The following is a 72,089-nucleotide window of genomic DNA, read 5'->3' on the forward strand; positions in this document are numbered from 1 at the left end:
AGCATCGCCAATTGGAAAAGGTAAACAGACACTTTTTTGTACCAGCGTCTGGCTTTACGGGCAACTAAATACGGCGCCAAAAGCTGGTCGTTAAGGTCCACCCCTCCCATGTTAAGGTTATATTCGTGGACACAGAGGGGTTTCTCCACAACGCCAGTTGCCGAAGTGATTTGGATTGTCGTGTCTGCGTGAAGGGAGGACAGAACATAAACATCCCGTGTATCCTTCCACTTCACCGCAAGCAATTTGTCCGTTTTCAAGCAGGCTCTCGCCCCCCGACTAAGACGGGAATCTACAAGCCGTTGGGGGAAGCCCCGGCGATTAGGTCGCACGGTGCCACATGCGCCAATTTGTAATTCGAGCAGGTGACTAAATAGTGGCATGCTTGTATAAAAGTTGTCCACGTACAAATGGTACCCCTTTCCGGATAAGGGTGACACCAAGTCCCAAACGATCTTACCGCTGCTCCCTATGTAGTCTGGGCAGTTGGGGGGCTCCACAGTGCTATCTTTTCCCTCATAGACCCAGAAACTAACTGTATAGCCTGTGGCCCTGTCACACAATTTATACAGTTTGACCCCGTATCTGGCACGCTTGCTGGGGAGGTACTGTTTCATAGCAAGGCGGCCAGTAAATTTAATCAGGGACTCGTCAAAGCAGACAACTTGTACGGGGGTAAACAAGGCTGCAAACCGCTGATTGAAGTGGTCTATGAGGGGCCGAATTTTGTGGAGCCGATCGTATGCAGGGTCTCCCCGAGGACGACAGATTTCATTGTCGCTGAAATGCATAAATCGCAGAATTTGCTCATATCTCGCCCTGGACATGGAGGCAGAGTACATGCGCATATGGTGAACTGGGCTAGTGGACCAATATAGCCGCAATTCACTCTGTTTAGTTATGCCCATGTGGAGGGAAAGGCCCAGAAAGATCTTAAATTCGGAAACCGTTATAGGTTTCCAGCCGAATGATCTGGCAAGGGGCGAATTTGGGTTGGCGGCGATGAACTGTTGTGCATATAAATTTGATTGATCCACAATAGATCTGAAAAGATCTTCCGTGAAGAACAGCTCATAAAAGTTCAGGGGCGTAAAACCAGCTGTCTCCACGTGGATTCCAGGTTGGGCGGTGAATGGGGGAAGTACTGGCGCTGTAGAATCAGTGGGTTGCCAATTGGGATATGTCAGCGCATCAGGGAGGGCACTATGGGCTCTACGGGCCTGTCTTCGAATACGCGGTGGCTGCGGGCCACTACTTGTGCTAGCCACCGCACCAGCTTCAACTGCACTTAGGGGACTCGCCACGTCACCAGGTCTTACTGCAGTGCTGGTTGTACTAGGTCCAGGGTGTACTAGGCCGCTGGCGCTTGCCAGGTCGCCAGAAGGATGAGCGGCACTAGTACCCACACTCTGCTCCATACGAGCACCCTGCGATTCCTGCATCTCAACAACTCCAGAATGGGGTCGGGTACGCCTGGGTCTAACAGGGACCCATCTGTCGTCGGAGCTATCTGTCAGGGAGCCGCTGCTGTCATTTGGTTCGTATACTGACCCTGATTCTGCCGGTGAGGCTTCCCCATCGCTCTCACCTGACATGGTCATTATACTGTAAATAGCTTCATCACTGTACGAACGTTTAGACATTTTGGTAACTAAATTTACCCGTACAGTGATGCGACTCACAGGTAATAAAAGCACCTGGTTGTCGAAGACTATTTCAAGCGCTACCAAAAAAACTGCTAATGCTAGCAGGGATCAGGCCTGACTCTGCTAACACAGCGGTTTTGTGTCTTGTGTTTTTTTGTAAGTGACAGTAATCTATTGATTACTACACTTACCTGGGTGAAAGGGTTAAACGCAGGTGCTGGCAGGAATCAGTGCTGACCTTGCAAACACTGCGTTTTGGGAACCCTAAACTATGGGGGCGCTAGTATAGTTCTGATCAGATCAGATATTGATCTGTTCAAACACTATACTAGAAATGGAAGTGTATGTGCGTGCGTGCGTGTGTGTGTGGTAATCAAGGGGTTATTTCTAAACTATGCGCTGGGGATCTGGGGGGGTGGCGGGGACCCTAAACCTCCTTTGGGAAAGAAACTAGCTAGCTAGCGCAACCTCAAGTCACAATGACACTAATACAAAATACAGTAAAAACAGTATATTATGTGTGTATTAGTGCTAATGTGACAGAGGGTGTAGGGGTTAACGGGATGTGATCAGGGGGGGATCAGGGGTTTAAATCTTTATTGGAAGGGGCTGGCGGGTATCCTACGGATAAAAGAAACGGTGGCAAGCGCTAAACCTGGTCACAAGTCACACTTATACGGGTATATAGAAAATGCTATATACTGTATACAGTGTGTGTTGTGGCAGGGGGTGTAGGGGTGATCAGGCGGGGGTCAGGGGGTTAAATCTTTATTGGGCGGGTGGGGGGGACCCTAAACCTCCTTGGGACAGAAACTTAGTCGCCTGCGCTAATTCTGATCACAATCACACTAATACAAAAATACAAAAACACAGTATATTACGTTTGTATTAGTGCTGATGTGACAGAGGGTGTAGGGGTTAACTAGCGGTGATCAGGGGGGGATCAGGTGGGATCAGGGGCTTAAATCTTTATTAGGGGGGGGTGGCGGGTAATTCAAGTGGAAAAGGGGGGGTCGCAAGCGCTAGACCTGACCACAAATCACACTTATACGGGTATATAGCAAAATGCTATATACTATATACGGTGTGTGTTATGGCAGGGGGTGTAGGGGTGATCAGGGGGGGGTCAGGTGGTTAAATCTTTATTGGGCGGGTGGCGGGGACCCTAAACCTTCTTGGGACAGAAACTTAGTCGCCTGCGCTAATTCTGATCACAATGACACTAATACAAAAATACAAAAATACTGTATATTGCGTTTGTATTAGTGCTGATGTGACAGAGGGTGTAGGGGTTAACGGCGGTGATCAGGGGGGGTTCAGGGGGGATCAGTGGGTTAAATCTTTATTAGGGGGGGGTGGGGGGTAATTTGAGTGGGGTCGCAAGTGCTACACCTGTTCACAAATCACACTTATACAGGTATATAGGTAAATGCTATATGCTGTATATAGTGTGTGTTGTGTCAGGTGCTGTAGGGGTTAATTGGGGGGGCGATCGGGGGTGAAATGTGCCTATCTAGCTGTGTGTGGTGTGCTTGGTGCAATTACTCACAGTAAGATGTGCTCTCCTCTCACGCTGGATCCAAAAAGACCGTTGTGAGGGGAGGGCACATCTCCTCTAAGCCTGTGTTTACATTTCACAGGCTTAGAGGATGATCTGATTGGGCAGGACCGATCAACAGGTCCAGACCAAAAATGATTGGCCTGGACCTGATGACTGATCGGTTCTGAACCCAATCGAGTCATCGGCGGCGGCGGCGGGGCGCGGGAGCGCGCACAGGGCCGGCAAAAAGTGCTGACGTAGGCCTACGTCAGTTTGCCTGGCCGGGGCTGAGTGCCGACGTAGATCGTCGTGCGCCGGTCGTTAAGTGGTTAAGTTGTCACTGAGGCTTTGGCAACTCTGCGCGGGGAAATTCACCTGCAAAACGCACACTGCTATGCAACCCAAAGTTGTCGCTAAATACAGCAGATTTTTTTTTTTCTAACTCTTTCTGTAAGCTGACTGCTCTTCTGCTGATATGGAGCTTTACAAGCCATCGGCTATGCAGCAACGTTGTTTAGCACAGCAGGAGAAACACAAATGCTTCCACTCTCTTCCAAAGCCTCTGTATTACAGTGCTAGAGGTTAGGCGGGGCTATGTTATATACTGGGGGGTGTATTCACTCCTGATTGGCCTCTGGACCCCGTAGTCACTCCAATCACGTTCCTAGCAGACTCCTGCCCCCTCATTGGCTTTTACTGACGTTTCTGGGCCAATCACTGGCTTTTAAAGCCCACTTCCTGTCCCATTGGATTTTGGGCGGTTCGGGTGACCGAATTCCAAACTTTTACCGCAAAAAGTTTGGAATTCGGCTGAATTTCGAACACCCAATGTTCGGGTCGAACCGATGGTCGACCCGAACCGTTCGATCATCCCTACTGGTAAAATCATTGACCATATATGTCAAGTTCATATTTGGTCTAGTATAGATTTTGAGGGGACCTCATGCCAATATTTTTTTTGGTGTGGGGTTCCCCTTAAAATCCATACCCAAACAGCCGAGTATGGATTGTGGGGAATCCCCCACGTTTTATTTTTTTTCTCTCTTTTACTAGACCGATTATCGGCAACACCGATATATCGAGGGCCGAATTGCACTTTCCCCGATATATATCGGAATCAGCCTTTGGATTACCGATATTGCCGTGACGTCATTGCGTATGTTGCGCTACACGCCTCTGCGCACTGGGCAGCTTCTGCAGCCTTCTTAGGCTGCCTCCCTCAGCCTCCTCACAGTGTGTTTTACCCGCTGCGTCCACACTGGAATCTGCTCTGTCTGCATGCTGTGCACAGTCGGTCGGACTCAGGACAGTGAGTGATCTTCAGTCCCAGACACAGTGCACGTTATGTAACACAGCCGCCGCGGCCACCCACCACCCACAGCTGCCCGGTGCCAGCCAGCCACCCAGTCCCACACACCCAAAGGCCTACCAGCCAGCCACAGGCCTTGCCTGACTGTACCTGCCAGCCACCCACCGTCATTACGACTCATCTGTGTCCTCTGTCATCTCATGTGTGAGAGTGCTGAAGATGCTTCTTCAATGGGAAGGACCCAACGCACGTGGCATTAAAGCATGTAGGCAGGCCATGAGGGACAGCCTCGCCAAACGGTTTGAGAAGCATGAAGAGAAAAAAAATGTTGTGCTTGCATGTCTTTTGGATCCTCGATACAAGAATCATCCTTTCTCTTCTGATGGTGTATTGGCTAAGGCAAAACAATGGCTAACAGAAGAGATTCAAGTTCAACAGAAGGTGCAGGAGGTTCCTGACGAAAATAAAAGTCAAGAAGAGAAGGTTTCTGATGTGGAAGAGAAGGATGCAGGAGAAAAATGTCCAAAAAGACAACGGACAGAAGAGACAATTCATTGTGGTGAAATAGATGCCATGTTCAGAGTTTTTATTGGGGCCTCATGCGGAGCATTTATCATAATCTTCAATAATGAGCCTGGATGATGAACTTCATCTCCATTTGAAGGAACCAGTAATTGACAGAAAAAGTGATCCTCTTCAGTGGTAGAAAGAAAATGAGGCACGCTACAAAAGACTTCCTTCTCATTCTAGAAGATACCTTTCTGCTCCTCCTTCCTCGGTACCAAGTGAGCGTGTTTATAGTGAAGTGGCAGCAATTTATGAAAAGAAAAGAAGCCGTTTATCTGGTGAACATGCTGAAATGTTATGCTTTCTGCACTATAATATTGTTCTACTTAACTGGAAGTATTGATTTGAAAGTGTATTAGTAGAGTCTGTCCACCAATCCACTGAGTCCACTCCAAATCTCCAATCCACTGTCTAGCTTTTGTCTAGCTATTTTCTCTAGCAGTTTTGCACTGACTGTGCTGCGCTGCAGTCAGTGCAAAGGTGCTAGAAAAAAAGCTAGGCAGTGGATCGGAGTCAATGGACTACTGCTGCAGTAGTGTGCCACTCACTGCTGCAATAATTTTAAATCACCAGTACTGCAGTAGTGATTTAAAATTATTGCAGTGAGTGAGTGCCATACTGCAGAGGTAGTCCACTGACTCCAGTCCAATCCAATGTGTAGCTGTTGTGTTGCCTAGCTTTTTTTCTAGCAGTTTTGCACTGACTGCAGTAGTTGCAGTGAATGCCATACTGCATAGGTAGTCCACAGACTCCAGTCCAATCCACTGTGTAGCTGTTGTGTTGCCTAGCTTTTTTTATAGCAGTTTTGCACTGACTGCACTGCAGTAGTGATTTAAAATTATTGCAGTGATTGAGTGCACTACTGCAGCAGTTTATTATTATGCATTCATGCACAATCAGAAAGATGTGAAACTAAATGTCCCTGCAATTGAAGTTTTCCTATCAGTTCTCATGCAGTTAAGGTGTGAAGAAAGAGCCCTTAATGTTAAAGATGTTAATAAATAAAGTTTTATATGTTCAGTAACAGATTTGTGTCGAAATTTGTGTTTATTTTGCAAAATTTTAAATGTCCAAAAATATCGGCCGATACTGATATGCATTGGCCAAAATATTGGTATCGGCAACGAAAAACCAATATCGGTCGATCACGAAATTCAAATTTTACTATCCGGCTACTTTGTTTACATTCTGTTAACAGCTACTAATGCCTGGCTGACAGCAGAGATGAGTCACTGGTTGCTGACTCCTAATAACCAACTTACATTGCAGTAAAAAAATGCACACAAACACATAATTGGACCTAGTGTGTATGAGTGTGGTAGTGACATTTGATCTGGGGAACAGGGACTGATGTGAGTAACTCTACATACTCTGTAAAACTCTGCCTAATATGCATACAGTGGTATACCAGCCTGTTCCTAATCAAGCAGATATAGCCATTGAGGTCTCTTACCAGCTTGTTAAAATCTTCCTGGCTGGTCCCATGCATGCGGTTTGCACTCTTCTTCATTTCTTTAGAACAGGGGTCGCCAAGCTTTCTAATGAAAGGGCTAGTTTACTGTCCTTCATATTTTAGTGGGCCAGACTATGGCCATCGGGAGTAGAAATGTCCAAGCATCAGTTGGAGTAAAAAATGCCCCATCTTTAGTATCAGTGAGAAGAATTGTGCCCCATCGCTGGTGCCATTGGTAGGAATAGTGCCCCATCATTGATGTCTTTGGGTCCCATTGTTAGTGTCATTGGGAGGAATTGGGCCCCATCATTGGTGTCAATATGAGGAATTGTGCCCCATAATTGGTGTCATTGAGAGGAACTGTGCCCCATCATTAGTGTCATTGGGTGGAATTGTACCCCTTCGTTTGCGTCAGTGAGTGTGAGTGAGTGTGAATAGTGCCCCAAGGGCCAGATAAAAACAATCAAAGGGCCACGACTGGCCCCTGGGCTGCAGTTTGGAGACCCCTGCTTTAGAAAATAACCCTAGAGCATGAGCTTGTACTCCAGAGCTCTCCATCAGAAGAAATGTGCATGCAGATCGCATGTACAGGACCAGACAGGAAGATTTTGACAGCTGGTGTAAGATCTCATTGACTATATCTTGCTGGATTGGGGAAAGGTAAGTTTAAGACTGGGAGGAGGTGTAAGGGACAATGTAAGTATAACTGTACCTGGATACAATCAGGGGGGTTAAATATTTTGTAAGGTTTAAAATGCTGTTTGATTCCCCATTGTGGTGTTTTGCTCCTTATCTCGTATTTTCTCAGATGCCTGTCACCTGGACAGGAAGTAAATGAGGAAAATCTCCCCATGGGAGACTTTAAAAAATATGGTTTCCCTGCACCAACATGGCAGCCAACATGTAATATTAGCTCCACCTACTTCCATCCCCAGGGCCAGTGAATAGCTGTAAAGTGTTGATGACCATATATTAGCCCATTCCTTTTTTTGTCGTCATGGAGCCCACAACCAGTGTGAAGAGGAAAGCCATTACCTGCCACTTATTGTGGTTGTCCAAGCAGGTTCAGCCTCTCTTGAAGCGAAATCCCTGACTTTATACCCTTAATGTTTCAATAAGTCAAGGAACCTCTTTTGTGGATCTTTTTGGTATGGAAAAAGCAATGTTTTTTTATTACCATACTGTAGTTAGCAATGTGTCTAGGACTAGTATCCTCTGAATTTTCCTCATTATCTGTCAGTGCAGCCTGCCCCAAGAGATTATAGAAAACACAACCTCCCTACTGGATGTCTGTCTTCAGGAGCTGGTAAGGTGCTGCTTTTTCCAAATGTGGTAGCCACAGCCACTCTGCTCCCCCGTGTACATTCCAGCAGCTGTTCTGGCAGATTTTATATCTTTCACAGAAATGATGCAGCCTCTGGAACATTTCCATTCTGGTGGTCATCCTAGTTATGGAAAACCAACCGGATATCTCCAATCTTCAAAGGCTACTTTAATTGCCAGGAGTTCTCTGTCACTTACATCATAATTCCTTTACGGCTGGCTTAGCTTTTTGGAAGAGAAAGCTACTGGGTGCGGCAAGGCCTTTGGGCCCAGACGCTGGGAGAGCACAGCTCCTGTTACTACTTCAGAAGTGTCTACCTCAAGAATGAAAGGGAGTGCTGGGTCCAGGTGTTGCAAAACCGGAGCAGAGGTAAATAAGGTTTTCAGACATTCAAAGGCTGCCTGGGCTTCCTGGTTCCAAAGGAAACTAGTATGAAGGCAGATGAGCTGAGTGATCAGAGAGATGATGGTCGAAAAGCCTTTGATAAACCTCTGGAAAAAGTTGTTGGAGCCAATGAATCTTTGGACTCCCTTTCTGTCTAAGGGTGCGGGCTATTCTAGAACTGCTGAGATCTTCTGGGGATCCATGGAAATCCCCTCAGTGGAGATTATGAGTCCCAAGAATTGAATGAACTGCTTCGGTACTCTCTGAAGATATCGTTTATGAAATGTTGGAACTTTGCAGGAGCATTGCATAGTTCAAAGGGCATCACAAGGTACTCAAAATGCCCAAAGCAGGTTCTGAAAGCAGTCTACCATTTGTTTCCCTCTCTAATGCAGACCAAGTTATTGGCCTCTCTCAAGTCCAGCTTCATGAACACTCGGGCTTCTTGGAACCTCGGTAATAACTCTGGAATGAGGGAAAAGGATACCTGTTCTTAAAAGTGATTTTGCTGTGTTTACTTTAGTCAATGCATGGCCAAAGGGAGTGGTCTTTCTTTTTAACAAAGAAAATGCCTGCTTCGGCAGGTGAGAAGGAGGGACAAATGAAACCCTTGGCTAGTTTCTCATCAATATATTGCCTGAGGGCCTCTAACTCAACCTCTGACAGTGGGAAGATGTGCCCAAAGGGAATCTCTGCTCCAGGGAGCAATTTGATGGAACAGCCGTAGGAACGGTGCAGAGGCAGGGTATCAGCTTTCTTTTTGTTGAAGACGTCAAGGAAGTCATAGAAGACAGAAGGAACAATCTGACTGGTATCTGTTGAGGCAGATCTGTTGTATCTGTGTGTTGAGGCACGCAGGAGAGTCGACTTGTGTGGGGATACCACAATGTTGGCGACAGTCGCTGGATGAGAAGATGACCTCCCCTTTGGACCAGTCGATCAATGGGTTGTGGGCCTGCAGTCAAGGTTTTCCGAAGAGAGCTGGGAATATGGAAGATCTGATTACATCGAAGCGAAGGAGCTTCTGATGACCTGTGTCTGTGGTTGCAAGAAGTGGGACAGTCTCTTGGATAACGGGCCCTGAGCTAAGTTGAGTGCCATCAGCAAGGTGTATGTCCAGTCTTTGTTTCTTGAGATGGAGGGGAATCTGTAAATCTTTGGCAAGATTAATATCTAGGAAGCAGCTGCAAGCTTCTGAGTCAATTATTACCTGCAGTTTGACCTCCCTTCCAGCCACTTGCAAAGGAATAGGAAGAATCATGTGAGCAGACACAGTCCCAGAAAGCTGGAGGTATGAAGGGTACCCTAACTTACTTGGCCAAACGGGACAGTTATGTAGGAAGTGGCCTGTAGCTCCACAGTAGATATACAAGTTGTTTAGATGCCTGCGTTCTCTTTCTTCTGGGTTCAAAGTGGGTTGAAGAAGACCTATCTGCATAGGTTCTACATTGGAGGTGGTAGAGGTCAGAGGAATAGAGGCAGGGATTGTTGGAGCCTGGACTTTGGGTAGTACCCAGGTTGCCCGAAAGTTCTGGGAACGTTCAGAGCATCGCTCCCTCGGGCGCCTATCCAATTGGATAGAAAGTTGGATAAGAGCCTCAAGTGTAGTGGGAGCCTCAGACCTGGCCAGCTCATCCTTGAGTGTCTTGGATAGGCCTAGGCAGAATTGGTATTTTAAAGCTGCATCATTCCAACCAGTATCAGCTGCTCATCTACGGAACTCTCCAATGTAATCTTCCACTGGTCCTCCACCCTGCACAAGGAAATGAAGGGCCGATTCGGCAGTGGCCCAGGATAGTGGTTCATCAGATAGGAGGAAGATAATGAACACAAGTCTAACAGTTTCTAGTGAAAAAGTCCTTGGTTGCAGGGCAAAGTATAGATCGAAGGCATTCTTAAAGACCCTGAACCTCCGTCGGTCCACAGAAAAGCACTTAGGAGTGAGGACTCTGGGTTCTGGAGGAGGCAGTACCACAGCAGGTGGAGCTGCAGCAGCTGAACTGGAAGGTGCTGTCGTAGGGGAGGAGCTTGTGGCTAGGATTGGCTCAGCAGCAGTCATGGAAGAAGTGAGGGTGCAGAGACGCCCCTCGAGCTGGAAGTAGCCATTTGCAGGTTCTTGAATGCTTGTGTCAGGGCAGTCATCTGTTGACAGAGCACCCTTCTTGGCCTCAGACATGAAGGTTGATTGATACTATCAGGTACTGCATGCTGGAGACCAATGGAAAGACGGCCTCCCTTGTGGCTAAGTTCCAGACTCCCCTAGAGGTGAGACAGGAGGAGTCGGGCACAAAGTAGCACAGGTCGCCTGCCGAGTTGCTTGCAGGAGAACTTAGGGATACTGCTGATGTACTAAGCAGATGCTGCAGGCAGGTGGCAACTGTGAGGTGTGACAGGTCTGTAGAACCACTGTGTCAGAAGGATAGTCGGTACAAGCCAGGATCAGGAGCCAGGTGGGTAACAGAGTAGACAAAGTCAAGTGGGAAGCCAGGATCAAATACAAGAAGCAGGCAGAGGGTATCCATAAGCCAAGCCAGGGGTCGAGGACTGGAGCAGACAAGAGACAGGTCAGGCACAGGCCGGGTCGGTAACTGAGGATCACCAGAGCAAGGAATCATAGGAACACAGTAAACAAGCTGAAGATCAATGAGAAACTTCAACCACTGGCAGACTTCCTTATAAAGGCCCATGTGAAGTGCTGGTGATGATGCTGGGTCCTAGAGTCTTCTCCTACCATTGGTACCCTGACGAATGCTGGGTCCTAGAGTCCTTGCCCTGCCGTTGGTACCCTGGCAAGGGGGCAAGGAGGCAAAGGTCATATAGCCTAGAAAGGGAGTACACTACCTCTTCCAGGATTCAGTTACCCTTTAGACTTTTGTACCTCCAGTGACCCTTGTAACTTCTGTGATCCCCGTGACCCAGAGCACTCGAAGCAGAGTTCCTTGAGCATCTTGTATCATCCTGCGACCCCAGTGCCTCCAGACAATATTCCCCATGCACACGTTCAAGAAACTGGCTGTTCAGTAGTGCTGGGTGCTCTAATGACCATTGGCTGGAAACAGTGGATGATCAATGTGAAGAAATGTCATCAGCACACTAAGGATTCCTCAAAAGGGTCCAAAGCTTTATTTATGTGGTCACATGATAAACATACGGCAACGTAGGCCCCATTGTCAGGCAAGCAACTCCAGAGCACCAGAGTATCTTGTGCCACCCTGTAACTCCTGTGACTTCAGAGAACTCTCTGCATTCTGTGTCACCCCATGACTCCAGTGCGCCCTGGCCACCTACATTACCCCTCTGTCTCCATGTTCCTGTAATCTCATGGACTGTCTCTCTCAGTGGATTCAAACCCCTGTCTGAGACAGAAAGGCAGTGGGTGGAGCTTGAACAATGGTTCTACAGGCAGAATAAACCGGTAATTGCTAAACATTAAGAGAAGACTTCTACATTAACATGCAGACTTTTTTGAGTGGAAACAGTGAGAAGAGGCAAAGCATCCATACAGTTTTTACTTCTGTTTGTATCCCCATTATGAAGAGTTTCTGTCACCTCCTGTCCTCCTCTAGGAAGTAGGTGGAAATTTCCCCAAAGGTGATATAAATTGCAATAAAACTTTTTTTTTAACTTAAGTGGAAGGGGGATAGAACCCTTTTCAGGTTGTGGTGCCTCAAGTCAGGTTTGGGATTTTAAGGGCAGGAGTAAAGGAGGTAGGCAATAGTAGTGCAAATAGATAAAATTTATTACACAATGTACTAGTTATATACAAGGATTTGGGTGAATTAATGGGTAAAGTCCCATTGTGCCAGTGAAGAGGAAATAATAAGGTGTGTTTACACGTGATAAGTAAGTGACTTGAAAATAGATTGTAGGTGGTCCTGCTCTGCTGTTCCTCGTGTCAAAGGACAGGGATGGATGCAGAGAAGGGGCCTGATCGGTAATCCGACATGTTTCGGCCTATTGCGGCCTTTATCAAGGATATCCTTGATAAAGGCCGCAATAGGCCGAAACATGTCGGATTACCGATCAGGCCCCTTCTCTGCATCCATCCCTGTCCTTTGACACGCCTTGATAAAGGCCGCAATAGGCCGAAACATGTCAGATTACCGATCAGGCCCCTTCTCTGCATCCATCCCTGTCCTTTGACACGAGGAACAGCAGAGCAGGACCACCTACAACCTATTTTCAAGTCACTTGTATATAACTAGTACATTGTGTAATAAATGTTATCTATTTGCACTACTATTGCCTACCTCCTTTACTCCTGCCCTTAAAATCCCATACCTGACTTGAGGCACCACAACCTACAAATAATCTTCTCGGGATGGTGGCAGAAATTACTATCTACCTTCCAATGTAAGATCCAAAAACCTACTTTTTCAACCAGAACCCTTTTCAGGATTGTTATACTTTTGAGGAGAGTTTCTCTTGACTTACTGTTCAGAGATGGGTGCCTTAAATCTTCTCAAAGGGGACACAGACAACATCTAAAGTGTATGTAAAGTCAAATCTTTTTATTTTTTTTAAGCTTTAGATAGTTAAGGGAAGCATTAAAATCCCCTTGTTTGGTGCCTTCATCCTGCTGGGGATATCTCTCTTTACTTGCTGTCCTTCTAGTAACTTGTGTTCCTGCATTTAGTTTTTCCTTTTGTGTCCCTTGTGTTCATACCAGTGTATGCTGTGAGACACACTTGGGCGGAGAGCTTCACTTCCATCTACCAGCATCCATTTTTTGTGACATATGACTGTAGTATGGTAAGCAACGGGTTAAGTTGCTGTCTGCAAAATGTTACAATTATGTATATGTCTGGGAGCTGGGTGTGGCTGAAGTTAGTTGCATGGAGGAGATTATTGAGAGAACCTAGTCTCACACTTACTAGTCTGCAGGAGATTGCAAGAGCCATTGAACTGTCTGAGCTCCAGGCTCTGCATATTGAAACCAAGAACACTGCATCTGTCAATACAGTCTCCAAACCTACCTATAATAATAGGAATATCTGGAGTAGGAAAGAGAGTTTTCCAAAGAGGACTTTACATATCACCTGCAATAAATGTGGCAGGGCGGGACACACATGTTAGGACTGCACTGTGGTACAGAATAAAATATGCTATGCTTGTGGAAAGACAGGTCATTTTGCAGCTGTGTGTAGAAGTACAACCAGAGATAACAAAACCAAAGGACAATCTGCACAAGTAAATGTTATAGCTGAGGATAAAGAGAGTGCTTCTGACTGTGAATTTATATTCTCCCTGTGTTCTCTGCAAGCCGGGACATTAACCATTAAGATTGGAAATACAGATGTGTCAGTGTTGATTGACTCTGGAGCTACATGCAATGTTATGGACTTGGCTTCTTGGCACAGTCTTAATGGCAGAGAAAATCACCTTAAATTGTGTAACACCACTAAACAGATTTATACTTATGGCTCCAGTACACCACTGCAACTTAAAGGCAAATTTTATACCTCTGTTCAAACACATGAGACTGGTCCTCCATTGCAGACCGAATTCTATGTTGTAGATGGCACAGGGTCGCCTCTGCTTGGTCGTCAAACCGCAATGGCACTAGGGGTGTTACAGATTGGCCGTGATGTAGGCAGCGCAAGAGTGAATATGGTGTCTCCTGCTATTTCTGCATTGAAAGAGGAATTTAAAGATTGCTTCTCTGGGTTTGGAAAATTAAAGGATTTTCAGTTGGAGCTTCACATTGATCCACATGTAAAGCCTATTGCACAGCCAGTACGCAGACTTCCTTATAGCCTGAGATCACCTGTTGAGCACAAACTGGCAGAGCTGCTAGACCTTGACATTATTGAACCTGTGGAAGGGCCCACTCCGTGGGTATCGCCGTTAGTTGTTGTACCAAAGGGCACAGATATTCGGATTTGTGTGGACATGAGATGTGCTAACCAAGCTGTGCAGAGAGAGAGACATCCAATTCCCACTATTGAAGATGTTCTGCATGCAATGAATGGGGCAAGTGTCTTCAGTAAACTGGATTTGAAATGGGGTTATCATCAGATTGAATTGACCCCAGCATCTAGAGTCATCACTACATTTGCAAGCCATAAAGGTCTTTTTAGATACAAGAGGTTGATGTTTGGCGTATCGTCCGCACCGGAGGCCTATCAACATGTGATTCAGCAAGTGCTACATGGTTGTGAAGGCACGCATAACATTTCTGATGATATAATTTTGTGGGGAACAAACACACAGGAGCACGACGAACGTCTCCGTGCAGTGCTAAATCGCTTGAAGGAGAAAGGGTTAACATTAAATGAGAAGAAATGCACATTTCAAATGAATAAAATGACTTTTATGGGCCATGTGCTGTCTGACAGGGGCATTGGTCCGGAGGACTGTAAAATTACAGCTGTGTCTGATGCCAGAAATCCTGAAAACCCTGCAGAAGTACGCAGTTTTCTTGGGCTAGTGAATTACTGTGCCAAGTTTATTCCAGATATGGCGACTGTCAGTGAACCTTTGAGAGTGTTGACTCGCAAAGCAGTCCCGTGGAAGTTAGGCTTTTTGGAACAAGGTGCATTTGATGAACTTAAGAGACGGCTGACTTGCGCCACAACTTTGGCTTATTTCAATCCTACTGCACACACCCAAGTTATTGTCGATGCTAGCCCTGTGGGGTTAGGCGCCATCTTGGTTCAGAGACAATGCACAGGCGATTACAGGCCTATTCAGTATGCAAGCAGATCCCTCACTGATGTAGAGAGACGTTATTCTCAGACCGAGAAAGAAGCTTTGGCTGTTGTTTGGGGATGTGAAAGGTTTCACACCTATCTCTACGGCCTTGATTTTGAAATCATCACAGACCACAAGCCTCTGGAAGTGATATATTCGCCACGCTCAAAACCATCCGCCATAATTGAGAGATGGGTTCTCAGATTGTTACCATATCGCTTTACAGTGCGGTACAGACCTGGACCGACTAATGCGGCAGATGCACTTTCCAGATTGCCTCAGTCTTCTGCACCTGTTCATAACCTGGCAGAAGAGTACATTCGTTTTGTGGCTACTAACGCCATGCCTCAGGCATTGACACCGCGGGAGGTTGAAGAATTGTCATCTGTGGATCCGGAAATTGCTCGGTTGAGAAAATGTGTAAGACAAGGGGTTTGGGTGGATTGTGACCCAAGCTATCACAGAATCAAACAAGAGCTGAGTATTGCAGGACAACTAGTTCTATACTAAATCGTATTGTGATGCCTAAAGATTTACGGAAACGTACATTACATTTAGCCCATGAGGGCCATCAAGGCATTGTACGCACCAAACAAAGATTACGTGAGAAAGTCTGGTGGCCAGGAATTGACAAGGATGTGGAACGTTTGGTTTCTTCATGTCGAGCATGTCAGTTGGTGGGCAGCAAACCTAAACCAGAACCAGTAACTCACACTGTTCTACCTGAGGGACCATGGGAAGATTTAGCCATTGATCTGTGCGACATTCCATTTGGACACCATCTTTTAGTTGTTGTGGACTATTATTCAAGGTGGCAAGAGGTGGTAGTTCTCACTAAAGCTACATCATCAACTGTAATTGAGGGGTTGGAGAGCATTTTTGCATCTCATGGGTTGCCTAAACGGATTGTGAGTGATAATGGTGCCCAATTTACTTCTCAGGAATTTCAGGATTATCTGAAATCAAATGCTATTGAACATCATCGTACAACTCCATACTGGCCACAGGCTAACGGGGAAGTGGAACGCCAGAATCGAACCTTGCTGAAAGCTTTGCGGATTGCTCATTTAGAGAGAAGGGACTGGAAAAAGGAACTGTGGCGTTTTCTTTTGGCTTATCGCACAACTCCGCATACTGTCACTGGCGTTAGTCCTGCGGAACTTCTTTGTGGTCGCAAATTCAGGACAAAATTGCCAGACATTGGGGGTCCTCCTACAAGTCAGAAACCTTTTCGGCATATTGATAAGGAAAGGAAGATCCAGGCTGAACAGTATGCAAACCACCGCCGCCATTGTCAACCTAGTGGCCTTCAACAGGGTGATAAGGTGTTGCTTCAAAGTGATCGGTTTAACAAACTGGCTCCGTCCTTTGAACCTGAGCCTTATGTTGTAAAGGAGAAAAGGGGTACTCAAGTGGTTTTAGAGGATTTAGATGGACACACAAAAGTGCGTAATTCCTCATTTGTGAAGAAATTTATTGAGTCAGAAGGTCAAGTATCGGAAGATGGCGAACAGGCAAAGAGTAGTGATGATACTGCCAGTGATCCAGACTTCAATTCACAACCATCCACATCGGAATGGCCAAGAGAAAAACGAGGAACAAATCCACCGGCCTACCTTAAGGACTATGTGTATAGTCAGGAGTTTATAGGTTAAATTTTTAGTTGTTCATCCATGCATTTTGTTAATCTTATTAATACGTTGTGCATGTTATGTTTTATTCAAAGAGAGGAGGGAATGTAGTATGGTAAGCAACGGGTTAAGTTGCTGTCTGCAAAATGTTACAATTATGTATATGTCTGGGAGCTGGGTGTGGCTGAAGTTAGTTGCATGCTGATGTGCAGTGAATAAAGAAGCAACCTGTACAGTTTGTCTGTGTTAATACACTACAATGACAGCATGAGATCTTTGTTACATAATTCACAATGTTCCTATTCAATGCTATTTTTGATTTAGGTTTGTATTTTAGAAATCAGCATGTCTTCTGTTCCCTGAAGAAGACTCTTTGGAGTTTAAACACATTGGGATTTTTAATGCATGTACTAAAACAGTGTCATTGCATACATGATGGGACATAGATATGAGGACTATATCTCTGTTGGTCCAAATCTTCTAAAACCATGCTGTATTGTTTGAATTGTCATTGTTTTTAATACTTTTATACTAATAAATGCAAGAGTTTTAAATGTATATTCATGTTTTGTTCGGTTCTTTTGTGTTATTCTACAGAATTGTCATATGAACAGCTGTTCCAATTCAAGAATATTTTTTCATGTTTCGCTCCCAAGTAAGGAATACAAACAGCAAAAAAAAAAAAAAAAAAAAAACTGACATGGTGCCCCCCCCCCCCCCCCACTAAGGTAAACAAATTCCCAAGGATTGACATTATTACAATTCAGACATTATTATTTCAGCACAGAAAATGTAACAATGGAAAAGAAAGAGCCACCATTATTAAAGGAAAGTGGTTCTTCTGCATCCGTTGTCCCAGAATGATCAATGCTATCCAGCTTGTCTTTGTTTATCTGGCAATGTTTGGATGGTGGACACCTGTTTGAGGCCTAACTCACCTGCCTCTGTAGGTTGTATAAACAAAGCCCTCCCCAGGATGAACTGATGCTCAGTGTCTCCCATACAACGCACACTTCTTTCAACAGCACTCTTGTGTTCAGGATGTAAGGGGCCAGCAGATGCATGGCTTGTACTGCACCTCATCTATGAGAAATGGTTTGTATGGAATATTAGGAGGAACACATTAACTATGAACAATCAAACATTTACTTCTGCTTCCTTTCCTAAAGTGACAAGGCAAAGCAAGGTCAAACAATACAAGAGCTTTCCTGAGATATTCCACAGGACACAGAACTTGCCAATAGCCAGAGTAACTCAAGGCTTGTCCTCAAACAAATTAAATAAATGGCAGCCATGTTGTACTGGGTAAACAAGGGAAAAACTTTCATACAGTATCTCACAAAACTGAGTACACCCCTCACATTTTTGTAAATATTTTATTATATCTTTTCATGTGACCACACTGAAGAAATGACCCTTTGCTACAATGTAAAGTAGTGAGTGTACAGCTTGTATAACAGTGTAAAATTGTTGTCCCCTCAAAAAAACACAACACACAGCCATTAATGTCTAAACCGCTGGCAACAAAAGTGAGTACACCTCGACATGAAAATGTCCAAATTGGGGCCAAAGTCAATATTTTGTGTGGCCACCATTATTTTCCAGCGCTGTCTTAATTCTCTTGGGGCATGGAGTTCACCAACGCTTCACAGGTTGCCACTGGAGTCCTCTTCCACTCCTCCATGAGGAAATCTCGGAGCTGGTGGATGTTAGAGACCTTGCTTTTCTCCACCTTCAGCATGCCCCACAGATGCTCAATAGGATTTAGGTCTGGAGACGATGCTTGGCCAGTCCCTCACCTAGACCCTCAGCTTCTTTAACAAGACAGTGGTTGTCTTGGAGGTGTGTTTGGGGTCGTTATCATGTTGGAATACTGCCCTGCGGCCCAGTCTTAGAAGGGAGGGGATAATGCTTTGCTTCAGTATGTCACAGTACATGTTGGCATTCATGGTTCCCTCAATGAATTGTAGCTCCTCAGTGCCGGCAGCCCCAGAACATGACACTCCCATCACCATGCTTGACTGTAGGCAAGACACACTTGTCTTTGCACTCCTCACCTGGTTGTTGTCACACATGCTTGACACCATCTGAACCAAATAAGTTTATCTTGGTCTCATCAGACCACAGGACATGGTTCCAGTAATCCATGTCCTTAGTCTGCTTGTCTTCAGCAAACTGTTTGCAGGCTTTTTTGTGCATCATCCTTAGAAGAGGCTTCCTTATGGGATGACAGCCATGCAGACCAATTTGATGCAGTGTGTGGCGTATGGTCTGACAGCACTGACAGGCTGAACCCCCCCCTTCAACCTCTGCAGCAATACTCATACCTCTATTTGCCAAAGACAACCTCTGGATATGATGCTAAGCACATGAACTCAACTTCTTTGGTCGACCACGGCGAGGCCTGTTCTGAGTGGAGCCTGTCCTGTTAAACAGCTGTATGGTCTTGGCCACCGTGCTGCAGCTCAGTTTCAGGGTCTTGGCAATCTTCTTAAAGCCTAGGCCATCTTTATGTAGAGCAACAATTCTTTTTTTCTAGATCCTCAGAGGGTTCTTTGCCATGAGGTAACATGTTGAACTTCAAGTGACCAGTATGAGAGAGTGAGAGTGATAACACCAAATTTAACACACCTGCTCCCCATTCACACCTGAGACCTTGTAACACTAAGGAGTCACATGACACCGGGGAAGGAAAATGGCTAATTGGGCCCAATTTAGACATTTTCACTTATGGGTGTACTCACTTTTGTTGCCAGCGGTTTAGACATTAATGGCTGTGTGTTGAGTTATTTTGAGGGGACAGAAAATTTACACTGTTACACTGTACACTCACTAGTAGCAAAATGTCATTTCTTCAGTGTTGTCACATAAAAAAGATATATTAAAATATTTCCAAAAATGTGAGGGGTATACTCACTTTTGTGAGATACTGTATATGTAATCAGGAGAACAGCCCTCCATTGGTATAACTGTATATGCACAGGGATGTATAGCTATTGCACACACTGCTGTGATCAGAAGGAACCGTTTTTCCCAATGTCTGGAAGCCCTGAATTGTTGGCATACAGCCCCACCTCCTCTCAGTCATCTCTCCGATCTGCAGTAAAAATGTTCTCAACCCGAGAGCATCTTCTGGGCATGCGCACTGGGACGTGGCACCAGCTGTTGAATGATGCGGCCGCACCGGAAGTGACGTGGGTATAGCATTCTGATAAGGTATGGGAATCTGACAGAACACTGGGAAGAAGAGAGCGTGGGCCTGCTGGGAGGATACTTTTAAAGCCTCTCCCATAATTCTCCCCTAGAGAGAGTGGCTTGCTGGGAGATGTAGTCTGCAAGGGATTCAGCAATGGCTGCACAAAGGACTACAATTCCCACAATGTTCTCCTCTGGGCTCAGAAATGTGATGCAGATGATATGAGCCCAGCAAAAGAGGGAAACATGAATAGTCTGCAGAAGTGGAGATTAAGTCTGCTACATCCAGATTACAGTAGTCCGCTCCTGGCTATACACTGTAAATTGTAATGTCTATCAGCATGATGGAGTGGAATTGAAGACCCAGATATCATTTTTAAACATGTCAAAGCATGGTATACAAATGATCTGCTTTTAGGGCAAGGGTTTATTATTAACCACTTTAAGACTGCTCACGTTGCTGCTACTGCAGCAAGGTGGCAGCCCTGGGTCCAACGACGTAGGTCTGGATTCCGTCGCTGGATTCCTCCAGAGGCTGTGACTAAACATAGCGGAAGTCGGGCAGGAGGAGGAGAGACGGCGATCACCGTCTCTCTTCCCCAATCGTCGGGAAAAGAGTGAGAAATCTGCCCGCTCTGTAAACAAAGATCTTTTCTGTGACAGGCAGGGACAGATCACAGGATTTAGCATAGCTGAACCTGCGATCTGTGTCTGTGTCACACAACCCCCTCCCCCCACACACATCAGTAAGCATGAGGCACACATTTAACCCCTTGATCGCCAACAGTGTTAACCCCTTTTCTGCCAGTGTCATTATTACAGTAACAGTGCATATTTGTAGCACTGATTACTGTAGTAATGTCACTGGTCCCCCCAAAAGTGTCAAAAATGTCAGTTAGGGGTCCAATCTGTCTGCCGCAATGTCACAGTCCCGCAAAAAAAAAACGCAGATCGCCGCCATTACTAGTAAAAAAAAAAACAATAAAAATTACAAATCTTTCCCGTACTTAGTAACTTTTACGCAAACCAATCAAAATAAGCTTATTGCGATTTTTTTTTAACCAAAAAAGTGTAGCAGAAAGCAAATTGGCCTAAAATGTTAAAAAATTTTGATTTGTAAATTTTTGGGGGGGGAATGTTATATATCAGAATGTGAAAAATATTGTTTTTTTTTTTAAATTGTCACTCTTTTTTTCAAAAATTAAAAATCGCACATGTGATCAAATATCCACCAAAAGAAAGCTCTATTTGTGGGGGAAAAAAAGGACTTAAATTTAATTTGTGTACAACGTTGCACGTGCAATTGTCCGTTAAATTAACGCAGTGCCGAATCACAAAATATGGCCTGGTCAGGAATGGGGTAAAATCTTCCGGTCTTAAATACGCTCATTGAGAATTTTTTTGTCAAAGACATGTAGCTAACGGAGGATTTTCCTGCTTAATGACCAGACCCCTTTTTTCAACTTGGCACTGCATGATTTTAACTGACAACTGCGCGGTCATGCAATGCTATACCCAAACAAAATTTACGTCCTTTTTTTCTCACAAACAGAGCTTTCTTTTGGTGGTATTTGATCACCTCTGCACTTTTTATTTTTTGCGGTATTAATAAAAAAAGAACAACAATTTTGAGAAAAATTGACATTTTTCTACTTTGACGGTTAAAAAATATCCAATATATTCAATTTTTGTCATATATTTAGGCCAAAATGTATGTCTTAAAGTGGTTAAAGTAAACTTTCCAGTACCATATTATCACTGAACAGACTGAATTCTAGAATTCATTCACCTAGGCAATATATTGTATATAGTACCCTCAAAGCAGGTGGGAAAAGTTTATTGAGTTATTGGAATTCTGACTATAAATATATTGGACAGTACCATGCCACTCTAATAAGCAGGAATCTGTGGAGTGTGGAAACAACTAGGAACAACATTGTAGTGTAGTGATTTGCATATGAATGAGCAGTGGGCACACTGTAGCAGGGGCTTTTGCAATTTGAGAGCAGCTTGAATATCCTTAGGACTAAAACTGGCATCATGCACCTGGTAAAACTTACCAAACATATGAGCAGAAGACCAAGGGTCAGCCTTGTACATCTGGGAAACATCCACCTGATGCTTAGATAATCATGAAGCACTAACAGATTTGTTTGAGTGTGCCTTCCTTGGGAAAGGTGGAACCTTATCCTGTAGACCATGGATCTCCAAACTTTCTGAACAAGGGGCCAGTTTAGGGTCCTTCAAAATTTAGGAGGGGGACTGGACTTTGGCCATTGGGAGTAGAAACTGTCCTGTTATCAGTGGGAGTAAACAATGCATCTTTGGTATTGGGGGGAGTAATAGTTTACCATCATTGATGTCAGTGGGAGGACTAGTCTCCTATGGTTGGTGTCAGTCTAAGGAATAGTGCCCCATCATTGGCATCAATGGGAAATATAGTGCCCCATTGTTGATGTCAGTAGCAGGAATTACGCCAATTGTTGGTGTCAATGGGAAGAATAGTGTCTAGTATCAGTGGTCGGAAAAGTGCCCCAAGTGCCGTATAAAGGGAAGCAAACAGCCGCAGTGTGGGGACAACTGCTGTAGACTATAGGCTCAAATTATTTTTTAATACATCTGGAAAGAGTGGAATGAGAGACGACATTTGGTTACTCGATAATAACCCAGGGTATGAATCTGTCACAGATGTTTGCTTCCCTTCTGCTGGCTTGGGTCACTCCGAGCTCTGGATAATGAGAAGACACCGGACACAGGTGTGATGTATCAACTCAATATCAAACATTTATTCTGTGAGTTAGAACCCAAAACAACGTTATTGTTGTGTTGGAAGGGCTCTTTACAGGATAAGGCAGCTAACTCGCTTCACAGAGGTGATACCAATGAGGGAGGCACCCTTATGAGTAAGGGTAGACAGCAGAATATCCCAACTAGGTTGACTTCTGGAGAACCAACAGAACCAGGCCGGGATCTCACAGTATGATTACAAAAATCCAGCACTCTATTATCAAAACAGTGATCCCTAACATAACTTGTTTGACAATTTTTGTCAAAATTGAGTCAAAACATGTATGTGACGTCAGACTCTGACTGGAACCAAAACTTGAGTAGCCATATTTGACGTTACATATTTGATATACTGATTAGACAGCTACAATTTGTAACTCCTTGAAGAATATTTCTTTTTTTAAACAATTGGTTTGATTAGTTTACTACACTATGAGCTTTGCTTTTGGTCTTTCCTGTTATATTTCCTGGAGCAATTGAAAGCGCTGATAGAGAGAGCAGATTTGAAAGAAGGAGGAAAGTTCCGGCGAGTCATGTCCCAAAATTCCATACCTGATATGACCCATTGAGATCCAAGGGTCTGAGTATCTAGTGAGAGTGTTCATATCACTGGTGATTAGAGCTGTTGCACATTAATTTCATGTAAGCATATTTTATTTATTTTTTCTTATTCAATAGGTTTATTGAATTTTAGGTGTAGGCAATACAGAGTTGAATGCATCGCAGATCGAAATGAACAATGTAGTTGCCAATGTTGTACATAAAGTCACAAAGGCGGAATACAACAAACATAAAACTGGATTTCCATGTTATATTTTATTTGTCATATTATTTCATATTATTTCAATAAATACCACCCACAAGAATTTGGCCTCTTAGTTTTTCTCATAATATTTCTGGAGTGACTGTATGGATGTTTAGAAGGTCGATCTGAGGGAAGGGGAGTGACATCAAGTGGCCATACTTTTACTTGCATCATGCATTATACGAGCCACCGATTTCTAGTCTGTTTGGATGTTTAGAAGGTCGATCTGAGGGAAGGGGAGTGACATGAAGTGGCCACACTTTTACTTCCATCATGAATTATATAACCCGCTGATTTTTAGGGGTCTTATTATCTGGTGGGAGTCCAATTTGTATGTGGTGTACTGCACGGATATGATATCAAATGATGGAAAGCAAAAGCTGCATGGAATTATGAACAGTGTGTTTATGAGTACTAATTAATGGATACAAGGACTCTTCAAAATATTTGTTTTTATTTTTTAGAGGGATCACTGTTTTTACAATAGAGCACTGGAATTTTTTAAATCATATTTTCTGCCTGCCCAGGGAGACAGGGTCATTACAGCTACGGGGGGGTTGTTGTATACATGATTCATTTTAAGATGATATTGGGATTCACCTGAGCGCTGGATGTTAGATTTTTACTGAGATCCCACAGTGTCAATGGGAAACACATCTGAAGCAATGTGAGCATGACCCTGTACTAAGGCTTTCCCTAAGAGAGAGATGCAAGCAGTCTTTGAAAAAGAATAGATAGTGCCAAGATTTGACCCTAATGGTACTCAAGGCCAAGTCCTCATACAGACCAGATTGGAGCAAAGACAGAATTTCTCACACAGCACTTCCTAGGATGGATTATCTTTGCCTTGCTCCATGCAAACTAGGCCTTCCAGGTGTGATGGTTGACTTCATGAAAAGTTGATTTCTTAGCTTTTAGGAGAGATAGGGAAGACCAAATCCAAAAGGCCCCTGTCAATCAGTAACTGGGCTTCACCAAGCCAGCACACAAAAAGAAGGATGTGGACTGGCCCAGACACAGAAGATATGAACATTTCCCGGTAGACCCACAGTGAGTGTGCCACAAGTCTGAGTTTGTCCGAGTGCTACGTCCTATTGGGCCAGTTCAATGCAATAGGCATCAGCAGATTGTCCTCCATCTCAATACTGCAAAGTAGACGAGGAAGGAGCTTTAGAGGGAAAAAGGCAAAGAACAGGTTGAATTGATCCCATGCAGTTACCAGAAGATCCACTGCAAAGGCTCGAGAATTCTTGGTGCTTGCGATGAACCCATCCAGTTTGTTATTGAACCTTTGAACACATCTGGCAAAGGGACAATTTCCCCCAAATTCAAGCACGGACTCCTGAGGGGTCACATGCCAATTTTCTATGCCTGGGATGTGCATGGCAGTCAGGACTGAAATGTGGAGTCCTGTCCAAGCCAGAATCAGGTCCACTTCATGATTCAAGTGTGCGGCCTATAGTGCCTCGCTGAGGGTTGGTGTAGGCAACTGGCATGGCATTGTCCAACTGAACCCTGGTCAGGTGACCTAGTCAAGAGATCCAGCGTTAAAGGTACAACCATATTGCTCTGAATTTCAGGATATTATTCGGAAGAAGTCCCACTGATGACCAAGCCCCCTGCATCTAAAAGGTATCCAGGATTCCTCTCCAGCGCAACAGGCTGGCATTTGTTCTGAGGCGCTTTGACATTGTTGGGGGAAAGGATTTTCTGTACCACACCAGGGCAATTCTGGTTTTGCTGGTCAGGTAAATGGGGCAATCTAGACACTGAGTCTGATTGTCCTATGCTGCTAGAATGTTAAGTTGCAACAGTCTGGAGTGAAACTGGGCATATAGTATGCCTCAGAGGAGGCTAATATTAGTCCCTAAACTGTCATGCAAAAGCAAATGGTTGGGTGGTTTCTGGATTGTAGGATACAAACTTGGGATTGGAGAGCCAGGAGTTTATGAACAGGAAAAAAGAGCCTGGACAGGTCTGTATCCAAGATCAGGCCCAGATCCGTCAAATGATGAATCAGATACAATGATCATTTCTGGATATTTAGGATCTATCCAAATCTCAGCAGGGTCTACACTTTTCATAGCATGGGGGAGTGTTATTTGGGGGCCCCCCTTTTTAGTTAAAAGGGACTCCTAGAAGTCCCCTGCTTGCAAACCACCACAAACACTGGGCTAAAGATGTGGGGAAGACATCCTTGTCCTCATCAACATGGGGACAAAGTGCTCTTCCGGGGGGGGGGGGGGCTGGCAAGGTACCCCCATGTTGAGGGCATATGGCTTAGTATGGTTTAGGAGGGGGCACATGCGCACCCCCTCTTTCCTGGCAAGTTAGGCAGCGTGCCTGGATTAAGAGTGTTTGGTAAGGATTTTGGGGTGGGGGGGATCCCACTCTTTTTCTTGTTTTTTTTTGCCTAGAGATCCCCCTAAAATACATATTGAATCTGCATTGAATTTGGGGGAGATCTCCCCCAAAGGGCCTGGTATGAATTTTGGTAGGGACCCCATGCCATTTCTTTTTACACTATCCCTGTGTTTACTTCACCTGTCAAGTGGGAATTCCTGGCTGACAGGTGAATGTGCCAAGCAGATATGAGTCACTGGTTGCTAGGACACAGATAGGTGCCTGTTCCTTAACAAGCAGAAGACATGTGGGGGCGTGGCCTGAAGCTTCATGTGAGCAGACGTGCGTGAGCTCCTCTCTCCCGGCATTAACGGTTTCTTATCATCCTGTGACCCGATACTCACCGCATCTCCGTTCCAGTGTGCCTGCCTACTTACCGTGCCTCTCTGCCGCCATGTCTCCACCGTCCAAACGCTCCGAGGCCGCTGCCAAACTCGATCGTTTCCGCCGCCAGGAAGACGGCGCGCAGGCCCAAGATGGCGGCGATCCACCCTCCGCTCCGGATCCGGCCGAGCGCTCCTTGGACAGCGGTAAGATCCTGGAGGCTATCTCTCAATGTCAGGCCACTCTTACCTCAAAAATCGAGGAGGTTAAGGTGGATATTTCGCTGATCCGCCAGGACATGCAGACACTCAGGGGGCGGATAACCGAGGTGGAGGATCGTTTGGGTGTTGTGGAGGATGAACTCCCCCCGGTTCGCACCTCAGTGGAGCAGGCCTCCAGGGACATTGCACAACTTTATGCTAAACAGGACGATATGGAAAATCGTGCTAGGCGGAACAACATCCGTTTTATCGGTCTCCCTGAGGGATCGGAGGGCACCGACCCAGCCACCTATCTGGAGAACCTGTTGGTCACTACCTACAGCCGCGCCGCCTTTTCCCAGGCTTTTGTGGTGGAAAGAGCCCACAGGATGCCAGCGAAGCGACCCCCCCAAGGTGCCCCTCCTAGGGTCTTTATTGCACGCTTCCTTAACTACAGGGACCGGGATGCTGTGCTTCGCCTCGCCCGGGAAAAGGGCAACATCCCCTTGGACAATCACACTGTTATGGCATTTCCCGATTTTTCGGCTGCTGTTCAGAAGCAGCGCAGCCAGTTTACTGAGGTCAAGCGCCGGCTGCGTGTCCGCAATCTCAAATACTCCATGCTGTACCCTGCGAGGCTGCGTGTGGTGGCCGAAGACAGAGTGAGGTTCTTTGAGGATCCTGATTCCGCCGTGGCTTGGCTTGATGGCCTCCAATGAATATGTGCTCTGCTGCCTATTTGTCTGTTTGATGTCCTTTTGCCCTGATGTTCCTGTTTTCCGCCGGGGTCTCCGCCTGCAGTCCTTACCGTTCCCCGGTGGATTTGACTCTGTGGACATGCCTCTCTGTTGCGGGACGCGGGACTCCCTGCCTGGCTGAGTCTTGAGTGGTATCTCTGCATGTGTTTTTCCCCCATTAATGCGGACCCCCTCCCCTGTGGCTGTTCTGCACCCCCACCCGCCGGACATTTGCTCTTCAAGCTGGCTCGGGTGTGGGTGTTGGGTGGCACTGGGGTTCTGAGGGAGTCTGCTGCAATCACTGCTGCTCCCCTGAGCCTCCTACACTCCCTTAGTTCGGATTACTGACTGTTTGCAGCCCGGGTTGCACATAGCTCGCGCTGTGTTTTTTTCTATCTGCTGCCTCACGCTGTTATAGGGCCCTGGTCGTGGGCTCTCCCTTCGGAGAATATTCGCCCCCGTTCCCCCCTGTATTGGGGGCTGTTATTTTTGTTAAGCCTGATACCCCAGCGGGTGACCCGTGGCCCTTTTTGGGTCGGCTCGACCCGCTGGCGTTTCTCGTATCTATGCAACTGTTTGTTTTTTTGCTGTTTGTTCTGGGTTGATGCTCCCACGTGTTGGGGTTTGTGTGGAGCCGGGTGGACGGGTGGGGTTACTGTATTTGAGCTGTGTGTGCCCCTGTTTTGGGGCTTTTATTTGGGTTCACTTTTATATGTATTTCTTTATATGCTATGCACTGTCACGTTTGTTTGTTACATGTGGTTGGGGGGGGTGTACTGCCTGCGCTGGGGGTCCTACTGCTCCTCCTGCCCATTCCCGTTTTGTCTTTGTTACTATGGCCTCCCTGAAAATCCTTACCTGGAACGTCCGTGGGGTGCGGGACAAGATTAAACGCTCTGTTGTCCTATCCTATTTGAAAGATCAGCGTGCTGATATTATAGTCTTGGTTGAAACGCACGCGGATGACGGCCTGCTCCGAGCACTCCGTCGCCCGTGGATTGGATGGTCGTTCCACGCTACCTATTCCTCGTACTCGAGGGGGGTTTCCCTACTTATTTCCAAACCTATTTCTTTCCAGGTGCGGGATGTGCTCACGGACCCTCGGGGCAGGTATGTCTTTGTTAGAGGGGTAATTGGTGGTCGGGAGGTACTGCTCCTGGCGTGGTACGTGCCACCCCCCTATGCTGCCTCTCTCCTCACGGTGGGTTTTGACTTCATGGCTAGGTTTCTCTCCCTCCCGGCGATCTGGTTAGGGGATTTTAATATGGTGTCCAATACTGTACTGGACAGACAGAGTGCCTCCTTAGTGGATGATGCCCCTGTACCCAACACTAGATTTAGTAGACTGCTTACTGACTTTGACTTGGTCGATACCTGGAGACATCTTTACCCCTCCACCCGTGCCTATTCTTGCTACTCTGCCTCCCACTCCTCCATGTCGAGAATTGACTCCATTTGGCTCTCGCGCTCGCTGACGCCTGGCCTGCGGGCTGCGGGGTTTGGGCCCCGCTTGCTCTCTGACCATGCCCCTTACTGGGTGTCGCTATCATCCTTCCCTGGCCCTCCGCGGAGCCACTGGCGCCTGAATCCTTTCTGGCTCTCTGTGGTCCCGGGTTTGGACGGCCTTGGGGAGGAATGGACGCACTTTTTTGCTAATAACGACCTCACCACCTCGCCCCTGTTGGTGTGGGAGGCGTTCAAACTCCATGCTAGGATGCTATTGTCAGAGCGCATATCCAGGTTCAAGCGGTCTTCGCGGGTGGAGTTCTCCTCCGCGGAGCACCGACTTGCGGAACTTGAGAGTCGCTACGCCCTTGCACCTTCCCCGGAGTTGCTTGCGGACTTAAATCTACAGACGCGGGCGATGGAACAGCTGTGTCGGGAACGTGCGAATCGCAAGCTTTTTTTTTGTAAACAGGGGTCGTTTGAATTCGGTGAGAAAGCCGGTAAGCTTCTTGCTTATTTGGCTCACCTACACGAGAGGCCCCCAGTCGTAATTAACCTTCGTCGACTTACCTCTGGGGATCCGGCTGACCCCTCTGCGGTTGCGGAAGAATTCGCATCTTTTTTTCGGGACGTCTATACGTCTAAAGTGGAGTACCCCCCTTCGGATCTCTCAGCTCTACTAGACACTATCTCATTTCCTACCTTATCCCCCGAGCAGGCGTCTGCCCTTGACGCCCCCCTGTCAGTGGGTGACATAGTTGAGGCCCTCTCCTGTTTTGCGCGGGCTAAGGCTCCAGGGTCGGATGGTCTCCCTGCCGAGTTTTATTCCCTGTACTCGGAGACCTTGGCCCCCAAACTTCTAGAGGTTTATAACGCCATGTTTGAAGCTTCTGCCGCCCCGACGTCCATGGGTGAAGCTTTGATTGTCCTTATACCCAAGCCTGGAAAAGACCCCACGTTGCCTGAGTCCTATCGCCCTATTTCACTCCTTCAGTGTGGCATTAAGATCCTGGCTAAGATACTTGCTCTGCGACTTAACAAGGTCATTCACTCTCTCATACATTCAGATCAAACGGGCTTCATGCCCTCTAAAAACACGGCATGCAATACACGACGTCTGTTCATGAATGTACAGGCGACGCATGATCTGGTGGGTACCCGGGTACTGGTGTCCTTGGATGCTGCCAAGGCCTTTGATTCGGTGGAGTGGCACTACCTATGGCAATGTCTGGGGCGCTTTGGTTTTGGGCCTAAATTTGTGAAGTGGTTGACCATCCTCTACCATCGTCCTTGCGCCAGGGTGGTGGCGAATGCACACACCTCCAGGTCGTTCCCCCTTTCTAGGGGAACTCGACAGGGTTGCCCGATCTCCCCATTGCTATATGCGCTGGCGGTCGAGCCCCTGGCCATTGCCATACGTGCACACCCAGATGTTGTTGGCCTTGGTCGCGGGGATCACGTTGATAAAATTGGCTTATAAGCCGACGATATGATTCTCTACCTAGCTGACCCTGGCCCCTCCCTATCTAGAGTCCTGGACCTTATCACTACTTTTGGCGGGTTCTCCGGCCTGTCCATTAATTGGGATAAGTCGCAAATTTTGTCCCTGGATGTTTTTGCCCAATCGCGGGATCAGTCCCTCCTCCCTTTGCTTCGTGTTTCTACGCTTAAACATTTGGGGGTGCAGGTATCCCGTTCCCTTGCTGATTATATCGCTCTTAATATTGAGCCTCTGTACGCCCTAGTTAAGCATAAGACTCAAATATGGTCCCGTCTTCCCATCGGCGTGATGGGCCGTGTAAATTTGATTAAAATGATCCTCCTACCTAAAATTCTTTATGTTTTATGGCACTCCCCTGTGTATATTCCTTACAAATACTTCGCAATTCTTGAACGTTTGCTGAAAACTTTTGTGTGGGGTCCCAGTAGACACAAACTGGCGTGGCGTCACGCTCAGAAGCCGACTGCACTGGGAGGGCTTGCTGTTCCGGATTTTGGGGCGTACTACCTAGCATCGCAGTTATCCCACTTATATCACGTCAATGCACTGGATGCTCCCAGATATATGGCCTTGGCCTGCCCCCCAGTATTGACCTCGAGTCCTCACCCCTTCTGTGATATTCTCCGGGGCGCGGGTGGGCCTTCAAACACCCAGGTGACGAGTGCTGTCTCTTCTCACTATAGGAGGATATGGGATTTGGCGCTATCCAGGACTGGTGACTCGCTGTTCCACGCTAAAACTCCCTTGTGGTTCAATAGACATTTACCTGAATTACTACAACTGCCAGACCCTGGACTGTGGATGGCCAGGGGGGTCGTGTATCTCTCCCATGTATTACGGGGGGGAGCACTTCGGCCCTTCTCCCAGTTACGGACTGACTTTGACCTCCCCCCCTCCATGTATTATCGGTATTATCAACTTCGCCATGCCCTTCACGCTCAGTTTGGGGGCCGTTACCCGGACTTGCCCACTGTTGACCTGTTGGATGTCCTGACTGGTTCTGACTCCCGTAAACTTATCTCCCTTTTATATGAGATGCTGACATCCAAAACGGCCACGGCCCTAGCGTTCAGTGTTCGCCCTCGCTGGACTGACGATGTTGGAGACCTTGACGATGATGACTGGACGGAGGCTCTTGAGGCCTGTAAGCTAGTCTCGCCCAAGTTGTCTGACAGATTGACACAGGTGTATATATTACATAGAGCGTACCTCTCTCCTGACAGAATAGCCAGATTTGTTCCCTCCAGAGACCCTGTGTGCCCCAAGTGTTTACTGTCACCGGGCACCTTTGGACATCTGTTGTGGCACTGTCCTCATATCCAGGGCTTCTGGGTGCAGGTGGTTCGCTTCCTACACGACCGTATGGGGGCTCCTGTCACACTAGATCCTAGGGTCTGCCTGCTGGGTATCATACCTGATGAGGACGTTGATAAATATACCATAAAATTCCTACATGAAACCCTCTTTAGCGCAAGAAAACTGATTGCCCGCACGTGGATACAGTCCGTCTGGCCTGATCTAGCTATGTGGAAGGCTGACATTAATCAATCCTTGTCCTACAAGAAAGTCATATATACTAACCGGGGTTCCCTTGGCAGTTATCATAGGGTCTGGGACAGGTGGCTTCAGTCCTCTGACACCTGTTCTCCTGGGTGATCTCTGGGATTGTGGTGAACCTTGTGTACCCTGCTTATACTCACGGACGCTATGGGATGAGGTTTCAGTTATACTTGCTGTTATACTTGCCTGTGTGCGATGCTATTTCCCCCCATATGTATTTTGTTCTCTTTCTTTTTCTTGCCTGATTTCTGTACCTTATGTGACAATGTTGTATTATATACTACTGATGTGATGTGACCTGGTGTGCTGACTGCATATGTTTGTTTTGTTGTTATTATGTGAACCCAATAAACGTTTGTTTTCCAAAAAAAAAAAAAAAAAGCAGAAGACATGTTTGGCCGAACGCCCATTTACTCTGTGAATCTCCATAGATTATGTTCACAGTACAGAGGTCTCCCTCATAGTATTTCCCCTTCTGGTTGAATGTTCTTAGCCTATAGTGTTAGGCTAATTGTTCTTAAACTGTTTGGTTGAATGTTTTTAATGGCTGTTTTCTCTTAGGACTGAATAATAAGGGACTGTTAAACTAGCATTACAAATATACACTCCCCAGCCACTTTATTAGGTACACCTGTTCAATTGCTTGGTAACACAAATTGCTTATAAGCCAATCACATGGCTGCAACATGGTAACAATGCATTTAGACATCTGGACACGGTGAAAACGACTTGCTAAAGTTCAACCGAGCATCAGAATGGGAAAGGAATGGGATTTAAGTGACTTTGAACGTGGCATGAGTTGTTGGTACCAGATGGGTTAGTCTGAGTATTTCAAAAACTGCTGGTCATCTGGGATTTTCACACACAACCATCTCTAGGGTTTACAGAGAATGGTCTGACAAAGAGAAACTATCTACTAAGCAGCATTTGTTTGGACGAAAATGCCTTGTTGATGTCAGAGGAGAATTGGCAGACTGGTTCGAGATGATGAGAAGGGAAACAGTAACTTAAATAACCACTGGTTACAACCAAGGTATGCAGAATACTATCTCTGAATGCACAACACATTAATCCTTGAAGCAGATCGACTACAGCAACAGAAGACCACACTGTGTGCCACTCCTGTCAGCTAAGAACAGGAAACTGAGGCTACAATTTGTACAGATTCACCAAAATTGGACAATAGAAGATTGGAAAAACATTGCCTGGTCTGATGAGTGTCGATTTCAGCTTCAACATTCAGATGGTAGGGTCAGAATTTGGTGTAAACATGAAAACATGGATCCATTTTTGCCTTTTATCAACAGTTCGGGGTGGTGGTGTAATGGTGTAGGGGATATTTTCATGGCACACTTTGGACCCCTTAGCACCAATTGAGCATTGTTTAACTGCCATGGCCTAACTGAGTATTGTTGCTAACCATGTCTATCTCTTTATGACTACAGTGTACCTATCTTCTGATGGCTACTTCCAGCAGGATAATGCACCATGTCACAAAGCTCAAATAATCTCAAACATGACAATTAGTTCACTGTACTCCAATGGCCTCCACAGTCACCAGATCTCAATCCAATCCTTTGAGATGTGGTGGAACGGAAGATTCGCATCATGGATGTGCAGCCAACAAATCTGCCATCATGTCAATATGGACCGACATCTTGTTGAATTTATGCCACGAGGAATTAGGGCAGTTCTGAAGTAAAAAGGAGGACCAACCTGGTACTTGCAAGGTGTACCTAATAAAGTGGCTGGTGAGTGTATTACAAACATTATAGGTAATATTTGTTACTTTTCTGCGAATGAGACATTTTCAAAGCATTTTTTTTATTCATAGTGTTTTTGGTAAATACCAGAACTGCCATAACACTTCAGGCCTGCAAAGTGGTCCAGTCTACACACAATAACTTACCTGCGGTAACATTAACACCTTTCCGCCTACCTCTACAACTACTAAAATACATTTAAGTAATATGGTTACGTGCATTCGTAAAAAGGAACCTGTCAGGATAGAAATTTGGATTTGAAACAAATATACAGCCAGTATAGTGAACAGATATGCATTGACTGACTAAAGAAACAGAGAGATGGTAATCCTGTAGCATGCACTTTTAAAAAAAAGTTCAACAATGGAGGCTCCCATTCTTCTATTCTGACAGGACCCCTTTAAAAATTCTATACATATAGTTATCAGTTGCTGTAATACAACGCATACATAAATACAAGCTTTATAAAAAGTACCACAAACAGCATACATTGTAATGCTTTCTAGCACTCAGCATTTACTGTCCAACTGTTCACTTCATGCCTGTTCCTAAATTAGCCACAGCCGCCCAGATTGTGTAAAGGGATACACCACCCTCTTCCGCAGCTGGTAATATTACATTTTCACAATTCTCCATTGAACTGTTAATTGGGAGATTCCCAACCCCACATTTAAAGAACAAGCAAACAAACAGCATATATCAGCCAGGTCTGTGTGTCAAGTGTGAGAACAGAGCCGCTGTGCACCGTGTTCCCAGTCAGCAAACAGTCCCTGCATGTACAGTCAGGGAAAAAAACAAGAGGCACAGAACACAAGGAGACAGGGGACAAGCTGGGCCTTTGTTAACATTGTACTCAGCACCTTTAGAAAATCGCTTGCACAGTGCATTGGGCCCAGCCCTATTCGAGGGACTGGAGTAGGTGCAGCTTGTGACCCACTGACACTGGGGGATAGTCCATGAGGTTTGTCTAGTCTGCAGCTGTATCTGCTAGTCTCTCTTGGCAGAATGCTTGGCACACATAAGCTGGTAAGTCCTCTAATACATTTTACAGCATTTACAAGGTCAATGTACTCAGTGGGTACCTATGTAGAATCATATGCGGGCATTAACTGTGGTAAGGTTCGACATTTGTCACGACCATATGTTGTGTGTTACCCAAGTATTTTACACTGACACAGCACTGTATTTCTGTATTTTAAAACTGCCCATGTATAACTTGTTAATTACCAAAGCCAAGGATATATTTTGCCTATTATCATTGTATTGGGTATAAAACAGCAATTACCTTTGCGCCGGTTATAATTTGCTAATTAATATTACACTGGGTATAATCTGTATAAAACCACTGTACAGCATATAATATGCTAATTAACATCGCACCGAATATAATCAATTTATTACCATTGCATTGGGTATGTTAGTATTGCACCAGGAAGAGTCTGGTATTGAAATTGCACTTAATATCTAAAAATAGTTTTAAATATAATTTTGCTTGATATCAACAGTTAATAGTAGTGACTATAATCACCACTGCACAATTTTAATCTGTTCACTACATTGTGCTGAATAGAATCTGCTAAGTACTACAGAACAGAGTATCTTTATCCAGTATATTAAATAAAATTGAAAGGTATATACTGAAATAGTAAAGTTTATTAACATTGATTAATATGATAAAAGCTGTGAATATAGAGATATAATACTTTAAAAATACAGTTTTACTTTTTGGTACATAGAGTGTTTTACTATAGGATTCCCATTACTGTCAGAATTAGTTTAGTGCCCTATATAAAGACTTACCTTTCTAGTTACCTTGCTTTCAAGTACCTTCTTGTCACCAAACAGGAAAGAGTATAGCTATAGATAATACCTGCTGCAACTTATCAGCTTAGGTGGAACCTGTCAGTAGGTCAGGAATTTACTGGTGTAAGTGGAATGCTTATAAAAAGTAAGCAATTTCCCAACGACCTCATATAACAAGAGTGCCATTGAATACAGATAAACACTATGTTCTGTAGGCTTACTTTTTAGGTTCAAGAGAAACCTTCCGTTAGGTGACAAACTAATAAAATGAGCACTGTATGTGGCAAATATCTGTAGTGTAAGTTGCTCCAAGTAAACAGTCTATTGTTCAAGAGGAGGGCACACATAGAAAAGCAGATATCTCAAACGCTGGCAGTGACAGATCTGCACATTTGCATTAGGATTACATATACTTCATCTACATTTTTTATTCCAAGCTTAGATGATATTTGACTTATTACAATGTTTCATTATCATTAGTGGATTTTGCTCCATTAAAATCCAACCCACTGCAGACACAAATCAGTAGCAAGAAAGACAGTGGGGGGAGATTTACTAAAACTAGAGTGTGCAAAACCTGGTGCATCTCTGCATAGAAACCAATCAGTTTCCAGGTTTTATTGTCAAAGCTTAACTCAACAAGCTGAAGTTAGAACCGGATTGGCTACCATGCACAGCTGCACCAGGTTCTGAGTGCTCCAGTTTTAGTAAATTTCACCCCTTGAGACATATTGGGGTTAGGGCAACGAAGAAGACATTCCACAATATAAAGTTAGTTAGGCAGTTGCCAGCGTCAGAATCACCTATGTGACATGGACCCCAATAAAACAAAACAAAATTTAATCAGATGTATAGATTTTGCAACATGATGTCTATGCTCAGCTCAAAGCAGTAAATTCCAGCATTAGGTCTTTACTGCTGGTATGCATTATCAGGAAGGGATGCTGTTCAAAGCAGAACATCCTTCTATAGACTTTACAATAAAGCAGGGTTTACAATTTGGTTTGTATTAGGGTTACAGATAGGGTTAATAAAAGGGTAGCTTACAGAAGGTTCACACTAGTGGCAACTTAAGTTCTCCAAAAACCTGTTCTATTATTTTTCAGGGGGTTCTTGTAACATATCTGCAGTAACATATGCAGTAAATGCCTAGCAGATTCCATCACCTTGGAGTTTTCCTTCTACAAATGGGAGCCTTAAGCCTCGTACACACGCGTCGAAAATCGACAGGGAATTTTCGTCCAACGACCGATGTGACGATTTTCGGCTTGTTAGTATGATGCTTCCAACAACCGACTCTGACTTTTCGGCCAAAAAAAATCTGGTGTGCAGGCTATAAAATTTTTGTCCGCCATCAAAACACGGCCGATTTTCGTGCAGTCAGTACAGATTTCGACAGGGAAAAATCTAATGAGCAAGACTGGGCATGCTCAGAGAAGAAAGAACACAAAGAAAGCAAACCAACACATGACATCACTTCTGAAGTAGAATTTTGTTGGGCGAGAAAATTTGTGTGCAGTCTAGGCACATTCCAACCAACAAAACACCACTCTGGACAAAAGATGGACGACCGGTCGGCCGATAATCGTTGCGTGTGTACTAGGCTTAAGTCCTCCAGTAGATTTCTCCATTAAGGACAGAAGCATCTTGATAGCCGATAGTGATGGGCAGTCATGAGAATGTAGAAAGTAGAGCTCTTATGGCCATAGTCCATGAGAAACCGAAAAAAGCAGTGAATGGTTTAACATGACATTTTTCACTAACCACTGAAATATGAGTCCTGGCTAAACTTACTCTACAGCAAGCAGTACAAATTGAAAAAAAATAGGGAAAGCCAATGTATGGTGATCTGGAGTGTTGGAACCCACTGTGATCTTTGCCTCTCTGCCATTGGTGTATTTTGGTTTTGTGCTGCCCTAGGCAAGATTAAAATTGGGCGCCCCCCCCCCCCCATCCTATGTAAATTTGCCCCGCTCCCTTTTTAACGAATGTGACTCCCTTAAAAATTGAAGGACTACAAGTCCCAGCATGAACCCCTGAGATCTCACGAGAGGGGGGGTGGGTGAGGGAGAGAGAGAGGGGGGTGGGTGACAGGAGATGAGAGGGGGGATGAGAGAGAGGGGGATGAGAGAGAGAAGAGGGGGATGAGAGGGAGAGAGGGGGATGAGAGAGAGAGAGGGGGATAATAGAGAGAGAGGGGGCTGAGAGAGAGAGGGAGGGATGAGAGAGAGAGGGGGGTGAGAGAGAGGGGGGGGGTGAGAGAGGGGGGTTGAGAGAGGTGGCTCTAGCAACCAGTAGCCAATAGAGTCTCAGGTGGAGTGGGGGTGGCTTTTTTGCTGCCCCCTGCAAAGTGCCGCCCAAGGCCTGGGCCTTGTTGGCCTAGGCCAAAATACAGCATGCTCTCTGCCAGTAAGTCTATGTACTATATTCCACATGAAGTAAAAGACTGGTTCCTTTTCTGCTTATATTTGTTAACTTGTTGTAACATCTCTTGGCAAAAAAAAAACACACTTATCAACTTTGAAAGCACTGGTTATTTCTATTGAGTTAATCTTCACAATCTAATAAATGCTGAACCTCCTCAGACAATGTTTAAGTTGGTCACACAACTTACTATCAGGTCATACACAGACACCTTCTTAATCATACTTTACAGTACTTCAGTCTCAGTGGAATAGCCTACAGTGTCATTGCTTGTGTGTGTTATGATTTCGCTCGATCCTCTTGGGAGGAGGATGTTTATATGAACATGAGATCAGTAGATAAGATATGTTTGAAAGTTTTCTCATCATGAATACTCATTTACACCTAAGTGCAGGATGTAATAAAACAAATATTTATATGTTTAACTCATTTTCATCCTAGGATACCCTGTTAAGGCCATCATAAATTAGCTGAGGATTTACAAATTCATCCAATTCTCTAGTTGCTTGTTGGGTAATATATGCCCCCTCTGATTTGTGTTGTATGGAGAACATTAGAAAATGGGTGTTCTATTACTAGCTATTATTAAATACTGTGGATAGGGGAGAGTAGAGCTAGCAAAGAGGTAAATGATCCCTAAAAATGGTCACAAGTGTCACCATGCCTGCCAGGTATACGCAGTTATTAGTGAAGGGATACAACAAAATGATCTGTTCATTCTTCAGCGTGCTTCTTTGACTGGCAGATATGGGTCTGTGGTTGTATCAATTATAATTCTCTTCATTCACCTTCAGCTTTATCCACCATATTGTTCTGGAAATTATGGAGAATTGAGGAATGGATACACTCACGTCTGATTAAGTATTTACTATAATTAGCTCCTTTACTCCAAAGCAGGTGTTAATGGTCAGGGATCACATGAAAAGAAAAATGCTCCACATACAGTAGTGCAGTAAAACTCAAATAAAACCTTTATTCCACTAGAGCAGTGGTCCTCAACCCTGGCCTACAGGGCCCACTAACAGGCCAGGTTTGCAAGATAACTGAAATACATCCCAGGTGATATCATTTGCTGCTCAGTGATTGCAGTACTCTAGTCTGCATCTCCCCAAGGTAATACTTAAAATCTGGCCTGTTAGTGGGCCCTGAGGACTGGAGTTGAGGACCACTGCACTAGAACATATCTCATCAGAAAGTTTCTTACCACAGGCACATCTAAAAATTCTGCATAGATTGATATTCAATAACCAGAGGTAACACCACACACTAACAGATACTGGGATCTCACCAAAGCACTCGGCCTCCAGTATAGATCCGACTTCAGCCCCCTCACCCCCGCCAATCACTCTTACTGTTAACACCAAGTCACAGCCCAACATGTTGTCATATCCAACTTTATCAAGGTACCTTGATAACTCCATGCATGCTTCTGCAGAGTGCTACTGACTTAAGTGGTTTATCCTTTCCCCTCCTTTGGATCCACACTCTTGCTGCATATAAAAAAAAATGTTAAAATGTCAAGACTTCCCATTGAAGTAAGTTGGAGATTACACATTAGCCTGATAGCAGGGTGGAACAAGAAGACAGGTGATAGAAATAAGCACAGAAACTTGGTAGCAATTGATCTTCATTGCAAGGATCCATAGATAGTACAGTATATCCTCAGACATCAAGTCCTCTAAACAAAAGTTGGTGTTTTTATCTACTGTATGTTCCAGGCATAATAGAGTCATTAAAGGGGAACTAAACTGCTATTTAATTCATTTTTAATATTGAAAGCCACCCCCCTCCCCCCCATCCATCCATCCATCCATCCATCTCTATGCTTTATTTTGTTGGGAAATCACTTAGAAAAACCCCCCTAACATTTTTGGCTGTGGCCATCTTGAGTAAGGGCAGATGATTCATGTAGAAATTACTTTCAGAAATCCCATCTGCCCTTAGCTCAGGCATGCAAGCAGGAGGTTGTGCTTAGCTGAGAAAACCCCTCCTCCCCTCTTGAAGACTCCTTGAATATATGACATAATTTGCCTCGGCAGAAAACCAGGAATTTACTGAAGAAATATAAAATAAAAAAGTTTAAAACAATTAAATATGATATACTTTCTTATCTATTTACTAATGCTAGCAACATAAGGATTCAAAATAGTCAATGTTGATTGAGAGGGTGACGTTCCGCTTTAACACAACTGTTTTTTTTTTTTTTTTTTTTTAAGGGGCTAGATACCTTTAAAATGTACAATTTAAAAATGTAAATGTACCTTTAAAGTAAGTATGACTATTGAATTTATTGTTTACTGAGAAAATACAATGTTTCCTCATAGCTGCTGGTGTACACTTGTTCTCTCCTGTTGACCATGGTCTTCACTTCAGAGACTTCAAAACCGTCTAAGAACAGAAAGAAAGGGCATGGCAAGGGGAAGGAGAATCCAGGCACTTTCCAGGATAAAGGCCATGGGAAAGCATCTCCAGATCCAGTTATAGGAGGGAACTCTTTTCCCCCATCTCAGTTTTATAGTTTAGTGGAAGAATATGAGCAAAGTTTAAACGAGATGGTTACCCAGCTAAGGAACAACTCTGAGTCCTCAAGTGGCCGATGTGAAGTGAACCTGAGACTCTGGATTTCCAACAGGAGGAGTCTTTCCCCCTGGACTTACAGGTAACATTGGTCACTAACAATACAAATTATACATTTTCAACGTAAGCAAATTTTACTGTGCTGTGGTATGTTGGTTCTAAAGTGGGAGTAAATTCCCTTGGTTGATTTTTATCTATAGGTAAGCCTATAATAAGGTTTACCTATATGCACAGTAAATATCACCTAAACATGCACCGTTTAGGAGATATTTACTTGTGAAGCCGCTGGTGAAATCACCGACATATGTGCTCTTGCCGTTCATTCAGAGTCCAGTGTCGTGAACAGCGGCTCCTGCACGCATGCGCTGCAGTGACATCATCACGGCTTATTCACTCAAAGCACGCCAACCCGGATGAAAGACAGGGGGAAGATGGAAGCCCTGTCAGCAGTAACAGCATGCCACTGGAGGGCTTGGTTTTAAGGTAAATTTCACATAATGTGCTAGCATGCGATGCATACGTGCACATTATAAAACTTAAAAAAAAAAAAGCCGTCGGTTTACTACCACTTTAAGTTGCTACCACTGTTTTTGAATTTAGCACAAGACTAGCTTTTAGTGGGATCTGGTATTCTTAAAATGAAAACTCATCTCTGCACAATGTAGATATTTTCACTTGCTTCTTAATCGATAAGGTAGGTCCTTGTACAATATAGTTGTTGGTAGATCTAATGAAAATGATAACATACTGCCCCAGCCAAGAAAAGGCACTATAAAGCTACAGAAAATAGACCAGAAGGAAAAATCTTTAGAATTTTTCAACTTGTACACGTATAACATGGAGATGATTTTTGAAAGTTGTCCCCTTATTGCATTCAATAAGAGCAACGCATTGAAGCAAATGCATTTTGACCAAAACAAGGTCCTTGCCAAAGTATATGAAAAAAGATTAATGCAGGTGACAATCATGAAAAAATTAAATAGAGGATTAAGGAAATTAGGATTAAAAGCAGGGTTTTTATTTATTCAGGTGGTCCAATGTTTTACATGAATACTGTCCTAAGGAGGGAACCTCTATAGTTCATGTATCATATAGCATAAAAAAAAAATGTTTAGCTCTTAAGGTTATTTTTTGCTGTCTGCATTCCATTAGGAAGATTTCCCTTTTGTTCCAGACAAGATGATGTAAAAGAAAGTGAGAGAAGATCCCTTACTAAGTAAGGGGAATTCCCCTCTTCGACAGTTGTCACCAGAACAGTCATCCCTTAAGAAGGTTTACTATCCCTTCTTGATGCAACTGAAATGTAGCGGATTATACATAACTTTCTGTTTTGGTGACAAGGGTCACCAGGACAAATACAAAGAGTAAATTTACACAGTAGGAACACAGACAGAAATATAAACTTGACAACGGTTCTAATCCTTCCCCACTCTGTCCACAAAAATAGCAAAAAGAGTTCGGTTTAGCATATAATTTAAGCACCCATTGATAAATGATATATAAATGAAATGTGTGAAAATCACCATGCTGCAGCTGGGCCTAAAGACTACCTACTGTCTTTGATAGGTTCAGGATTTGAAAAATCAAAGTTAATGTTTGTCATTGAAATATTAAACCTTCTTAATTAGTATTCATTTCATTAAGGCTGTACAGTGTCTATTATGTCCATCAAGTAACTGGTCTTTTATCTGGAAGTCTGCAAAATGAGACTTGCATATGGTACTTCAGAAACCTTCACCTAAAATGTAGAACTCCCTCTGACTTTTATTTGACTGACACAAGTACAAAGACCCCATAGTGCATCCTACTCCTTTGATGGTCACTTCTTCTCTTCCGAAGATGAATGACGCTGACTATCAACCCAAGTAAGGGCTTGTGTCAGTGGCAGTTTGACAACAGTTTTGGGATCACTGAGAATTCACTGATATCTGCAACAGACTTCATTGTAACCTGCACTTGACCTACTTCAAGTGGTTTTGAATTCCCCAAGCTTATATGGGAACGTAAAACCAATTCAAAGTTCACAAAAGCACATCAACATGGGTCTTTAAAGTGGAATTAGTCTTTACATTTACATATTCTCCCATGGGAGCCTCACTGTTGCAATATTTAAGCTTTCAATATTCTTACAATAAAGAGAATGCAGCGATTAGAGTAAAATGGAGGGATAAGGCAAGGCTAAAGCCTCGTACACACGCAACGATTATTGGCCGACCAATTGGCCGTCTTTTGTCCAGTGTTGTTGTGTTGGTTGAAATGTGCTCTAGACTGCACACGAATTTTCTCGGCCAACAAAAAACAACTTCAGAAGTGATGTCATGTGCTGGCCGAAAATTCACGGCCAACTATCGATGCGTGTGTACGAGGCATTAAAATCCTGACATTAAGATCTCATTCCGCAAGTTCTTAAGATATAGAATAAGAAGTTTAACCGATTGGCACCTATATAAAATAGATTTATCATTACATAGGTATAATTACTTTTCAACGGTATCACATACAATGATACATTTTAAGATACCTTCATAAAATCCACTTATCCTGTAAGTGCAAACATCTATTTCACATGCTAGTCTATGACAAACCTTGGGATGACATGGAATTTAATACCACCAAAACCACTACACTCTACTGATGCATACTGTAACCATCCCAACAATTTTACAACCTCTCCCAAATGCTTGTCACCACCTTGTGCTTTTTTTAAATCACTTTATTCTCTGTCCAAGTTTAACACACACACATTTTGCCTCTCTTCTCGATATCCTTAATCCTCTGCCAGACACTACACAACAAGTCAGGACTCCCCACACATTCATTTTTCAAGTAGTGACTCAGTTACTAACTAAGATGCTTGAAAACCCTTTAAAGATTCAGGTAACGCATGAATAGGATAATGTTCTTTATAAACAGCTCACTGTTTCAGCTACAGTATGACCTTGGTTTTTGAAATGTGCAAATATGCAGACAATAGGCTTCCTTTTTTAAAATAGAGACAATTAGGCAGAAAAAATGCTACCCGAGATAGCTGAGGAGTTGTTTGTATTCTCTTAAACCACAAGTGCCGACCCTTTGTCAGCTCAAGAGCCATGCGTAGATAGAACAAGTGCTGCTGAGCCATATCAACAGTGGTATTTACAGAAACTAAAGTCAAAAGGTAACTGTATTCTGGAATGAAACTGTGAATGGCACATTCATTTCGGCGAGGGTCTATGTCATTAGCTGTGTCACCATTGGCTAGTTATTACCGTAAGAGCCACTGAATTCAACAGGCACAGATAAATCCCCCATGTCTCTCTATGACAACAGTTTGCAACTATTCTGTTAAGACCTACTCGGCACTTTGTGAATTTTCTAAGTACCTTAAAAAAGTATTCATACCCCTTGAAATTTTCCACATTTTGTCACGTTACAACCAAAAACGTGAAATGTATTTTTTTGGGATTTTATGTGATAGCCCAACACAAATGGAACATAATTGTGCAGTGGAAGGAAACTCAAAAATGGTTTTCAAAATTTGCATGCATGCATTTGTATTCAGCCTCCTATACTCTGATACCCCTAGCTAACATTTAGTGGAACCAATTGTCTTCAGAAGTCACTTAATTAATAAATAGAGTCCACCTGTGTGTAATTTATCCCAAGCTTTGAATCTCACAAAGCACTGTTCAATGCATCAACCAAAAATGGAAAGAGTATGGCACAACTGCAAACCTACCAAGACATGGCCGTCCACCGAAACTGAAAAGCCGGGCAAGGATATCATTAATCAGAGAAGCAGCCAATAGGCCCATGGTAACTCTAGAGGAGCTACAGAGATCCACAGCTCAGGTGGGAGAATCTGTCCACAGGACAACTATTAGTTGCGCACTCCATAAATCTGGCCTTTATGGAAGAGTGGTAAGAAGAAAGCCATTGTTGAAAGAAAGCCATAAGAAGTCCCGTTTGTAAGAAGCCATATGGGGGATATGACAAACATGTGGATGAAGGTTCTCTGGTCAGAAGAGACCAAAACTGAACTTTTTCGTCTAAAAGCAAAATGCTATGTGTGCTGGAAAACTAACACTGCACATCCCCCTGAACACCCCATCCCCACTGTGAAACATGGTGGTGGCAGCATAACTTTGTGGGGATACTTTTCTTCAGCAGGGACAGGGAAGCTGGTCAGAGTTGATGACAAGATGGATGGAGCCAAGTACAGGGCAATCTTAGAAGAAAACCTATTGGAGTCTGCAAAGGACATGAGACGGGGGAGAGGTTCAGCAGGACAACAACCCTAAACATACATCCAGAGCTACAATGGAATGGTTTAGATCAAAGCATATTGTGTTAGAATGGCCCAGTCAAAGTTCAGACCTAAGTTCAATTGAGAATCTGTGGCAAGACTTGAAAATTGATGTTCACAGACGCTCTCCATCCAATCTGACAGAACTTGAGCTATTTAGCAAAGAAGAATGAGCAAACATTCATATTCTCTGAAAAATGGCCAAGAAATCATAAATTCTGCCAGGGTATGTAAACTTATGAGCACAACTAAAAGTTTCCTGAAACCTGGGACATGTGATTCCCCCAAACTGATAATCCTTACTGGGGGATACGCCATTCAATCAATATAAACAAGTTTGTAATCTCAAATACTGATCATAGACGCAGACATTTTTCTAGCAATTTCAAGACTTCATATTTTATAACTAAATCCAAATGCTCTAATATGCATGCTTGTTCTAATTCATTAACCCCTTTCCACTGCCTCCTCCCAGCTTCTAAATGCTGGACAGACATTCAGGTCATGTGACAGCTGTGATTGGCTATCACGGTGGTCACATGATCGTAAAGCTCCCTATTGCAAGTATGCAGCAGGTGTTTTCTGGTCCCTGCCAGTGAGTGTGCTGGGAGCACGTAGGGTGTGTGCTCTCAGCACTGAAAACTGTTTACATAAGGCTGCATATGCAGTCTTTCAGTATTAAAGCCCACCTGCCGAGAGGCCGCATATATGCACCACGTGGGCAGGAAGTGATTAAAAGTGTACACGCCGCCCATAAATGGCTGAGAACCACAGGATACCAAGGCCAATTGGTAAAATGGCAGGTGGCGACTGGACAAAACACTCACAAGACGGCAGCTACTTGTTGAAGTATGAGATTCCCTCCAGAATAAAAATAAAAAGAGAAAACAGGACGCAATGTCAGTGCGAGTAAAAATGGGATTTTTGACTTACCGTAAAATCCATTTCTCGGATGTCGGACACAGCTCCTGATCTTCTTAACCATTGGGTTATACTGCCCCTACAGGAGTAGGACACTAGGCAGAAAAAATGTCTGACTACGCCTATGGGTAGTCCCAGGGGGTATACTCCCTCTCTCTGCTATAGGTATTCCGTTTTGTTATGAGCAGTGTGAGAAGAATTATAACTCCATAGAGGGGTGGGTGCTGTGTCCGTTAATGAACTTCAGAAAAATAGATTTTACGGTAAGTCAAAAATACAATTTTCTCTTTCGTTCCCTGATGGACACAGCTCCTGTTATTCTTAACCAATGGGATGTTCCAAAGCAGTGTTAAACATGAGGTGTGGGAACAGCGAAAAAGAAATTCCTAAGGCTAACTATAGCCAACCAGGTAAACAGGAGTTCAACCAAAACAACTGGAGCTCACCTGAAAAAACAATACACCCTGAAAGAGGACCAGGTCCACTAAACAGCAGCCTGCAAAACCTTGCAGCCAAAGGAAGCATTAGGGAACGGCTCTGTGTTCGAGTCAAATGTAAGGTCGACTCGAACATCAGCTGTTCGCGTGTTTGCAGAACACACAAACAAATGGGGAGTTCAGCGGGAAGTTCGCCCGTCGATGAGTGCCCCATAATGCACTGCGCTGTTGCAGTGCATTGATTGCTGATGATTGGCCAAAGCATGCACCTGACCTGTATGCTTTGGCTTATCACAGCACAATGTCCTGTCAGAGCCAATCATGGCTCAGGTGCTAAGTCTATATAATAAGTATATAAGTCTATATACACTATATAAGGCTGTTGTTTATAAGGCAGCCGTGTATAGTGTATGACAATAGAGATTAGGCAGATAGTTTGTGGATAGTGAGTTCAGTCAGTTTAGTGCAGTCAGTGTAATGTACAGGCAAACCCCACTTTTAAAATGTATGGATATGCTGTAGTCCTGGGTCTCCTCTCGGTGCTCCCCAAGTTTTGTGTCCCTGTCACTTAAAGTTCGGGAGCAGTGCATGCCAAGCTGACCAAGATTTCCCTTAGACTCCAATGTTTAACCACTTGCTACCCGCCCGCCGTCAAATGACCGCAGAGCGGTGCAGCTATTGTTCTGGGACGCCATCATATGACGGTGCACCAGAACAGCCTCTCTCGTGCACCGACAGGGATGGCACCCACATGGGATGAGTCTTTACCCATGTGATCGGCTGTGTCCAATCACAGCCGGTCACATGTAAATGAGGAAGTGCCGTTATTCGGCTCTCCTCGCCTCACACTGTCAGAGGACACTTTAACAGAGTTTGCATGTTCACTAGGACTTTTTCCTTGTTCGAGATGTTCTGGTATGAACCGAACAGGGGGGTGTTCGGCCCATCACTAGGAAGCATCCGCAGATGTCAACACATCCACTTTATGGAACTTTGTTAAAGTGTGCACCGACGACCAGGTGGCCGCCTTGCAAACCTGCGTCACTGACGCCTGATGACCAAAGGCCCCGGAGGCACTGCGCGCCCTAGTAGAGTGCGCCTTGACAGGGAAAGGAGGAACCTGCTGCTTGATGGAATAGGCCTGAATCACCGTATGTCTGATCCATCTGGAAATTGTCACAGAGGAAGCGGACCAGAACAAAACTCGATCTTGTAGCCGGACCAAATGATTTAGTGGATCCACTTGTCTTGTACCAGGGAAGTCCACAGAGCGGGAAACCAGGGAAGACATCCCCCCACCCCTGATACAGGTGAGAGCACACCTTCATGCTGAAGGAGCCTTGTCCACGGGTCGGGAGAAACCCGCTCTCGGCTTGCCAGACCAGGTTCGTTTGGATCCTCCAGAGGAGGTCCTGAAAGGCTTCGAGCCCTTGTCAGTCGACCTTGATGAACAAAAAAACTTCTTTTGAGCGGAGAAGGAGTAGCCTGCAGAAGAAAGATACTCTTACCCCCTGTGAGACCTTTAATGATGTCATCCAGGGTAGCTGCAAACAGGCGATCTCCTTAAAAGGGAAGATCAGTTAAGGCCTTTTTAGAAGTCTGGTCCGCAGGCCAGCATTTAAGCCGAAAGACACGCCGAAGGACCACTGCTGAAACAGAGAGCCGAGCCACTAGGGGAGCCGCATCCAAAGAGGCATTACAGATAAACTGCAGCCCCTGGACCAGCTGGTCCACCAGCTCAGCAAAGGCAGAGGGCAGCTGTTCTCCTTCCAGGTCAAGGCGTAAAAGCTTAGTCCACTCAGTCAGAGTTTGCAATACCAGGGCAATGGTGAATGCCAGCCTTAGTGCCGAACCAGCCAGAGTATACATATTGCGGGCCACAGTCTTCACCTTCCTGTCAGCCGGATCTTTAAAGGTCGGGGACTCTTCAACTAGAATCATGGTTGCCTTGTTCAATCTGGAAACCACAGGGTCCACTTCTTAATAAGGGACTCCTCATAGAGGTATCGCCTAGCAAATCGCTTAGGCACCCCAAGGGGACACTTTGGTCATCCCCACTCTTTAGTGACAATTCTGTCAAAATAGGCAGGGAAAGAAAACATCTTTGCAGCTCTGGATGGCTTGTGAGTGCCAAAGGGAATCTGTGCCTCTGTCAGAGCTGCAGCTGCGTCCTCCATCTTTATGGTCTCACGCACAGATACAATCAGTGCTTCCACCAGCACCTTTTAGTGCGCGGTTGCAGATATGAAGGAATTGTCCTCAATATCTGAGGATTCCAGGCACATGGTCGCAGACCCAACAGGATCTGATGAGACAGATGGGGCAGGGGAAGGTGGGGGGCGCTTTTTGCTAGCCCGTCGCCTGAAAGCCACCTCCACCCAGGACACAAAGGACTCCAGGACCGCTGTCAGTGCATCGATGGATGGTTGGGACCTGGAGGGCCCCTCAGCCTCAGAGAGGGGATCAGATGGGGAGATGTTCTCCAAAGACTCCATGAGTCACCAGGGGGATGCCACAAAAAGTGTAAAACACTGCAAAGGGACAACTCCCACTGCACTGGCAGCACCACCCAGTCGCCAGGCACAAAGCACCAAACGATCCTCAGCAGAGAGTGAGAGGACCCCACCAGACTCACCACCCAGCAGAAACAGACACCTGCTGCCATCAGGATAATCAGCATTCCACACGTGGCGATCAGGAAGTGACAAGATCCAGGAGTCAGCAACAGGGTATGAGGAGTGGCTCCCACTGCCAAAATTGCCGCCCACAGGGCTCCACTGTAATGGCCACCGCTATTTTCAATGGCAAACCACTGCAAAATGGCCCTCGGACTACACAAACATGGCCCCCCTGCACACAGGTTACAAGAAAATTGCAGCCCCGCACGGCACCATGAAGCTCCCAGGGACCCAAAAGGGATCCCTAGGCCTCAAGGATAGGCCCAGACAGGACACGTGCCTGACAGGAGCCCTCCCCCCCAGGTACAACCCTACCCACACAGCGGATCGTCCGGTTGCCGGCGGCGCACCCCCCATCATCAGCATGGTGCCCTGCCTCCACCCCAGGAGGTGGACCAGACCACTCACACAGCCCCAGCTTTGGACAGATAAAGGGGGGTGCCTGACGGGAAGGAGGGGAACCCAGGGGTCCGACCGTCCCAAGGGGGGGCCACGTTCATCCCAAAACCCTCCAGGGGGAGAGGGGGGACAGCTACTCACCATATCAGGAACCAGGCTGGCACCACTCCAGACAGAATCTCCTCTCTATCAAAATGGGGGGCTGTCGGCCAGGAGGAAAGCTGTAACTCGGGCCTAGACCCGGTCGTATGCGACCTCACGAGGAGTTTGACTCGTAGGCCATCCCCGTCAGGAGGGGCTATGTTGCGGCTGACCTAGCATGTAGCTGAGGTCTGCGCGCGCTCGCTGGCCAGACTGGAATGACCACTGGATCTAAATGATTGTCGTCCAGTCCGGCAGTTGATTGTAGATCTCACAAGAAAAAACCAGGAGAAAAATCTAAAAATAAAAAAATTGCCAGGACCAGAGATCCCAGCAAGGAACTAGGTCCTTACTCCTGACTAGGCAGAAAAAAATGGATCACCTATAGCAGAGACTGTTAACCAGTGCTGTTAACTATAGCAGAGAGAGGGAGTATACCCCTTGGGACTGCCCATAAGCGTAGTCAGACTTTTTTTCTGCCTAGTGTCCTACTCCGGGGGGGGGGGGGGGGCAGTATAACCTAAAGGTTAAGAAGATCAGGAGCTATGTCCATCAATGAACGAAAGAGAAAACAACAACACTTTATTCCAATATCCACTTACATCTGAATAACTTGCAGACTGCATGTAGAGGTACTGTGGTATCGTGTGTGGTAATCCAAGGTGGTAGACAGGGTAGGCTGGAGGGCTGCTGAAGATGTCTGGACCCACTGAAGGTGACAACTGGGGCTAATCACATTAGCAAACTCCAAGGCTCCCCACCGAGTGACAGAAGATAAAATAGCCCGATAGGGAGACCACTGCTCACACAAGTCTAGACCCGCCACTTGAGAAAGCAGGAGAATGGCAATGTCACAGACTCTCATGCACCACTACTGGCTTCAACAAGACAGGACACACAAGCTGGGGAGGGGGTTTCTGAGGCCTATCCTCTTTCTTTAGGCTGACCCACACGGGGGGGAAAATCCAAAAAGTCTCTATGTGACACAATTTCTGAAATAGCTCCGCTAGAGAGTTGCAGGGTGGAATGGTTTCAATGACCCAAACTCGCAGCCTTTTGGTGGACTGACTGTGAAAAGAAAGGAAGTGCCTAGGGACACTATGGTCTTCGGACCCCTTCTTGATCAAACTCCTGTGGTCCCCAAACCAGGCCCACACTGTGCGAATGGTGTGGCCCAAGTATAAGAGGACACAGGGGCAGGACAGCATATAGACTACAACTACAATTAGGTCTACTTCAGCAAGCATCCTACTTTTCTGACTCTAAAGCCCCGTACACACGTACCGATCATCGGCCGAACGATCGGCCGTCTTTTGTCCAGGGCTGTCGTGTCTGTTGAAAACTGCAAAAGACTGCACACAAATTTTGTCAGCCAAAAACAGCCGACTGCAGAAGTGATGTCATGTGATGGTTAACTTTCCTTGTCTTTTTTCTTTTCTGAGCATGCCCAGTCTTGCAAATCTGCTGATTGTCGGCCGAAATCTGTACTGACTGGCGAACAATCGGCCGTTCTGGTGTTGGCCAACAAAAATTTTAATGTCTACACGACAGATTCTTTTCGGCCGAAAGTGCGCTGTCGGAAGCATCATACTAACAAGCCTACAATCGGCGGATCGGTCGTCGGCCGAATATTTACGGCCGACAATCGGTACGTGTGTACGGGGCTTAAAACCGGACATACATGGATTGAAATTTGGCCGGTTCAGAAGAGACCGGCTAAATTTTGATCCATGTATGGGCATTGTAGTTGTACAGAAGTCCATCTACCGATCAACTTCTGTACAACTGCCCTGTCAGATTTTCGTTGCTTGATTAGCACTGCAGGGTACAGCGTGCAATGCTGATTAGTGTATTCTAACAATAGGGAAGTCTTCCCACTGTCTGAATACAATAGCTCAGTTGGGAGGATTCCCCCCATCCACAACAAATGTGTAGATGGGGGAATCAAGTCAGTTTTTTTTTTTTTCAACCCGCTGGTTGAATGAAGGAAACTGACTCATCTATGGGCTTCCTTATCTAGCCACCTTACGCCCGCGCTATAGCTAAAAGACAGCTGATCACTGGCTTCTGTAAGAGGGACATCGGTCACACACTGTACCCACCAGTGCTGTTAACCAGTGCCCACCAGTGCCTATCAGTACTGCTAATCAGTGCTACCTACTAGTGCCCATCAGTGCTGCCAATCAGTGCCTCATCATCAGTGCCACCTCTCAGTGCCCTTCAGTACCGCCTATCAGTGCCATCTATCAGTGCAGCCTCATCAGTGCTTCCTGATCAGTGCCATCTATCAGTGCCCATCAATGCTGCCTTATGAGTGCAGTCCATCAGTGCTATCAGTAAAGGAGAAAAATTACCTGTTTGGTAATTTTTTAACAATGAAAACTTTTTTTTTCAAAATTTTGTCTTTTTTGCAAGCTCAGTAATAACAATATTCTTGTATATCCATTTTCAGTATCAATCATGATGAGAACCGCATCCCTGCATCTATACCAGAGGCTCGTTGCTTGTGCACCGGCTGCATCAACCCATTCACCATGCAGGAGGATCACAGCATGTCCAGCATTCCAATCTACAGCAAGATCCCTGTGCGCAGACGACTGTGTGACAGCAACCCACCAGGTCAACGGGGAAGGAGAAGAAAAAAGTGCCATAAAGAATACACAACAGTCATGGAAAATATTGCAGTCGGCTGTACATGCATCTTCTGAACACACAATTCTCTTTTTGGAATCCTCTTATATGTTCCTGATTTCCAAATCCACAGCCAGATAACAGAAAACCAAACACACATAAAGCTGCACAGCATACTGTATGTGAATAATTGGTAATATATCATTTCTCTTGACCACTTGTCAGGAAGGGAATAAACATACCTTGAACTTAGAAATGAGTGGCAGGATATTTGTATGGTTAAAAATGTCTGGCAACCTTTGAGGAGAGCAGACCTACAATGGTATGATCCATAAAAAATGTTGCAAAAGGCAAAACAGGTCTTTAATAACCCATCAGGTTTAATCTGAATTTAAAAAAGGAAAACATTTGAATTTCTTGGTTGCCACATTTATCAGCTTCGTTTTTTTTTTGCTTGAGTTTTTGCATTTGCTATGTCTGTGCAGGTCAATTCAACAGGTTGACCTAACTCCACCATTCCCAGAAGCCTATACAGTGCCTAGAAACTGTAAACTTTTATCCCCATAAAACACAGAATCACAGCAGAATGACTGTATTTTTTTTTTTTTTTTTGTATATTGATCAACTCGAATAGGCTTAGAACAAAGTGACAACAGATCTCTGCTAAATTATTTATTTTAAGGTGGTATTAAACCACCTCAAACATTTATTATACAGTACATTAGCTTAATAATTCCTAAATGTGGTGGCTGCATTCGTTTTCTTTTTTAAGCATTCATTTATTTTCACCTGGTGATCTGGCTAGTAGATTTGTTGTTTTCCAAAAGAACACGCTGTTCTGCAGATGTAGCAGTTAGAGTGTTGAGACAAACCATTTACCACTGACAGGGTGCTTATACAATGTTTAGAAAACTGGAAGGAGGGATGGCGCATAACAGTAATGTGGAACTGATACTTCTGAATAGAGCACAATCAGAACATGATAATAATTGAAAAGGTTTATTGAAAAAGAAATGATAAAATCCACAAACCAGGCACCGACCAGATGATTCTTGATGTCACATAAGGATGCTGTGGGGGTCCTGCGCGGTCTGGGGGGATGGCACTAAACCAAATCCTGGGAGGGATGGGCAGTGGAATCCCGATGGATGTGCAGTCAAGGAAGGAGGTCCGCCCGGCGTGTGTATCGGCCGGTGTACACAGACGCCGGACCTCGCGTCACTTCCGGGATCCCCGTACGGCACTTGACGCAGTGAGCCATAGGCAGAGCGAAGGGCGGGCCGGCGTGGAACTCAAGCTTCTTGGTTGCCATGACCCCTTCCTTGACTGTGCATCCATTGGGATTCCACTCCCTATCCCTCCCAGGATTTGTTCATTCTTCAAACAATTTCCTTTTCGTCATGAGGAAATTTACCAAATTTAACCGCTTGCCGACCGCCGCACGACTATATACTGCGGCGGTCAGCCCCTCACAGGCAGAGTGACGTATCGTCACTAGCCTGGGAGGGTCTGGGGAGCGAGCGCGCGCCGCCGGCGGTGCGCTCCCGCGCGGTCACGGACCCCCCCGCGCGTGTGACCGGCGGACCCGATGTCCGCCGGCCACTCTGCGATCGGCGGGGGAGAGGGAGAAAGTCAGGCAGCTTGTGTAAACAAGCTGCCTGTCATTCTCCTCGGTGTAAAGACACTGATCACAGGGATCTACTATGTAGATCCGTTGATCAGTGTCCTTACAGCTCAAGCCACAGCCAATCACAGTAGAAAGCACGCCCCTAGGGACACACACAGCCCCTCCCTCCCAAATAAAGTTAACCCCTTCACTACCAGTGTATTTTTACAGTAACAGTGCATATGTATAGCACTGATTACTGCAGAAATGTCACTGGTAACCCCAAAAGTGTCAAAAATGTCAGTCAAGGGTCCGATCTGTCCGCCCCAATGTCGCAGTACCGCAAAAAAAATCGCAGATCGCCGCCATTACGCGTTAAAAAAAAAACAACAAAAATGACAAAAATCTTTCCCTTTGTTAGTAAACGCGATAACTTTTGCGCAAACCAATCAAAATACGCTTTTTGCGATTTTTTTTACCAAACATAGGTAGCATAAAATAAATTGGCCGAAAATGTTAAAAAATTTAGATTTTTACATTTTTTTGGGGGGGGGGAATTTCATATAAAAAAATGTGAAAAATATTGCTATTTTTGCAAAATTGACGCTGTTTTTTTGTTTATAGCGCATGATCAAAAAATCGCACAGGTGATCAAATACCACCAAAAGAAAGCTCTGTTTGTGGGAACAAAGGACGCCAAATTCGTTTAGGTACAGCGTCGCATGACCGCGCAATTGTCCGTTAAAGTAACGCAGTGCCGAATCGCAAAATACCCCCTGGTCGTTTAGCAGCCAAATCCTCCGGGGCTTAAGTGGTTAAAACACATTGAAATTAAAGTATAACTAAAGGCAAAACGTTTTCTTTAGTTTTGGATTGAGTGAAGAGAGATTAGAACACCTGTCAGTTTTTATTGCTGTCTGTGCCCATTCACCCTCGCTATTTGTCCTGTTAACTATTATCATTGAAAGTGAAAGTAAAAATAAAATTCCAAATTTTGGGTTGTCCTCAGAAAAGTAATAGAGGGGAACTCTTCCAATGGGTACACTACCGGTAGTTCTGGTGAGCTGAGAGCAGTACTGGGATAAGGTCATCCAACGCCAAGGATGAAAATGGCAAACTGCGCCCCCCCCCCCCCCCCCAAGGTGGAGGGGGCAGGCAGGGCTAATAGTGGTGAACAGCGCAAAAGGCTCCATTCATGCCTTTGCAGATATGACTGTGTGTGTGGTTTTGCACAGTACCTATAGGGCAGGTCATTAATTTCAATGGGCTGTCCTACGCGTAAAGAATGCACAAAAGAACCTCTTTAAAAAAATCACACTGCACTAAAACACATCTCGCCAGTGTCCCCATAGGAGTGCCCCTTACACAATGTTTCCCCATCACAGAGTCCCCACAAGAGTGCCCCCTTACACAATGTTTCCCCATCAGCTTGCCCCCTTACACAATGTGTCCCCATCAGAGTGCCCCCTTACACAATGTGTCCCCATCATTGTGCCCCCTTACACAATGTGTCCCTATCACAATGTGTCCCCATCAGATTGCCCCCTTACGCAATGTATCCCCATCAGTGTGTCCCCTTACGCAATGTGTTCCCATGAGAGTGTCCCCATGAGTGTGCCCCCTTACACAATGTGTCCCCATCAGAGTGCCCCCTTACGCAATGTGTCATCAGAGTGTCCCCATCAGTGTGCCCCCTTACACAATATGTCCCCATCAGAGTGTACCCATCAAAGTGCCCCTCTTACACAATGTGTCCCTATCACAGCGCCCCACCAGAGTGCCCCTTACACAATGTGTCCCCATCAGAGCGTCCCCTTACACAATGTGTCCCAATCACTGTGTCCACATCACAGTGTTCCCATCAAATTGCCCCCTTACATGATGTGTCCCCATCAGAGTGCCACCTTACACAATGTGTCCCCATCAGATTGCCCCCTTTCACAATGTGTCCCCATCACAATGTCCCCATCAGATTGCCTCCTTACAAAATGTGTCCCCATCACAATGTCCCCATCACCTTTCCCCCTTACTCAAGGTGTCCCCATCACAGTGCCCCCTTACACAATGTGTCCCTATCACTGTGCCCCCTTACACAATGTGTCCCCAACACAATGTGTTCCCATCAGATTGCCCCCTTACACAATGTGTCATCAAAGTGTCCCCATCAGTGTGCCACCTTACACAATGTGTCCCCATCAGAGTGCCCCCTTACACAATGTGTCCCCATTAGAGTGTCCCCTTACGCAATGTGTCTCCATCAGAGTGCCCCCTTACACAATGTGTCCCCATCAGAGTGCCCCCTTACGCAATATGTCCTCATCAAAGTGCCCCCTTACACAATGTGTCCCCATTATAGTGTCCCCATCAAAGTGCCCCCTTACACAATGTGTCCCCTTTAGAGTGCCCCCTTACACAATGTATCCCTATCATAGTGTCCCCATCAGAGTGCCCCCTTACGCAATATGTCCTCATCAAAGTGCCCCCTTACACAATGTGTCCCCATTATAGTGTCCCCATCAAAGTGCCCCCTTACACAATGTGTCCCCTTTAGAGTGCCCCCTTACACAATGTATCCCTATCATAGTGTCCCCATCAGAGTGCCCCCTTACACAATGTGTCCCCATCAGAGTGTCCCCTTACACAATGTGTCCCCATCAGATTGCCCACTTACACAATGTGTCCCCATCACTTTGTCCCCATCAGAGTGCTCCAATACACAATGTGTCCCATCACAGTGTCATCAGATTGCCGCCTTACACGGTGTGACCCCATCAGATTGCCACCTTACGCAATATGTCCCCATCACAATGTCCCCATCAGTGTGCCCCCTTACACAATGTGTCCCATCACAGTGTCCCCATCAGCTTGCCCCCTTACAAAAGGTGTCCCCAGCACATTTTCCCCATCAGAGTGCCCCCTTACACAATGTGTCCCCATCAGCTTGCCCCTTACACAATATGTCCCCATCACAGTGTCCCCAACAGAGTACCCCCTTACACAATGTGTCCCCATCACAGCGTCTCCATCAGAGTGCCCCCTTACACAAAGTTTCCCCATTAAAGTGTCCCCATCAGAGTTCCCCCTTACACAATGTGTCCTATCAGAGTGCCCCCATCAGAGTGTCCCCTTACACAATGTGCCCTCATCAGAGTGTGCCCCGCAGATTGCCCCCTTACACAATGTGTCCCTATCACAGTGTCCCCATCAGAGTGCCCCCTTACACAATGTGTCCCCATCAGATTGCCCCCTTACACAACATGTCCCTATCACAGTGTCCCCATTAGAGTGCCCCCATCACAGTGACAGGGTGAAGTAGTGGCCTTGCCGCATTCTCAAGCTATAAGTCCTCTGAATTGTGAAAAGTTCAACAGTTGGGAGTATCCCACTAATCCCTTCTCCTATCCCAATATACAACAAAACCACAAAAACAACTACCCCTAGACTGATCATTGACTGAGCCAGGAGCATAACGTGTTAAGATTTCTGCAAGCAGTTGCTACGGGTAACCCAGGAGAATCCAAAGGTGTCATTTACCAGCAGTCCTCTAGGGGGCAGTGCTACAAAGAGAATAGTCCGAAAAAGTGAAAATATCCAATGGACAGAATGGTTTGAGATCATAGAAAGGCAACAGTAACTCAAATAATCACTCGTTAGAACCAAGGTATGCAGAATATCTGAATGCACAATACATCAAACTTTGAAGCAGATGGGCCACAGCAGCAGTAGACCACACCGAGTGCCACTCCTGTCAGCTAAGAATGGGAAACTAATGGGCCATAAACACTATAAGATTTTCTGAAGACTTTTTCCTTTAGATTTACCAAAACCATATAATATGAGGTCAAACCTAAACACTTTCAATTTGTATGCATACTGGCAGGCCCTTTCACTACATAGAAAATCTGAAGGAAAAAGTCTTCAGAAAATCTTATAGTGTGTATGGCCCTTTAGACTACAATTCACACAGGCTCACCAAAATTGGACAATAGAAGATTGGAAAAACATAGCCTAGTCTGATGAGTCTCAATTTCAGTTGCGACATTCAGATGGTGGGGTAAACAGCATTAGAGCATGAATCTAACCTGCCTTATATCAATGGTTCAGGTTGCTGGTGGTGGTGTAATGGTGTGGGGGATATTTTCTTGGCACATTTTGGGCCCCTTAGTACCAATTGAGCATTGTTTAACCACTTAAGGAACGGAAGGTTTTACCCCCTTAATGACCAGGCCATATTTTGCGATACGGCACTGCGTTACTTTACATGACAACTGTGCAGTTGTGCTATGCTGTACCCAAATACATATACATATATATTCTGTCTTTTGTCAGTGTAGGGAGAGGTTGCTGTGGGGAGCAGGGACAGAATGTCAGTGACACAAATCGCTCAGTAATAGGTCCAAAAAAGTCCTATAAAGGACTGGTATAGGTGTACTATTGTTTGATCTATATTCTGTCTTTTGTCAGTGTAGGGAGAGGTTTCTGTGGGGAGCAGGGACAGACTGTTAGTGACACAAATCGCTAGGTAATAGGTCCACAAAAGTACTTTTAAGGACTGGTATAGGTGTACTATTGTTTGGTGTGCAGTATAAAGGGGTGTAATACACTTATAATATACTTTCTAATATAGAAAGCATATTATAGTGTATTTGGGTACTGCAGAAATGTTGCCTCTTTCGCTGCATTAACTCTGCTACACACAGTGACAAAAGTTACTAGAAAATATTTTTCATAACTTGTGTGATAGACCAGTGGCCCCCCCAAAACGACACATTGAAGCGGGGTGTTATATAACAATATACTTTCATAATAGTGTATTTGGGTACTGCAGAAATTTTGCCTTTTTCGCTGCATTAACTCTGCTACACACAGTGACAAAAGTTACTAGAAAATAGTTTTTATAACTGGTGTGATATACCAGTGGCCCCCCAAAAGGACAGATTGAAGCGGGGTGTTCTATACCTTCTTCCACATATACTGCGCTTCTCTAGAGACTTTTGTGACTGGGTCATTTTAAAAATGACAGGCAGAGGAAGAGGCAGGCCCTTCCGCAGGGGTAGTAGGGGTAGGGCAGGAGCACCAGCCTGGAGCCAAAGTGGGAAGTTGCAGAAGGTGCGTTTGATTACGTCAAAAGATGCACCAGACTTGGTTGAGTGGCTCACTCAGCCTTCCTCTTCTGCACCCTCCTCATCCTCTTTATCTGCACCCTCTTCACTCTCTGCTGTGTGCATTCCCAAGACACCACCACCAACACCACCACCATATACCCTCCGCTTGAGTCACAGGAATTCTTTTCCGATCCATCACAAGACATTTACGATGCGCAGCCATTCTTGGCATCGGATCAGGAAGAGGAGGTAGCAACAGCCGCCACTCAGCAGTCTGATGACAGTACCCAGATCAGCCCAAGGAGGTTGGTCCCCGCTCTTGCTGCCTACTCCGACATCTCTAATGTTAGTGGTGGGGAAGGTGATGTAGATGATGCAGAGGCAACATTTCTGCAGTACCCAAATACACTATTATGAAAGTATATTGTTATATAACAACCCTGCTTCAATCTGTCATTTTGGGGGGCCACTGGTCTATCACACCAGTTATAATAATTTTTTCTAATTGTGTTTGTCACTCTTTGTAGTTGTAATATCGCTGCAGAACCGCTCACCAGTCACAATGCTGCACAATACAAATCCACTATAATATGCTTTCTATATTCATCCAGCATTGCGACTTCCTCATCTTCCTGCTTCTGCTCCTCGACGGCTTGATCAATGATACGACGCAATGTAAACTCCAGAAAGAAGGCGTAAGATACGATGTCACTGATGGCGCCCTGGCTGCGACTGGCCAGTTTGGTGATCTCATCAAATGGTCACAGAAGTCTGCATGCATCGCGAATGAGCAGCCACTGGCGTGGTGAAAAAAACCCAAGCTCCCCAGAACCTGTCCTGCCGCAGAGTTCATACAGGTAGTCTTTAACTGCACATTTCTGCTGGAGAAGCCTATCAAGCATATAGAAGGTTGACTTCCATCGCGTCGGGCAGTCACAAATAACACGTCTAACGGGCAGGTTGTGTCGCCGCTGAATGTCAGCAAGGCGAGCCATGGCTGTGTAAAATCTTCTGAAATGGGCCGAGACTTTCCTGGCCTGCCGCAAGACATCCTGGACCCCAGGGTATTTGACAACTAATCGCTGCACAGCCAAGTTTAGGACGTGTGCCATGCATGGCACGTGTGTAATTTTGCCCTGTTTCGGCGCACTCAGCAGATTGGCACCGTTGTCGCACACTACTTTACCAAATTTAAAATTGAGCGGTGTTAGTCACTGATCTGCCTGTGAACGCAAAGCTGAAAGGAGTGCAGGACCAGTGTGGCTCTTGGCTTCCAGCCACAACAGACGCAGCACAGCATGGCAACGTCTCACCTGGCATGCCGAATAGGTTCTGGGGATCTTGGGCGGCGCAGCGGAAGAGACTGTAGCAGTGGAAAAGGAGGAGTCAGCCGAGGAGGAGAGGGAGGATGGAGTAGGAGGAGGAGAAGAAGAGGCAGGCCTGCATGCAATCCGTGGCGGTAAAACCAAATCTACACGGGTGCCACGGGTTACATGCTTGACGGCCGTCAGAAGGTTCACCCAGTGGGCAGTAAAAGTTATATATCTTCCCTGCCCGTGTTTGCTAGACCACGTGTGTGCCAGAGATACATTCACTTGCCGCTAAACATGGCCATATAGCTCTGGGATGCTCTTCTGTGAGAAATATTTCCTTCCTGGGACCTTCCATAGTGGTGTTCCAATGGCCACAAATTTTTGAAAGGCCTCCGAGTCCACCAGTTTATATGGCAGTAGTTGGCGGGCTATCAGTTCCAACAAGCCAGCGGTCAAACGTTGGGCAAGAGGGTTATCCGGCATCATAATTTTTTACGCTCGAACATTTGGGCCACGGAATGTGAGGACGGCATGATGGAAGGTGGAGTGGAGGACAAATGTGAGGAGAGAGGAGAAAGAGAAGAGGCTAGACGGTGAGAGACTGGAGTGTGGCTTTTTGGGTTCTGACGGCGTTGCTCCCACTGGGCTCAGTGATGGGAGTCCAGGTGCCTTCCTAGGCCCCTTTCACACAGGCGGACCGTTCAGATCCGCCTGTCCTTTTTTTTTTTAGCAGATCTGAACGGTCCCCCCATGCATGTCTATGGGGCATCGGATGTCAGCGGAGACATGTCCACTGACATCCGATCCGTCAAATCTGGACGGATGAAAACCCTATTTTCCATCTGTCCAGCGGATCGTCCCTAGGTGAGTGTTGGGCTTACCGCGACTTATGCGTTGACTGCAAAGGCTCCAGTATCAGGGAACGCATAGACCGTCAGGTGTCCGACTACATCATATACGCAGTGGTAAATGACTGCCCACTCCTTCCCTCCTCCTTCTCCATGCCCACTAACCAGCTAAAAACAATGGGGGCAGAATATTACATGTAGATTGATGGAGGCTTCACCTCCCTCTTATTCTAAGACACAGGCTGAAGAGACAGACTGTGATTGGCACAAGTCCGCCCACACCATGTTATTTCCACAAAATAATAATGATTTAATTTCAAATCCATATTTGTTTGACAATTTAAGACAGGTTATTGATATGAATTATTTATTTTTACTCTGTATTCCAAAGACGGTATGAGTAAAAATTAATAAAGATTTGATTTCAAATATCTATTTGTATGACAATTTCAAACAGTTTATTGATGATAATTATTTTTTAATGTGTCCTAATTAGCATTAGCTCACCCAAAGTTGCAATTAGTAAGAGGGGTCACTTATGTCTTCACATGTCTTAACATCACTTCATTATAAAAAGGTACCATCAGAGATAGTACCACAAAATGAGGAGCACCACAATATTAAACAAACCGTACAAGTTCAATGCTTATTGTACACCTTGATCTACTTTAAAAAAAAAAAAAAACATTCCTTTTCATATAGCTCCTATACATAGGGAAGGGAAAAAGGTGCTAATTTGCTATATAAATGTTTGAACATGAAGGTACAAACTGCATATCATTACAGCATATGCCTCAGGCAGTTAGTCTCCAATAGACTAGCACACGTTTCTGACACAGTCTGACACGGCAACGTTCTTATCATGGTCTAGCTATTAGCTTCCTTTTCACTCACTGGTACCAGGATGTAACAGATTACTCACTTTCTCTGATAGCTATGTGTGCCCCAAAGTTGTTGTAGTTTTCCAAGTCACAGGTACACGTATCAGAAGGCCCGTAGATGGCAAAAGGTCTCAATGACTTCATCACTTTGCATCAAACTTTGCATGTTAGTTCATGTCACAACTGAGTATAAAAGAGAAGAGAGGCACCTCTAAGTGTAGCAATATGGTTACATTTAATGAAGGTACAACACTTAGCAACTCACATGTTTGCTTATTAGCCGCTTCCAGACCGCCCACCACATATAAACTGCAGCAGGGCGTCCTGGCTGCGCAAAATAATTTTGTGTAGGGGTTTTCGGGGTCGCGCATGATGCTAGAGCACTGCCCCCTCTGTGATTGGACACAGCAGGAGCCAATCAGTGGACCCAACGATCGAATGACAGAATGGCGGTCTGCCTATGTAAACAAAGCAGACCGCTGTTCTGTCCCAGAGGAAGAGAGAGATCTGGTGTTTTAGCAAAGCTAGCAAAGTAAATCCAGTCCCAGTACAGTTAGAAATCACCCCCTAGGAGCACACTTAAAGAGGAAGTAAACCCTAATCAAAAAAAAGAAAAAAAAAAAAACCCTGTAAGACAAAGGCATAATGAGCTAGTATGCATCGCATACTAGCTCATTATGAAATACTTACCTTAGAACGAAGCCCCCGCAGTGCCGCAGTGCCGCCTGCTCAGCGACAGGACGGCCAAAATGTTAGGCCGTCCTGCTTCCTGGTTCGCATCCTCCGGTCATCTGACTCATTAGGTTTTTTTTTTACCAAAAATATGTAGCAGAATACATATTGGCCTAAACTGATGAAAAAATTTGATTTTCTTTTTAAATTTATTGGGAATGTTTTATAGCAGAAAGTAAAAAATATTGTTTTTTTTTTCAAAATTGTGGTCCTTTTTTTGTTTATAGCGCAAAAATAAAAACCGCAAAAGAAAGCTCTATTTGTGGGAAAAAAAAGGACATCAATTTTATTTGAGTACAGCGCCGCACAACCGCGCAATTGTCAGTTAAAGCAACGCTGTGCCGTATCGCAAAAAATGGCCTGGTCATTAAGGGGGTAAAACCTTCCGGTTGATGAAGTGGTTAAAACGGGCACATCTAAGTATGCAGGCATCCCGGGTAAAGCTGTCCACATAGACCATCCTCCACACTGCCATTGCCGTCATCCCTACCGCACTGCACTCCACGAGCACTTCAAGCTTTGCTTTCAGATCGCTCTACTGCAGGGTAGTAGTCTTCTCCGTCAGGACTGCAGACTGATGGCGGTGAGAGCCGGCGGCGAGGAGGAAGGTCTACTGTGTGGACAGCTTTACCTGGGATGCTGGCATACTCAGAAGTGCCTCTTCTAACCACTTCAATACAGGGCACTTTTCCCCCTTCCCGCCCAGGCCAATTTTCAACTTTTAGCGCTGTTGCATTTTGAATGACAATTGTGCGGTCATGCAATACTGTACCTAAACCAAATTTATGTCATTTTTCCCCACAAATAGAGCTTTCTTTTGGTGGTATTGGATCACCGCAAGGATTTTTCTTTTTTGCTACACAAGAAAAAGAAAAGTTTGAAAAAAAAAAAAGTTTCTTTTTTTTTATGTTTTAAAATTTTGTAAATAGATATGTTTTTTCCTGCACTGAAGAGGCCACACTGATGAGGAGGCACTGATGGGGTGGCACTAATATGCAGCACTGATAAATAGCACTGATATGCAGCATTGGTGGGAACTGATAGGCGGCACTGGTGGACAATAATGGGCACTGGTGGGTGCAGTGGCGTCACTAGGGTTGGTGTCACCTGGTGCGGTAAAACATGGTGTCACCCCCCCCCCCCTATATTCGGGCCGGGCAGCAGCTCAGCGTTGGGAGTTTTTTGTAGCAGGTTGCGACGGTCATTAAGGCCTAGAGGATAGCAGGTTAGGCACTTCCTAATGGCTCAGTTCCTAGGAGCAGTAACGGATAATGGCTGACAGGCCATCCTGCCAGACCCAGCAAAAATGCAGCAGTGATCCCTCTGGTTATACGTTCGCTCCCTCTGGGTTGACCAGGCTGACTTTGGTCAGTAATGTAGCCCGTCTGTACCCTGGCAATGACAAAGTCTTTCTCTCTCTGGTGGTGCTGGGCAGTGTGGCTCTTTCTGACTTCCCCCCAGCACAGTCCTCTCTTTATGGTGTAGCACTCCCTCCCTCAGCTTTTTCCCAGGTTCCCAGTCCTCAATCTCTCCCCGTAGCAGAGTGCATGCTGGGGGCTATGGTCTGCTCCCTGTGGACTACAAATGGGGCCGCCAATCTTCCGGGACTACATGTCCCATGATGCCCCCCCTAGTCTCTTCTGATTGGCCCTGAGCGGTGGCCAATTGGAAGGGAAAAAGACTGGGCAGTAAGCTAGGCGGCAATCAGATGAGAGCCGCTCTCTCTTCTCCTGCACTGCTGACAGGAGAAAAGAGGGGGGGAAGTGGGGAAGATAAACTGACAGCCCGCAGCTCGCTACCTGTTCTCTGGTGGACTGAGCAAGGAAAAGAGCCCGTTGTCACTGCTTAATCATACCTCCCTACTTTGAACTTCAGAATGAGGGACACTGGAGGAGTGAAAAGTTCTGCGGCATGCTAGGTCGCTGTAAATTGTGGGAGGAGCTAAAGGGATATGTTTAAACAAAACCCAGGCTTCCTTGTACCTATAAAATATGCTTTGATTGTTTTGTCTGAGCCTACCTTAAAGAATAAATTCAATAAAATAGTCAGGGACTGCATAGCAACCAGCAACTGTTGAGACAATGAAGACTTTGGTGAGAAGTATATAATGTACAGTATTGTGTATATAGTGCGGGAGTGTGTAAAGCAGAGCACAGGGGTTGGGGAGTGCTGCAGCCAGTGACGGGTTTAGGATACATAGCGCAGGCTGCAGGGGTCCAGGGTGTGTAATGCAATGGGTTCAAGATTTAGATGAATGTAATGCACAGAAGGCTGTAGCCAGTGCCAGGTTTAGGAGTACATGATACACACAGAGAGCATTGTCCAGGAGTACATAATGCACAGAACGCAGGGCTCAGGAGTGTGTAATGTATAAAAAAAAAATAATCAGGAGTACAAAACAAAGAGTGCAGGAGACAGGGGTGTGTAGGGGTAAGGAAAGGGCAAAATTCCTCCCACATACAAGAGATGGTCAGAGACTGTGGAAATAATACAGGAGGTGGTCAGAGACTACAGACATGATACAAGAGATGGTCAGAGACTGCAGACATGATACAAGATATGGTCAGAGACTGCAGACATGATACAAGAGACTGCGGACATGATACAAGAGACTGTCAATGACTGTGGACATTATACAAGAGACTGTCAGAGACTGTGGACATGATACAAGAGACTGTAAATGACCGTGGACATGATACAAGAGACTGTCTGAGACTGTGGACATGATACAAGAGACTGTCTGAGACTGTGGACATGATACAAGAGACTGTCTGAGACTGTGGACATGATACAAGAGACTGTCTGAGACTGTGGACATGATACAGGAGATGGTCAGAGACTGCAGACATTATACAAGAGACTGTCAGAGACTGTGGACATGATACAAGAGACTGTCAATGACTGTGGACATTATACAAGAGACTGTCTGAGACTGTGGACATGATACAAGAGACTGTCTGAGACTGTGGACATGATACAAGAGACTGTCTGAGACTGTGGACATGATACAAAAGACTGTCTGAGACTGTGGACATGACACAAGAGACTGTAAATGACCGTGGACATGATACAAGAGACTGTCTGAGACTGTGGACATGATACAAGAGACTGTCTGAGACTGTGGACATGATACAAGAGACTGTCAATGACTGTGGACATTATACAAGAGACTGTCAGAGACTGTGGACATGATACAAGAGACTGTAAATGACCGTGGACATGATACAAGAGACTGTCTGAGACTGTGGACACGATACAAGAGACTGTCTGAGACTGTGGACATGATACAAGAGACTGTCTGAGACTGTGGACATGATACAAGAGACCGTCTGAGACTGTGGACATGATACAAGAGACTGTCTGAGACTGTGGACATGATACAAGAGACTGTCTAAAACTGTGGACATGATACAGGAGATGGTCAGAGACTGCAGACATTATACAAGAGACTGTCAGAGACTGTGGACATGATACAAAAGACTGTCAATGACTGTGGACATTATACAAGAGACTGTCTGAGACTGTGGACATGATACAAGAGACTGTCTGAGACTGTGGACATGATACAAGAGACTGTCTGAGACTGTGGACATGATACAAGAGACTGAGACTGTGGACATGATACAGGAGATGGTCAGAGACTGCAGACATTATACAAGAGATGGTCAGACACTGCAGACATAGTACAGGAGATGTCAGACACTGCAGACATAGTACAGGAGATGGTCAGAGAATGTGGAAATAATACAGGAGATGATCAGAGACTGCAGACATAGTACAGGGGTTGTTGGAAGACTGCGGACATAGTACAGGGGTTGTCGGAAGACTGCGGACATAGTACAGGGGTTGTCGGAAGACTGCGGACATAGTACAGGGGTTGTCGGAAGACTGCGGACATAGTACAAGGGTTGTCGGAAGACTGCGGACATAGTACAGGGGTTGTCGGAAGACTGCGGACATAGTACAAGGGTTGTCGGAAGACTGCGGACATAGTACAGGGGTTGTCGGAAGACTGCGGACATAGTACAGGGGTTGTTGGAAGACTGCGGACATAGTACAGGGGTTGTCGGAAGACTGCGGACATAGTACAGGGGTTGTTGGAAGACTGCGGACATAGTACAGGGGTTGTCGGAAGACTGCGGACATAGTACAGGGGTTGAAAAAAAGTCTGGTGCGCTAAATTGTTACCATCATGAACAAGTGTTATGTGATACCAAAACTTGACCTTATTAAACAATTGTGATGATTACAAAAAATTAAATACAGAGTGAATAAATATTCCTTGAAAGAATATTACTTAAAACAAAATTATGCAATTGTCACACACAATAAAAAAGTCCAAATGTGAAAAATGATGACAATCGTGATACAAATGGGATGTGAAGGTTTCCCACCACCTCACAGATTTGCTTCTTACCAGAATTGGGTTGGTAAAGGGCAGATAGCAGAAAAATCGGTCCAAATGCAAGGGGTGGGAATGCCACTTACCTCTCTGCACATGGACAGGATTAAGATATGACGGTCAACTTCCAACTACCTACACTTCTCATTGTCTCCTATGTATCAGATCTCCGTCTACCGCAGGTAATTCAAATACCGACTTCCCCACCAGGCGAAGTGGCTCCTCCCACTGATCCTACATCAAGAAGTAAAAGGACCTCGGATTGAGCTATATGCCAGGAGCGCCAGGAGTCCCTCTTTACATATGACCTCCAGAGAGTCTGCATAATAACCAATAGCCTGAAATAATTGGGATCTGGTAAGCAGCCCTTTTATATATAGGTGTGATTCTCAGCACAGCACTCACTCTCGGTTTCATCACAGAGGTTCCCCTTTGAACCGATTTTTCTGCTATCTGCCCTTTACCAACCCAATTCTGGTAAGAAGCAAATCTGTGAGGTGGTGGGAAACCTTCACTTTGTATCACGATTGTCGTCACTTCTGAATACCAGTTCACCACTATTTCACCTCCCAACATTCAGCACCTGTGGATTTTAATTGGACTTTATTTTGGGATTTATTGCACTTTTCACATTTGGACTTATTATTGTGTGTGACAATTGCATAATTTTGTTTTATCCTTGGTTCACACTTATGCGATGCGGGAAGGCTGCGAATTCGCAGCCTGTTCCCGCATCACAAACGCACCCTTGGCAGTTCACACTGCCATATGCGATACGCTGGGGGTGTCAATGTAATCTTAACGACATCCCCAGTTTGATCGCATATCGCAGTGCGATCTTACAGTTTGCACAGGATCGGATCGCACAAGTGTGAACCGCTGTGCGATCCGATCCTGATGCGGCTCAAAAAAAGGGTCCTGTGCGATTTTACTGTGGGTGCAGTGCGAATTTAGCCATACAAAGTGTATAGCTGAATTCGCACCGCACAGCCGATTGCATATAATGAAGGAGCAGTGCGCTCCGATATTACATGCGAGCGCCGCACTTGCACAAATGTGAACCGGCTGTTAAGTAATATTCTTTCAAGGAATATTTATTCACTCTGTATTTTATTTTTTGTAATCATCACAATTGTTTAATAAGGTCCAGTTTTGGTATCACATAACACTTGTTCATGATGGTAACCATTTAGTGCACCAGACTTTTTTCATCACTATTTATTCCTATTGGATCTTTGGTTGCAGCTCACATACATTTATCAGTGCACTTTTCCACATACATTATAGTACAGGGGATAATGGAGACTGGGAGCATGCTTCTGTAGTTTACAAGAGACTGGACACATAGTACATGGTATATTACAGCAGCACTCTCCTAAAACATAAAATACTGTTGAAGTTCAATTTTCTTGAAGTTAAAAAGAACATGAACAATCCTTCCAGTTATAATGTGCCAGCAGTGCAAGGGTTACCTGCAATTTACCTTGTCCTACTAACGGTAGCTTCTTCTATCCTGACAGAGAATGCCATAATCAGCAGCGTGGTGTGCCTCCTCCCCCTCCTCCTCTGTGTACACAGGAAGTAAACATCACAGCTTAAGGAGGAGGGGCGGCTTTAGTTCAGTGTACTCCGTACATACACTACAGTGAGAAGTGTAGACTGGAGGCAGCTGGGGAGACATCCCGGGCTGGTGTCACCCCTCTGGCGGGTGTCACCCGGTGCGGACCGCCCCCCCGCACCCCCCATAGTGACGCTACTGGGTGGGTGGCACTGATAGATGGCAATGATGGGCACTGGTGGGCAGCACTGATAGATGGCATAGGGTGCAGCACTGATGGGGATGGCACCACTGACAGGCCCCCTGAGCCCTGATTGCCATAGTGGGAATCCTTGGAGTCATGGGTGGGCATCCCTGGGGTCATGGTTGGGCATCCCTGGTGGTTCTAGTGGCACCCCCCCCCCCCAGCGGTCTGCACTGGTAATCAATGCTCTGATTACCAGCACAGACCCCCCCTGTCAGGAGAGCCACAGATCAGCTCTCCTCTACTCATGCCTGTCAGGTATGAACTGAGGAAAGCCGATCAACGGCTCTTCCTGTTTACTATGTAACTAGCTGTGATTGGACAAAGCTGGTCACATGGTAAAGAGCCTATGTCAGTAGGCTCTTTACAGAGATTGGAGATGCGGTGTGTCAGAGTGCAGAGCGCATTATCCTGCCGCCGTCATATGACGTCCGGTCAGGATAATGTAACCACCTTCACGCCGTCATTTGCCTATAGGGCGGACGGGAATTGGTTAATCATCAACCATGTGAGTTGCTAAATGTTGAACCTTCATATTGCTACACTTAAGGCCCGTACACACGTAGCGATTGTCGGCCGTAAATGATCGGCCGATTGTCGGCTTGTTAGTATGATGCTTCCGACAACCGACTGCGACTTTTCGGCCGAACAGAATCGGGTGTGCAGGCTATAAAATTTTTGTTGGCCGTCACCAGAACGGCCGATTGTTCGCCAGTCAGTACAGAATTCGGCCGACTAACGGCAGACGAGCAAGACTGGGCATGCTCAGAGAAGAAAAAACACACGGAAAGTTAACCATCACATGACATCACTTCTGCAGTCGGCTGTTGTTGGCTGACAAAATTCGTGTGCAGTCTTTAGCACTTTTCAACCGACAGGACAGCACCGGACAAAAGACGGCCGATCGTTCGGCCAACATTCGGTACGTGTGTACGGGGCTTTAGAGGCGCCTCTCTTCTCTTTTATACTCAGTAGCTCCTGCTGGATTTTGCTATTAATCCCCTTGTGGAGGGTGCCATTTGTGAATGGACAGTTTATGGTTATGCAATCTATCACATTGCTATAATCTTTTTATATGTACTATAACCATTATTTTATTATGGGAAAATTCGCTTTGATTTACGAGTGATTTTTACAAGCATGTTTCCAGAACAAATTATGCTTGCAATTCAAGGTTTTACTTATATATGTACATGCAATTTTTTCTGATAAAACTTTTAGTGCTGGTTCACATTTATGCGATCACAGAGATCGCATGTAATTCGGAGCGTACTGCTCCTAAAATTACATGCAACGTCTGTGCGGTGCAAATTCAGCCATACAGTTTGTATGGCTGAATTCGCACCGCAATCACACTTAACACGCACAGGACCCTTTTTTTGGTCCGCAGCAGAATCGGATTGCATGGTGGTTCACACTAGTGCGATCCGATTCTGTGCAAACTCTAAGATCGCACTGCGATATGCGAACTGATCTGGGGGTGTCGTTGGAATGGTATCCTGCGCTGGGACACCATTTTGTCCTACACATCTGCCATTTTAGTTTCCGAGCTCTGCAGTTTGAAAAGACACTCATTCACACAGCCTGTCACCCAACCCCCTCGTGTTAATTAACTCCCTGGGTCACCGAACATTAGTATGTGTGCTTCAAAAGGAAGTCTTATCTCAAGCACATCCTGGCAGGGTCATAATGAAGCCGACCTTATCTTAAACACAGACAGAGGTATGAGCAGATGGCCAGTGAGGCTGCCTTGTAAATTTCACAAGCCAAACTGTTAATTAGAAATGTAACCAATATATCTAACAAATCCCTACCCAATTTATAAATGCAGATAGGAACATAACATATTAAAACAAAATATATATTTGAATGCCAAATAAAATACCGATCGAATTAAGATCAAGCATGATCACGTTTACTTCTATGGAAGACAAGCTAGCTGTCAGATGCCTTACGGTCAGAGGTCATTAGGAGATACCCTGTGTTTGGTGTCTATGAAAATAGAATTCAATACTGCACAAGAATATATCAGTTTCAAGAATGTAACCATTACATATTTCAAGATATGAATTCTGTTGTAAAATCTGTCTAAACGGGAGGTCCCTTGGCAGTTTATGAGCCTCCGGGGCCACCCATGGCCCCAGTGTTTATTGGTCAAGGATTTCTGGGGACACCCCCTGTGGGTCAGAGAAAAAGAGAGGAGCTGATGGAGCTCTCAGTCTCATGTAACATCAAGGAAAGGAACATCTATAAATTGGAGACCGATCACAACTGTTCAGCTTCTGGAACTCTGATAATACAAGGACTTTTGAATGCAAGTATTTCCATTTCTAATTATTTATCTATTCTTTTAAATTGCTGAATTGTGTCTTTATTTCTTTTTTTTTTCAAATTAGTTTTTATTAAAGGTAAGAAAGAGTACAAGTAAGATACATACATTCAAACATAGCCGCGTTGAAGCGTACAAAACCAAAATACATTAGGCTAGTGAGAAAGATGATTACAGTGCAGCAATATAACAATGCCAGACAGTAAAAACATTAAACATCAGATCTACTTTCGTCATCAAAGGACATTAAAAAGCAGTACGATCCTCAGAAGCGTTTGAAGACTACAGTAGATCCACACTCAGTATGGAACATCTCACAGCAGGGCAATGCCAGATAATGAGTAATGTAAACAAGGAGATGTGTCTTTATTTCTTTGTAATTCATTTTTCTGTAAATATTTTTATTTTCACCAATTTTAACCTTTTTTATAATTAAACCTTATTTTGAAAAGTGTTAATTTTGTCTCTAAGCTCTTAACGCAAGCCAGCCCAAGAACCTGTCTCTTGAAGAGCGCTACTGTATAGAAGAAATCTTCTGGGCACTCCTGTCTGCGGTGACAGCTTGTGTTATGCCCCATACACACGTGCAGATTATCTGCAGACTTTTGTCTGCAGACTTACCAAAACCATATAATATGAGGTCAAACCTAAACACTTTCAATTTGTATGCAATCCGGCAGGCCCTTGCACTACATAGAAAAGGTAAGTCTGCAGACAAAAGTCTGCAGATAATCTGCACATGTGTATGGGGGATTACAGACGATTATTCTAAAGTCATAATTGGTATTTCTAAAATTACGAGCGTCCTCTGGGCTCATCATAACGTAGAGGTGGTGGCAGAGAAAGGGTTAATGGTTTAATTAGCCCGGTGACAATCGCTTTCAGCCTGCTGGCATCTAGATTGTGGTCCTGCAAGCTGGACAATCTGTGTGCCGGGTACAGCTGAGAGTGGCATTGTTACGCAAGTGACGGCAGGGTGTGAGATTGATGCAAACAAATTTATGCAGCGCTAGCTCCAATAATATTTTAGTAGACAATATATCTCAAATTATTATAAAGTGCTAAGTGCTGAAATGATCAAATATGCAATATCCAGTAAATATCAAGTGCATAAAATTCACAAAAAGTGTTATAAATAAATCCAAGTGAGTAATAAGTGCATAAAAAAGTCCTTAATGTGATCCAAATAAGGTGCCAAAGTGCCAGGAATTCAAAGTGCTTGCAAAGTGATAAGGTGCCCCTCTCGGTTCCCCACTCACCAGATTGCCGATATAAAAAGACCTTGGTTATTTATTGCACAGTGGCCCGGGATCTTTGAAACAGACTTCTCCTATGTAGCCTTCAGTAATATATGGGTCCGCCTCCGCTTCCACCATTAAATGAAAAGAGGGCCATACATGGTGAAGTATGTTTAAACCGATTTATTATCATAAAAAGGTCAAATGGATACTCACAAGCGAATAAAGTATATTAATAGGGATGCACCGAATAATCGGCGGCCGAACAT

General features: G+C 45.1%; 1 protein-coding gene across 3 annotated transcripts; it reads left to right on the forward strand.

Annotated features, from left to right (window-relative positions):
- The first annotated feature begins 34,013 nt into the window (after window positions 1-34,013).
- IL17B (interleukin 17B) lies at window positions 34,014-51,805 on the forward strand. 3 transcript variants are annotated; one of them, XM_082256990.1, is made up of 3 exons: window positions 34,014-34,294; window positions 39,820-40,154; window positions 51,386-51,805. In XM_082256990.1, the coding sequence occupies exons 1-3, from the start codon at window positions 34,274-34,276 to the stop codon at window positions 51,639-51,641; spliced, it is 612 nt and encodes a 203-aa protein (XP_082113116.1). In that variant the 5' UTR covers window positions 34,014-34,273; the 3' UTR covers window positions 51,642-51,805. The 3 variants fall into 3 exon arrangements, with proteins under 3 accessions (XP_082113116.1, XP_082113118.1, XP_082113117.1); XM_082256992.1 differs by lacking the exon at window positions 34,014-34,294 and adding an exon at window positions 39,011-39,082; XM_082256991.1 differs by lacking the exon at window positions 34,014-34,294 and adding an exon at window positions 39,070-39,183.
- Window positions 51,806-72,089: the final 20,284 nt, after the last annotated feature.

This window comes from Pelophylax lessonae (assembly GCF_965119305.1).
Source record: "Pelophylax lessonae genome assembly, chromosome: 4".
NCBI lineage: Eukaryota > Metazoa > Chordata > Amphibia > Anura > Ranidae > Pelophylax > Pelophylax lessonae.

Excerpts from the sequence above, each read along its gene's own strand:
- IL17B (XM_082256990.1), top strand. The coding sequence starts at position 34,274 with ATGCTTGGCACACATAAGCTG. Across the intron at positions 34,295-39,819 it reads TGCTTGGCACACATAAGCTG|CTGCTGGTGTACACTTGTTC; the intron begins GTAAGTCCTCTA and ends GTTTCCTCATAG. Across the intron at positions 40,155-51,385 it reads CTTTCCCCCTGGACTTACAG|TATCAATCATGATGAGAACC; the intron begins GTAACATTGGTC and ends ATCCATTTTCAG.